This window comes from Sceloporus occidentalis, unplaced genomic scaffold (genome assembly GCF_023333645.1).
Source record: "Sceloporus occidentalis isolate IW3139 unplaced genomic scaffold, rSceOcc1.0.p SCAF_134, whole genome shotgun sequence".
In the NCBI taxonomy this organism is placed as follows: domain Eukaryota; kingdom Metazoa; phylum Chordata; class Lepidosauria; order Squamata; family Phrynosomatidae; genus Sceloporus; species Sceloporus occidentalis.
This window is the reverse complement of record NW_028317114.1, coordinates 2,431,928-2,504,016: the sequence shown is the minus strand read 5'-3', so window position 1 is coordinate 2,504,016 and position 72,089 is coordinate 2,431,928. Positions and strand designations below refer to the sequence as shown.

Sequence of the window (72,089 nt, the reverse complement as noted above, 5' to 3'; positions counted from 1 at the left end):
TAGAAAAAACATTGTTTCTCTAGTCCTTCAATAACTGACATGGTAATAGTCTATAAGAATTAAATTTATAACAAACTTTATGCGCATATACATGCCTACTGTGTTTTACACATTGGTTACTTCTTTTTTATGTGCTTTTGAACATCTGTTCATATTTTTGTTTTTTTCTGTAACGCTTCACTTTTAAGAAGTGGCAAGCAACGTATTTCTGCTTGGCAGTTATGGACACTGCAGTTTTGGTAATTTTCAAAAAGCAGTAGACGATTCCAAATACTTCAGCACTCCAATTATATGATGGTTTTAATTTATTCTCATAATGGTACTCTCCAGATGGTACTGAGATTTAGAGAACAGTCAAAATGTGATTTTAAGGGACTTCTGAGATGCCAATTGAAGACCAATATGTTTTATAGATGTGTGTCTATTTTTTCTAGATGCTGGAAAATGTTGCTGTGGTGAAATGAAATAAAATACATGTAAATTACAGGACATTTTGGAACTTGTCTCGTAGGTTGGTTGATTTATTTACTTTTCCTTCTCTTTTAATCTTTGATTCTTTCTCTTTCATTCTGCTTCATACCTATTTTAGTATGAGTGAATCTGCCAAACCATTTTTCTTTTTTCAGAACCAGCGAACACATACAACTGAAAAAAGATGCTTATTATAGTAACAAATGATTACAAATCTCTCTTTGTATAGTGGGTAAGGTGACACAAAATTCCATTAGCAGTCCATGTGGTCAGCAGAAAATAGGAAGCATGTGTTTCTTGAAGAGGATTAAAAAAGAGCATAAAAATTTAAGCTAAAATTAAAATATTTATTATTATTATATTTTATTTATATAACACCAACAATTTACTTTTTGCTTTTACATTACATATATTCAAGGGGTATGACAAGACTAGAATTGACGGACTAAGACAAACCGATACATCAGATGGAGAGAGCCTTGCTCAAAGCTTACAATCTTCTATGAACATAACAAATCTTTGATGCATGATGCTCTTCTATTCCAGTGTAAGGTCATGAATTAAAAAAAATTTAAATATACAAATACAGAAGTAATAATTAAAGCTTTTTTTTTAACCAAACACACACATTATCCAGTTTATACTGTGGTAATAGTAGGTTCTTCATAAGCTTAGCTTTGCCCCTGGCCATCTTCAACTAGAATTACTCGTCCATAGCATACTTGAAACATAGAACCTTACTATTCACAGTAATTCTGAGGTAATGTTTTGTATCTGACCTTAAGGACAGAGCTATTTATTATTTTTTGTACCCTTTGTGACAATGGTTGTGTTCAGCTGTCATTTTCTTCTCTCATTTAGTGAACCCACACAAATTATATATTGTTTTCTCAGAACAAGAAGGGCTTTCTTTAGATACTTTGATTATATAATCTAATTTACTACAAAAATATGGTGAAAAAAACACCTTATGTTTATTTGAAAACTCTTTTACTCATCTACAAAAGCTAATAAGAAAAACTGATAAGTATATTCTGCTATTTGTCCCATAGAATACCCAGTGGAAACAATGGAATACCCAGTGTAGGGCAATTAGCGAATGGCTATTTCAAAACCATTTTTTTTCAAAACTGGTCATTCTGCCCCATATGCTATTTGGGACATCTTTGAAGCCGGTCAGTTCAATTTTCTACTACCAGCCTTTGTCAAACTCGGCGGTGGTATTTTTTTGTCTTTTTCTTTCGACACATGTTGTGCTTCAGGTATGAATATACAGCTCCTGTTATATGTCACTCTCAAACACCCCAAGATGTGTTCAGCAATATCTCTTGAGTACAGTGATACTATCTATGCATGGGTTTGTTTGGTTGTTTGGGGGCTAAAGGTCACATTAGGGAGGTGCATTTTTTTTAAATTTACATCTGGCTAGTTTGTGCCTATGCCCTATTTGGGACAATTTTAACTTTTTCCATGCCAGGATTTTTGGAAAGATCCAGCACCAATATTAGGACTTTCTCATAAAAATAGTCTTTTTTTTTACATTCTTTGGACATATTCTCTTTGAACTGGATAATTCCTCTGACGATGTCATGGTGACATCTCTAGGTTATTTTTTATTTATCACTTCCTAAGTACTTTTTACCCGCCAACATAATTGAAAAGCATATAGCCCTTCAACCTATGGGGCCTCTACATTTTTTCATTTCTTTCTTTCTGCGCTCGTTTATCCCAGGGCGTGCAAGGTGCATCACTTGTCATTAAGGGGATATATTTTTGTGATGTGCCTGGCACATCAATCGTTATCAAAGCTTAAGCTGTTGGTGCTACCATGCTTAAAAGATGTGTTAAAGTTTTTAAACATGCACACAAAAAGATGTGAATGAGGAAAATAGGCAAAAGAGTGTGGTTAACATATGCGGTACAGAGGCAGAAACAGGTAACGCTACTGCTTTGTCTCTTCAATTTAGCTTCCCAGAGAGTCCCTAGAAAGTTCTAGACTAAGCAACCTTCTGTGGAGTTTTTGGTAGTACTTCATAGAGTAACTCCTTCTGTGTTTTAAAGTTTTGCATCATGCTGGGTTGCAAATAACACATTTTGCCATAAATCTTTTATATCTGTTGGGACGCCCATCATTCTGTCACACCTGTTAAAATGACATTAATATGGTATGGTATGTTATATTCAGGGTATACTCTTATTGTTTCCTTCCACATGTGTATATATAGTTCTATCTATTCAGTGCTAACAGATAAACTTAACACTATACAGTTTATATTATAATAATGGGGAGGTACAAAGGGTGCTGTCATATAGTACAGTAGTCATACGGGCAGTTTGACTGGGGTACAATAGGATGCAATAACATGAATGCCTTGGGAAACAATAATTGTGCCTGTATTACCTATGAAATTAGAAACAGTAAAATGATCCAGCACCAATAAACGGCAGACTGTTCTGTGGCTGCAACTAACACTTATTTTCATAATTGATTAGTTGGCGGTGGCGGGTTATTTTTAATTTTATTATTTAATCGGATAAAACACAATATACAAATTTTTCGTTTATTTAAAATAATTGAATGAACAAACTGAGTGTTAAAAACGAACACTAGAATAAAAAACTTAACATGTGTCATCTTCTTCACCTGTATGGTTTTGGTTGATAAAAATCTTTATACACCAAGGTATACTATATACGTTTTTTCCAGATTCATGATATCTGAAAAGAAAAATACATAATATATATTTTTTGTAGAGGTCCCTTGTTTTTGGCACCCATCGAATATGCCCTCTCGGTATATGTACACAAGATAAAGACATAAATTTATATTTTCATTACCTCCGGAGTCTGTATCCACTTCGGTTGGAGACAGCTGCAATATATCACACTTGGAGGATCCATTCAGGAAAGTGTTTCTATACCCTCTCCCTGAGTGCCCTTTTGCACATAAGTGGATGTGCATGGAATCTTGTGAGTGCATTCTTTTTCATTTCACCTTATAAGTTTGGAACCAACAATATTACCCTATTGGTTGTGTCTCTTCTGTTTTCAGCTACTACACAACATTTTATGAGATGCAAGATTTCCGGCACTATTGTGAGTGCAACGGACACCATATAAATTTTGTTGTTTTGTATATACACCCTACACTATTATTGGTTTTTTCCCTTATCTTGCATGAGCTCCCCTCAACGGAATCGATTTTACTTTTAACACCTGGAGAGAGGTGTTCTTTAAGGTGGCCGCTGCAAGAGAAAGAAGGGAAAGTATTGATTTGTATTTTATCACATCGGAACGTACCTAGATTTTTCCTAATCACCTTTTAGATTTATCTAAACTGGGATGGGGACAAGGTTGGCACTGGGAAGCTGTTTTTGGGACAAGGTTTGCACTGGGAAGCTGTTTTTTGGGGACAAAGTTGGCACTGGGAAGGTGTTTTGTGGGACATGGTTGGCAATGGGAAGAGAGATAGGGGTGTGATCGTTAATGCAACTAACTAATGCAATTTCAAGAGTGCTGCATCCCTCTGAAAGACTTTATCTGCCCATTTTGCCAGAGACAATGAAGCTGCCTAATAATTATGCACACCTTGACATAGTTAATGTTAATCTCCTTAGGCCACACCCTCCCTCAATACACATCACCTGATATGCTTAAATCCAATAAGCATTCAAGTTTATACAGCTTGGAGTTGGAAAATATGCATAAAAATTATGATATAGTCACAATACTCACTTGTCTAATAATTGTTAGATATCTGTCTTAAAAATCTAACCTTTTCCAGTGACCAAAGAGCAATCAAGACCACAGCTTCTAAGTCTTCTTCAATAGGTTTATTTGGTAGAACAAAGAACTGTACAAAATATTCTAGGGGCAGTCTGGCCAGAGATCTGTAAAGTGTCAGAACACTCTGTCTTTTCTGCTGCTAATGCCTCTAACTATACAACCCCGCACCCTGCTTGCTTTTTCAACACTTTCATAGCTCCTCTGAAAAGTTCCTTTCTATTGTTGCTAGCAGTGCCCCAATGCTATATTCCCAAATGGATTATTTTACATTTATCAACATTAAACTGCACCTGCCACAGTCTCAACCATTCTTCTTATTCACTCAAATTATTTGTAACATAGTTCATAAGGTTGAAAAAAGACCTAAGTCCATCAAGTTCAACCTATATACATATTGTGTCCCTACTGTGTTGATCCAGAGGAAGGCAAAAAAACCCTTATGAAGCAGATGCCAATTGCCCCATACCAGGGGGAAAATTCCTTCCCGACTCCAAATATGGCAATCAGAATAAATCCCTGGATCAACGTTCTGTCCCTATTAATCTAATATCCATAACTTGTAATATTATTGCTTTCAAGAAACACGTCCAGGCTCCTTTTGAACTCTTTTATTGAGTTTGCCATAACCACTTCCTCTGGCAGAGAGTTCCATAATCTCACCGCTCTTACTGTAAAGAACCCCCGTCTGTGCTGGTGTAGAAATCTTCTTTCCTCCAACCGTAGAGGATGTCCCCTTGTTATAGATACAGTCCTGGGTATAAATAGGTCCTGGGAGTGATCTCTGTACTGTCCCCTTATATATTTATACATAGTTATTAAATCCCCCCTAAACCGTCTTTTTTCCAAACTAAATAACCCTAATTCTGATAATCTTTCTGGGTACTGTAGTCCTCCCATTCCCCTTATTACTCTGGTTGCCCGTCTTTGAACCCTCTCCAGCTCCACTATATCTTTCTTGTACACTGGTGCCCAGTACTGTACACAGTATTCCATGTATGGTCTGACTAGTGACTTGTACAGTGGTAGAATTATTTCCTTGTCGTGGGCATCTATGCCCCTTTTGATGCACCCCATAATTTTATTTGCCTTAGCAGCAGCTGCCTGACACTGGTCGCTACAGGTAAATTTACTGTTAACTAAAACTCCTAAGTCCTTTTCCATGTCAGTCGTCCCCAGTGTTTTCCCATTTAATACATATTCCCAGCCTGGATTTTTCTTCCCCATGTGCATAACCTTACATTTATCCGTGTTGAACCTCATCTGCCACATCCCAGCCCAAGCCTCCAACCTATGCAGATCCATTTGTAATCGTGCACTGTCCTCTATTGTGTTAACCACGTTACAGAGCTTAGTATCGTCTGCAAAGATTGATACTTTACTATACAATCCCTCTACATGGTCATTAATAAATATATTAAAAAGAATAGGACCCAAAACTGACCCCTGTGGTACCCCACTAGCAACAGTAACCCACTCAGAGTATGTACCATTAATAACCACCCTCTGTTTCCTATCACTGAGCCAGTTACTTACCCACATACACACATTCTCCCCCAGCCCAAGCATTCTCATTTTATGTACCAGCCTTTTATGTGGCACTGTATCAAATGCTTTTGAAAAATCAAGATATACGACATCCAGCGATTCACCCCGACCCAGTCTTGAGCTCACCTCCTCATAAAAGCTGATCAGGTTAGTCATTTGGTTGTTTTCACAAGGAATGTCTTACACTGTTGCAGACCTCTGTATGATCTGCAAAATGGCACATCTTACCCTTGAGACTTTTTGAAATATATATATATTGTCTCCTGTCACTCAATCAATGCTTTTATAACATCCAAACCCAAACACTTCAATTCATTTACCAAGGACAGTTTCTTAGTAAAATCCAAATAGGCCACCTCTACTGTTCGTCTCTGGTTTATTACTTTAGTTACCTAGTGAAAAAAAGTTAGTTTGAAAAGATCTCATTGCAGTAAATCCATTGTGTTTCTGCTACCTGGGCCGATGGTACATTGGAGAGTGCTAGACACATACACCATGCCCTGGTCGTGAGACAATAAAAACATACACTCACTGGCCACTTTATTAGTTACACCTGTTCAATTGCTTGTTAACACAAATAGATAATCAGCCAATACCACGGGCTGGTCTGAGTATTTCAGTAACTGCTGATCTATTGGGATTTTCACACACAACCCTCTCTAGGGTTTACAGAGAATAGTCTGAAAAAAATATTCAGTGAGCAGCAGTTGTGTGGACGAAAATGCCTTGTTGATGTCAGAGGTCATAACCAAGGTATGCAGAATACCATCTCTGACCACACCAGGTGCCACTCCTGTTGGCTAAGAACAGGAAATTGAGGCTACAATTCGCACAGGCTCACCAAAATTGGACAATGGAAGACTGGAAGAACGTTGCTTGGTCTGAAGAGTCCCGATTCCAAATGCGACATTCAGATGTCAGGGTCAGACTTTGGTGTAAACAACATGAAAGCATGGATCCATCCTGCCTTGTATCAACAGTTCAGGCTGGTGGTGTAAAGGTGTGGGGGACATTTTCTTGGCACACTTTGGTCTCCTTAGTACCAATTGAGCATTGTTTAAACCCGACAGCCTACCTGAGTATTGTTGCGGACTATGTCCATACCTTTATGTCTACAGTGTACCCATCTTCTGATAGCTACTTACAGCAGGATAATTGTTACTCCTCGCACCTGCCAGTCTCAGAAACCTATACTTACCAGGGCACGGTCCTCCTCTGGTCCTGCTGACATCAGAGGGGGCGTGGCTAGGCAGGGCAGGAGGCTTGCTGCAGTGATGTCATCAGAGGGGTGGAGCTTTGGGAAGGCAGTGGATTTAAAAATCAGGAAGTGCTCTCTCTAGTTACCCTGTTGTGGTCTTTGTGCTTCAGTATCGCTGTCAGTTTGTTCCTGTGATTTTGACCATTTGCTTGCCTGTCTTCCCTTCTGCTTAACGATTTTGTACCTCTGCCTGTGTTACCCGGTCTGGTTTTGATTCCCGGCTTGTACGACTACCTGATTTGTGTACCGACCTGGCTATCCTGACCATCCTGATTGTGTTAACCCCGGCATTGCTGAGTTCATCTGTGAATCCTGTTCCACGCTGACTTCTACACCTTGCATTCTTAACTCATATCTACTATATCTGCTACACCTGGCCTCCTCACTGTTGGGATCATCTAAGTCCTGGTTGCTGTTCACGAGGGTCTCTTTTGGGAACGGTACTCCAGGGGGAAGAACTTCTGCGGTGAGTGCCGCGGTCGTGACAGTACAACAGGGTCATGGATCCCTCTGAGTTGAGCAAAGTTCTATCGGCTCACGGTCAGCTTTTGGAATCCCATGAAACTCAGTAAGAGCATGCAAGACTCCCTGGAGCAGATGGCCTGTGCCATGCAGGTTTTGGTCGCTCGGTCGGGTCCTGGTTCAAGAGGGGCCGCCTCCCCGTCCAGCTCTGCGGCTATGGCGGAAGCTCCGACGCCTCTCACTGCCTCCTCCTCCTCTACGGTACCTGTGAAATTACCAGCCCCTATCCGGTACAATGGAGATCCTGAATCCTGTCAGGGTTTTTTGAATCAGTGTTCCATCCAATTTGAACTTCCCCCACACATGTTTCCATCTGAAAAAGCTAAAGTGGGATATTTGATATCTTTGCTAGCGGGTAAGGCCCTGGCCTGGGCTTCTCCACTATGTGAAAGGGATTCTCATTTGATTTACAACTGCAGCTTGTTTATGGCTGCATTTCGCAAGACCATTGACGTCCCAGGCAAGGCTGCTACAGCTTCTCTATCTCTGCTTCACGTTTCTCAGGGATCGCGATCTGTGGCAGACTACGCCATAGAATTTAAAACTATAGCAGCGGAGGTGAACTGGTCTAGTGATGCTCTCATTGCGGCCTTTTATGATGGTCTGTCTGAAAGATTGAAGGATGAACTTTCCACTAGAGACCAGCCTAATGAATTGGAGGAATTTGTATCTTTAGCCCTGAGACTGGACAATAGAATTCGAGAAAGACAATCACAGAAGGCTAAGAGATTTGAACGTGTCTACTATCGCTCTCCCCCAGCTGGGTCCACTCCAGGGTCTGCTATCTCTATGACTCCAGATAAAGAACCAATGCAACTAGGGGCCGCTAAATTGACTCCAGCTGAAAAGTCTCGACGACGAACTGAGGGGCTCTGTCTTTATTGTGGGCAGAGGGGTCATTTTGTTCGTTCTTGTTCTAAGAGGCCAGAAAAACTTCCGCACCCAGTTCAAGTAAGAGAGTCTTGTTGGGGAGAGGCGATTATAGCTCTTAACAAGGACTGTTTTCTCATTCCTATTTCCTTAGAATGGAGAGAGGTGAAGGTCTCCACTGTGGCCATAATTGACTCTGGGGCTGCTGGCTCCTTCATCGACCATACTTTTGCCCTTTTGCATCGGATCCCGCTACTGCCAGTATCTCCTCCTATTGCTATTACGGCGATTGACGGCATACCTCTTCACCCTTCGTGCATTACCCTTCAAACCTCTCCGCTTTTGCTTTCCGTTGGTTTGTTACATCAGGAGTCTATAAAGTTGCATGTCATCTCGTCTCCCAGATGTCCTGTTATCCTGGGTCTTCCTTGGCTTCGGAGGCATAACCCTTCCATAGGATGGCAGTCAGGAGACATTCTCGCGTGGGGTCCTAATTGTGCTAATTCCTGCCTATCCAATGTGGTGTTTAGCAATACCTCTATCTCCGCGGTTTCTCCCTCATCAGTGCCCTGGGTATATCAAGCCTATTTGGATGTCTTTGATAAGAAGCAAGCAGATGTCCTTCCACCCCACCGGCCATACGACTGTCCCATTGATCTCCTTCCAGGTACCATGCCTCCAAGAGGTCGTACTTTCCCTTTGTCGTTACCTGAATCCACGGTGTTAGAAGAATACATTCAAGATAATCTTAAAAGGGGATTCATTCGGAAATCTACCTCTCCAGCGGGAGTCGGATTTTTTTTTATATCCAAGAAAGATGGAGGATTACAACCGTGTATTGATTATCGTGGGTTAAATCAGATTACCATTAAAAACAAATATCCGCTACCCCTCATCCCGGAATTATTCGATCGCCTTCGGAGTTCTACTATTTTCACTAAATTGGCTCTCAGAGGCGCATATAATTTGATACGTATTCGAGAAGGAGATGAGTGGAAGACTGCATTTAACACTCGCATGGGACACTATGAATACACTGTGATGCCCTTCGGGCTCTGTAATGCTCCTGCGGTCTTTCAAGAATTCATTAATGATATTTTCCGGGATATCTCATTTTAATTCGTCATAGTTTATTTAGATGACATTTTGATACACTCACCTGATTTACCATCTCACCGCAGACATGTTCGCATTGTGCTCCAACGTTTACGCCAGAATCGTTGGTATGCTAAACTGGAGAAATGTGTATTTGAAGCTGCTAAAGTATCTTTTCTGGGCTTTGTTATATCGGCCTCCGGTTTTGAAATGGAACCTAAGAAGCTCTCTGCTATTTCAGATTGGCCCCAGCCACAAGCCTTAAAACCGTTACAAAGATTTCTGGGGTTTGCTAATTACTACAGAAAATGTATTCGAGATTTCTCTAAAATAGTAGCGCCCCTCACTAATATGACTAAGAAAGGCGCTGACTGTCGTAACTGGTCTAAGGAGGCTGTCCAAGCATTTTCTCAGTTAAAACATGCGTTCGCTTCCGCTCCAGTATTGAGGCATCTGGATGTTACCAAGCCGTTTGTGGTTGAAGTTGACGCCTCTGAAGTAGAGGTTGGGGCTGTACTTTCCCAAAGAAAAGAATTTAACGATAAACTTCACCCTTGCGCATATTTTTCTAAGAAATTCTCTTCGACAGAATCTAATTATGATGTGGGAAATCGTGAACTTTTAGGCATCATTATGGCTCTTCAAGAATGGAGGCATCTACTTGAGGGAGCCAGAAATCCCATTACTATTCTGACAGACCACAAAAATTTGGAGTATTTAAGTCGGGCCAAGAGACTCAATCCTCGGCAAAACAAACTCCGGAGCCCATTATAGCCCCTTCCCGGATTATTGCTTCCGTTACCACGCAAGTGTCATCACCACTGGTTTCTCGTATCCTCAAATTACAATCCAGGGGTCTGGTACATAGCAAGTGGCCGATTGGTACCCTTTTGGTTCTGGAAGCCGAGAGGGAGGAGGTGTTGCGTTGGGCTCATGCTTCTCTACCTTCTGGACATCCCAGTGCTCACCGTACTAAAGAGATTGTTGGGAGGAAGTTTTGGTGGACTACCTTGGATAAGGACTGCAAACAGTTTGTTGCGGCATGCATTTCTTGTGCCACTGCTAAAGGTTCACATACCAAACCTATGGGATTGCTACAACCATTACCCATTCCATCACGCCCATGGACTCACCTTGCCATGGATTTTATTGTGGAACTTCCTCCATCGGAGGGCAACACTGTCATTCTGGTCGTCGTTGATCGATTCTCTAAAATGGCTCACTTTATTCCGCTTACCGAGTTGCCTTCCGCCCCTGAATTGGTGCCCGTTTTTGTAAAGGAAGTTATTCGTCTCCATGGCATCCCTCAAGAAATTGTATCAGACAGAGGAGTACAATTTACCGCTCTATTTTGGAGAACCTTCTGTAAGTCTTTAAAAATATCCTTGGCATTCTCTTCTGCTTACCACCCTCAGACCAATGGCATCTCTGAGAGAACTAATCAATCCCTGGAACAGTTTCTCAGGTTGTTTGTGGGGGACCATCAAGATGATTGGACTCACCTTTTACCTTGGGCTGAATATTAGGCTCAGGGTTCCATCCATGAAGCTCGCTCCTAGATATATCGGTCCATTTCGTATTCTCCGTAAAATCAATCCAGTTACTTACCAATTGCTTCTGCCTCACTCTCTCAAAATACCTTGCACGTTCCATGTTTCGTTACTCAAACCTCTCGTATGCAATAAATTTACTAAATATACCCCCCATCCTAACTCTATCTTGGTAGACTCTCAAGACGAATACGAGGTCCAGGCCAATCTAGATTCGAAGCGAATCCGTAATTCCATACATTACCTTGCTCATTGGAAGGGTTATGGCCCTGAAGAAAGGTCCTGGGTGCCTAGTCGGGATCTTCATGCCCCGTTATTACTCAAGAAACTTCATATGAAGTTCCCTAATAAACCTGGGAATGTGCAGCCTGCGGCCGGCCCTCAAAGGGGGGGTAATGTTACTCCTCGCACCTGCCAGTCTCAGAAACCTATACTTACCAGGGCACGGTCCTCCTCTGGTCCTGCTGACATCAGAGGGGGCGTGGCTAGGCAGGGCAGGAGGCTTGCTGCAGTGATGTCATCAGAGGGGTGGAGCTTTGGGAAGGCAGTGGATTTAAAAACCAGGAAGTGCTCTCTCTAGTTACCCTGTTGTGGTCTTCGTGCTTCAGTATCGCTGTGAGTTTGTTCCTGTGATTTTGACCATTTGCTTGCCTGTCTTCCCTTCTGCCTGTGTTACCCGGTTATTAATTTGGCTTGTCTGACTACCTGCTCTGGTTTGGATTCCCGGCTTGTACGACTACCTAATTTGTGTACCGACCTGGCTATCCTGACCATCCTGATTGTGTTAACCCCGGCATTGCTGAGTTCATCTGTGAATCCTGTTCCACGCTGACTTCTACACCTTGCATTCTCAACTCATATCTACTATATCTGCTACACCCAGCCTCCTCACTGTTGGGATCATCTAAATCCTGGTTGCTGCTCACGAGGGTCTCCTTTGGGAACGGTACTCCAGGTGGAAGAACTTCTGCGGTGAGTGCCGTGGTGTTAGCGGTCGTGACAATAATGCACCATGTCACAAAGCTCATATCATCTCAAACTGATTTCTTGAACATGACAATGAGTTCACTATACTCCAATGACTTCCACAGTCACCAGATCTCAATCCAATAGAGTATATTTGGGATGTGGTGGAACGGGAGATTCGCTTCATGGATGTGCAGCTGACAAATCTGCAGCAACTGAGTGATGCCATCATCTCCATATGGACCAAAATCTCTGAGGAATGTTTCCAGTACCATGTAGAAAGTATGCCACGAAGAATGAAGGCAGTTCTGAAGGCAGGGGGTCCAACCCGGTACTAGCAAGGTGTACCTAATAAAGTGACCAGTGAGTGTATGTTTTTTTTTAATGGAAACATTGTAATAAAAGACATTTAGCTCACACTATTTGATCTTCTTAAACCCCTTAAGGACAGTGGGCGGTCCCTAAACCCATTGAAAACAATGCATTTTGAGCCCGTACGTGTACGGGCTTTGTCATTAAGGGGTTAAAGATTGCAGGCTAAACTACAAACTCAGGCATGCTCAAATTGCCCTGTTCCAGCACTCTGAAACATTACCTGCATATGAAGGTGGACCTTGGATCTACAACAGCTTTCAACATTCTTCCAACATGGCAATAAATGATAAAGCAGGTTAGGCAGAATTCTCAAAAGATGCAGTAAAAAGTAACGAAAAAAATGCAGTAAAAAGTAACCTTTCCTAAATCATTTAAAAGAATTGACATTGACATGGATTACTGGTATATTACTGTGAGGTCAAAGCCCTAAGGTTTGACATTACACATATTTCATCTGGAGATGTATGCTGTCCTGTTTAAAGGGTCAGTTTCTATCTTCAATGAGGAGAGCAAATTTACATTAAAACAATAATCATGAGCAAAATAATTAACAAATATATGCATCCAAAAGAAACCAATAGTAATAAGATACAAAAATGCTTAAGGACATCCTGAAAAGTAATACATTTTAAGTAATTGTAACCATGGGCGTAGGAACCCCTAAAAATCTGGGGGGATAGCATTTTTCTCCATCAGATAACCCCTTCTTTCTCCCCATTAGATACCTCTTTCCTCTCTATCCCCTACCCCACTTTCTCCCCATCTCTTTTTTTGCAAACAAGTACAACTTGAAACACTGGTAAAAATAATGTACCTATAATACATTATATATAGGAAAAAACAGCTAATCTTTGAAACAAAAACATTTTTTTTAATATTGAAAAATTGGACCCTAGGCAAGTATTTCCTTGGGCCCCCATCCACGCTCCATAGCATGCAATCACTCTGCTCCCACACCAAAAAAAAATATTTGCCACAATGACTGCAGATTAGGGGTTGACTGTGAGAGTCAGTGCATTTGGAAGATATTGGAAAGAAAAGCCAATATAAATGTAATGAAGAATCTGTTCGTATGGGCTATGCTGACAGGAGAATGCATTAGTCTAGAATTAAGTTTCATAGTATAGGGGCCCCGCTTACAAGCAAGCATTATAGGATAACTGGTGTTTTCACACTAACTTTCTCTACATAACTACATTTTATTTGTTGTGTGTTTGGTCTCAGTAATGCTGACATCTGTAGTTTGTAATCCTCTCAAAATGCAATTACCGTATTTGCTCGATTATAAGACAAGGTTTTTGCAGAGCAAATGCTCTGAAAAATACCCCTCGTCTTATAATCGTGTTTGTCTTCTAATCAGACCTCAAATGGACTGACTATGTGACTAAGATCCAGATCCCCCACAGCGCTGCAGGGAACCTGCATCCTCCTGTCTGGTAACCTCAGCTGCTACTGGCACTTCCACCGGGGCTTCTATCACCGAGTGCCGGCGAAAGTGCGGGCAGGGTTGTCTACACGCATCACGCATACCTTCCCCAGCTGCCAGAGAGGAGAATTCCCCGCAGCGCTGCAGGGAATTCTCTTCTCTGGCAGCCGACGAACATCCACTCGATGGACGCAGACAACCATCCCTACCACCTCCACCCGCTGCCCCCTTTATGCCACTCTGCCTCCAGAAATGCCTTTTAACCCCCTATATGCCACTCTGCCTCCAGAACAGGTCCAGACTGGCCCACCGGGATATTTCCGCTGGTGCCTAATGCACACTGCATTTCTGGGGGCAGAGTGGCAAGCCTGGGGGCAAATGTGCATAACTGGGGGGGCAGGTTGGCAAATAAAAGGAAATGAAAACAAAAATGTTTTTATTAAATATGAAAAAATTGTTTACATGAATTAATATTTACTAGTAAAATATTGTCCTATAGGGTCATCTTATATTCAGGCTTTTTCTTTTTTTTCTAAATGAATATTCAGATTTTGGGGGGTCGTCTTATAATCGAGCAAATACGGTAGTTTGTAAGAGAAGGAATCCAATAACACAAGTACAGAAGCCCTAGAGCACAATTATATTGTCTGGAAGCACCTAGGAATTTCCAACAATTACTAACTGCTCATTGACCCTCTTGCATGGGTACCATTGCAACATACAGTATCAATGTAGTATGTAATCAGCAGTCAGAGAAATATAGCTGTAACCAAACTCTAACTTTGTTGAGACCCTTGTGATCTTGAAGTTATATTAAGGCACTTGTGGGAACAAAATAGATCTTCATATGTTTAAAAATGCATGCATTGTAAACCAATACCAGATGTTCTTTGGCATACAAATAATGCCACTAGTATGCTATTTAGACAACAAAGAGTTGGCACCATTTGGCTACTTTAACCAGTTATGGTATACTGAGTATTTAGCATGTTAATTTGTGGGATTGTATTTTGAGATGTTTTTGCTACATGTGTGGAACACCAACAATTCCATAAAATAATGACAGGGTCTTGAAGGACAGTATATGGAAAAAACTGAAATAGTAATAACATCATAAGGACTGCTTTTGTGAGACTAACAGTTAAGGAATTTCTCAGAGTATTTCTGAGAAAGTTATCTGCAGCTACTTAGTCTGCAAAGCAAATGTAGTAAAGTTAAAACAAATTTAAAACCATGTTTACAAGAGAACTCTTAAACCCAAACTAAATCCCACTCATAATCACCAACCCCATGCATAAGGTAAATAGTTCCCTTATATTTCCTCAGGTAGAATATTTAGGCTGCTCTATGATTTGTGAAGGATTTCTGCTTAGTAGTAGCTGTGAGCTATACTGGAAAGCCTGGTTAATTTGTTGGCGAAATTCGCCAATTAACGTTGGAACATATAGGCCCTAGAGTTTTCCCATTTTGAATTCTGTGGCTTTCATACATTTCAAGTCAGTCCATGCGGAAGGCAATTTGTAGCAGCTGTTAAAATAATTCAATTAATGTTCCTGCCATTGGCCAAAATGTTAACTGTAGGGCTTGTCCATAACGTATGGCGTATGGAGTAAGAAGCAAGGCAGCGATACATCCGGCAAGCCAAGGCTTCTAAACAGAGTATTAGAGAACTTGCATGGCCTTGTGATCCAATCAATTGCGGGTTGCAATTATGTAGCTATATTATAGGCCTTCATGTCTGGAAGGTTTACTCCTAAATTATCATACCTGGTGCTACCCGGAGCCTACCCTTGCAGGACGCTGCCAAGGCTGCCCACTGACATTGCGGCAAACACTGCCATTTAAAGGGGAAGTGCGGCCTCTCAGGACCCTGCTCCCACAACATGGAGACTTCGGGTGTTGACCAGGAGAAACGGTGCTTCTCCCAGAGTTCTTCAGGCCAAACTCGGAGAGTTCCCAGGTATGTAAATTATGTTTGTCCTGTTTTATTATGAATGCCTATTCTCAATTTTTGCCCTTCCAAATAAAGGAACCAAATCCAGACTTAATCCTCTTGGCAGCTAAATCTGTAAACAATAGGGGAGAGATTGGATTTTAAATAATAATTTGATAAAACTGACCATTTAAATAAATAATGCCAGTGAACGGGTGACATTTTGAACATACAACTCGTATGAGTTTTTAGTTAACCTAATCCCCAAGTAATCCATGTAATGGTGTGCCAATTTGTGTAGAATGCTGGGTTGTTTTATTGAACTACCCATGTGTAGGGCCTCTGACTTCCCAAGATTCATTTAAACTTTGTAATTTTGTCATAGGTAGTTAAAATCTCCAAGACTTGAAGGCAAGAATAGAACATTATCCGCAAATGCTCACTGAGTTTACCTAAGAGGGTTTGTGAGGACATTATTAACCTTAGCAGTGGTTCCACTGCCAAATTTAACAGTATGGGTGACAGCCCAGTCTTACCCACCTCTCCAAATGAAATGGCCCTACATCCAAACCATTTATTGTACGATATGTGTTATATTCTATATATAGATTATGGATTAACTTCAAAAAAGTTTTGCCAAAATAACAAGATTTCAAGATCCTAAAACGATAGGGCCAGACAACGGAATCCATCTGACATAATCCTGTTTTAAGCAATAGTATTATTCTAGCCATCCTTAATATATTAACAGGAATTCATTCAAATAAAATCATTATATAATGAGCGGGAGTTATGGATAAAGTATCCAATCTACTCTTATGATAGAAATTGTGTACCTACAGCATATTTTCTTCAAACTAAATATGCAGTGTATTTGGTATGTATTTATGAAGTGATTGTATGATATATATATATATATATATATATATATATATATATATGTATGTTTATTTCACATTTGCCCATAAGATAAAAACAAAAACTTCTTAGAATCTTTTGGACAGGGCTGGATTAAGAGCATCATGGGCCTAGTGCTGAGGATGTTGGTGGTCCCTTTTATGGAAACAAATAAAATAGACTGACTCTTAACTCCTCAGCATCCATGTGTACTGGATAAAGATGACATCAGTGCCCGACAGATAATATAAAATAGAATCCTGTGTGATGGGATTGGGAATACATCAGTACACTTAAAAAAGTAATCATACACGGGACACCTGAAGCCTCCTGAAATTCAGGAGGGTGCATTATTTATGATCCTATGCACTTTATTTTAAGACACAGCCACTGGGGTGGGAAATGTCTACTTTTATTTTACCAATGATTGACCAGAGGGTGCTGAACTTTTGGTCACATTGGAATATATTTCTTAGCAAGTAGCAACTAAATCCTCAGCTATTGCAGTATTGGAGCAGCCACAAAGCGACTTGGAAGACAATCTTCAATGCACTGACCCCTCCAAAACAAGGACATCTTGGGATGTGGGGTATTGCAGCAATGAGACAACCTTTCATCCATCCAACATTGGACTTTCTCTTACATTGCTCTTACAAAGCTATGAGCAAATAACTGAACAATTTGGTGTGTGTTTTTTTAGGTATGCTTTTAAATCAGTACTGTATATACAACACGAGTTTAACTTTTGCTACTATTCAAGAATTTGCATCTTGCTTTTGAGATAAGTTAACTGGGAAGTAATTAGTTAGGTCACTAAAATTACCTATGCACATACAAAACATTCCCTAAATCTGATTAAAAAACAATTTGCTACAAGCAGTTTATGATGGATAAATGGTACTCAAAATTCCAATCTCCCTTATCAACACAGATCTAAAGATTCTTGCAAAAATCCTGCCAACCAGACTACAACCGCTAATCCCGGGTCTGATTCACTTGGATCAGGTTGGGTTTGTCCCGGGCAGGGAGGCCAGGGACAACACCATTAGGGTCCTGGACCTCTTGGCCCATGTCGGCAATCGGGGGGGTCTCTCTCTGCTGGTCTGCATGGACGCGGAGAAAGCATTTGATAGGGTGGCATGGCCCTTCTTGTTTGGTGTTCTACGAAAATTAGGAATTGGCAGCCTTTTTTTTAAACATTATTACGTCTCTATACACCCACCCCACGGCAAAGATTAAGGTTAATGGGACGTTTTCTAAACCGGTGACTATTTCCAATGGTACTAGGCAGGGCTGCCCCTTTCCCCCCTGCTTTTTATTCTCCGTTGGAGCCTTTGGCCAACGCCCTACGTGCTGACAATGTTATTAAAGGTATTGAGGTGGGAGATGCCTCTCACAAATTATCCATATACGCAGATGATCTTTTATTTTCTCTATCAGACCGTCTGAAATCCCTAGAGCAGGTTGTCTCAGCGCCAACCTTTTCCATTCGGTTTCCAACTTTAAAGTAAATATGCAGAAATCAGAGTTACTCGGCCTTAATATTTCTTCTTCTTTGCAGAGGAAGATTAGACGTAAATTCCCCTTTCGTTGGCAACCTACCGCTATCAAATACTTAGGCATATATCTTTCAAAAGATATGGGTGAATTGGCATCTTTAAATTATCATTCCCTGTTGTCCGCTGTCCGTGGGGACCTTTGGAGGTGGGCCTCCCCTCACATATCGTGGTTTGGGTGAATGTGAATACTCAAGATGAACATTTTGCCACGGTTCTTATATCTCTTCCAGTCGCTCCCGATTTTCCTCCCCAGGTCCTTTTTCACATCGCGTCGCAGGCTGTTCACAAAGTACATATGGGATAATAAACCAGTGCGCCTGTCGTACTGTCATCTCTCCAGGACTTGTCTCCAGGGGGTATGGGACTCCCTGATGTAGAAATGTATTGGGTTTCGTCTCACCTCCATTGGAGACCTTGCACTCTGATAAACAATGGATACAAATAAAAGAATCTCTCTTTTTGGTTGATATATCGGTCGTGCATGGGTTCAGAAGTTTAGAACCCCCGGTATACTCAAACATCCCACTATCTCTCCGACCCTCAGGGTTATCTCTCGGATGTACTCTAAAGGCGTCTTATCCTCCTTCCCTGGACCCCTATTTCTGGCAACCGGAGTTTGTTCCAGGAGTGGGTAACCCTATTGTTAAAACTTTACTTCCAGCTGGGTCAAGGGTGTTACGGATATTACACGTGGTCGCTAATGGGGACATCAGACCCCTGTTAGACCTGTCGCGAGCTCAGGGACCTTCAGTACTTTTAGTTTTTTTTTACCGACAGTTGTGTCACTTTTTGCTTCAGCGTGTCACTAATCCTCTGTTTCATAGACCACTCACGGCTCTTGAGCTGCTTTGTGATGTTGACTCGAAACCAGCCCACCTCCTATCCAGACTGTATGGATAAACCTTATTATTATAGATTGTGGGAGCACGAGTTAGGTATGGATTGGGACAACATGGTACTTTTGATGCATAAAGGGGCTATTTCGAGTAAGACCCAGGAAACCTCCTTCAAGCTTCTATCCAGATGGTACAAGTTACCGCACCGCTTTTTCTCTCAAGTCTCCCCCGTGTGCTGGAGATGTGGATTAGCTCGGGGTACATACCTCCACACATGGTGGGAGTTGTACACTGATCTGTCCTTTTTGGGGGAAGGTAGAGGAGGTCATCAGAGAAGTGGCTGACCCTGAAATCAGGCTCACCCCTGAATTAGTTATGTTACAGCACACTTCACTGTCCTTTGGAACATACAAGCGATCACTTACCTTTCACCTAATTAATGCGGCCAGAACCACTATACCCAGATTTTGGAGATCAGACAAGGGGCCTCCTGTGGAGGCTTGGATACGACAGGTTATATACACATGCAATATGGAAGATTTAGTTATGACAGCTAAAGGACGGGGCAATAAAAACGATCTTAAATGGCTTCTTTGGACTCAATCTCTCTCTTGTCTCCCAGATTTACATCCATTTTACATCGCCAGCCACCACTGATATTATAGTTTAGATATCCACCATGTTTTGCTGAATTCGCGCATAAATCGGCCCACTCTGCCCGGACTCCTCAACCTCAGTTCGAGATTGGAAACGCACCCTCTGCTAGTTGTCTTATTATATACTGCTTTACCGACATTTGATCTGCCGTGCTGCCTGCTGGGTGGGGGAGATTTCATACCAAGCTGCCTTTTTGCTCCTTTTAATCTCCCCCTTTGTTTTTTCTTTTTTATGTTTCTCCCCTTGTTTGTTTGTTTTTTTGATGTACAAGTGCCCGTACTTAATTACTATGATATATAATGGATCTTAGTGTCTGTTGGGTTTGTACTGAACTGTATAGTCACTCGGGAGATATCTCTCCTCCTCCTCTGTTCGCTGGATACGGGGTACTGCTCTGTTATATTGTACTGTTGTTACTTTCGGCTGTTCATTACACTTTGCTACTTACATCTAAGGTACAATGAATGTCCTCATGTAATCCTTACGTGGTAATGTACCGCACATACCTTCCATGACATATAATCCACATTTCAATGTTTTATCTGGATATGTTTGTGCTGCATCTCTGAATGTGCTTTGTTGTACAACTGTGACTATACTTCATTGTACTATTATAAATAAGAGACTTGAACAAAAAGCGAAAAAAAAAAATGGTACTCAAAGTTGGAAGCGAGACAGGCCTACTTCCATTGTATGTATTTAATGGAAGCTTAGTCAGGAGAGATGTGGTTTCAACTCTTTGACTTTACGTTATGAATCACTAACACCAGAGAGCTTCTGTTTCAAAAATTCCTTGGTTGGTCCAGTAATGAATAGGTCAATGGACAGTTTAGCCCCACTAAATAAGAATGTACCGGTATATCAACTGTAGTTTGGGGTAGCCGTATTAGTCCAGTGTATAAGAATGCAAAAAAACAGAATGTTGCAGAATCTTGTAATACCTTTTTTATTGGACTAACAGTATTTAAAATAATAGACGAGCTTTCGGGAGTCCTCCCTTTATCAAGTCCAAGGAGGACTCCCGAAAGCTCGTCTATTATTTTAAATACTGTTAGTCCAATAAAAAAGGTATTACAAGATTCTGCAACATTCTGTTTTTTTGCATTCCGGTATATCAAAGAATGCTTTAAAATGCATTCTCCCAAAATGGAAAAGAGAGCACTTAACTGAAGTAGGAGTTGCAGCCCCTGTGGTCTAATGACACTGGCGGGCTGCTTTGAAGTGAAGCATGATGCCGTAACATATCCTGTTGGTTTATTAATTACTCCACTCATTCTATTGTGATTGAAATAACACCAGACCTACCCCTGTCATACCACTTTAGAGAAAGCAGTGTGTCTTTGGGCAGGACCTAGACAGGAATGATGTTGCCTTGACCATAGATTAATCTAGGGGTTGTTCCAAGGTATGTTGAACACCTGTGTATGCTAGCAGGGGGTGATATGTAACCAAATATTGGTGTCCAACACATGGTCCACTCACATCCCTCCTATGTCTAGGGTTACTACCTGTCCAGGTTTTGCCTGGACAGTCCAGGAATAATAAAGAAGTATGTTCAGGGTCCCAGATTTACCTCTTCATGTCCCAGGAATTCTGCAAGTGGGAGCAATCAAAGTAAACTAGGTCACAGAGTGACCTCTGATGAGGTTGAGCACATGTACTGCAATCAAAAATGCAGGGCAATGGAGTTCTGCCTGCTGATAATCTGTGGTCAGCTGCAGTGGGGATCAAAGTGAAAAGAGGCAGAAGTAGTTTCTCTCATGCTTCCAGAATAAAATAAGTATAGTTAAAAAATACAATTAATCTATAACAAAATGAACCCCAGTGGTGTCACCAAGACATATAAAAGGTACTGCCTGGTTACAAGTGATCCCTGAGGTCTTTAAGGGTAAATCAGAATTTTATTGTAATTTTCCAAATAATGCAGGGAAGGGGTACAGAAAGGAAAAAGGGGAGGGGGGAGGGAAAAAGAATCCATACAGGCGATACACAGTGCGCCAACGCGCTACAAAAAAGGCAATAACAGAATACATGGATAGATCACGCACAAGGACACACGGAGTGCCCATACAGCGAAGGAACCACAGTCCGGAAACACAATGCGGAAGAACCATCCCGTGCTCCTAGTAGGACATAGCAAATACATGGGGATCATGAACAGTTGCGGAGAACATACGAGAAGTCGGAGTGAACAGCTCGACACGCAAACAGAATGGTCGGTAGAGCACGAAACATGGGATACCACAGAAACCCCCTACCAGAATTGGCCCCACGCTGGAGTGGAACCAGGAAAGCACTACTAAGATAGAGCTCACACGGAAGAGAGTGTATGCAACATATGATACCAATGGAAAGTATCCCAATATACGCCAGTCGTCAAGCTAGGAATGGCAAGGCACTGAGAGGTGGGAAAGGCCATGCTGTGACAATTAATTTAGTAGCGTAGGCGTAACGCCAGGATAAATTGGAAGCACATAGCGAGCCCTACCAACCGGCAACGCAAGAGCTCTCGGAAGGGCTGGACCCCAAGGGGCCACATGTTAGAGGGAGGCGCAGAGCAGACCAGAGGGAAAGGCAAGGAGGGAAAAGAAAAAGGGTAGAGAGAAACTGGAAGGGAGGGGCCAAAGGAGGGAGGGACAGGGCGCAGGCGGGAGAGGAAACTGAGAGGACCAAAAAGGAAGGGAAGAGTATAAGAGAGAAAAAAAAAAGGGGAGAGGAAAGAGGAAGATAAAGAAGACAGCAAAGACGTACAGCACATAAATTACTCCAACAAGGGACGAATAACAGGGTCACTCACGAAAGACAGCCAATAGAACCACGTGGCCTGATAGCGTTCCATGCTCCCAGAAGCAATATAATGAAGTTCATCCAGGGCCCGGATCCGCTCCACCCTGAGCACCCACTCGGCGAACGTGGGGGGGGCAGGACAACCCCAGTGTAAAGGTATTAAAGCCTTAGCAGCCACCAACAAATGGCAAAGTACCGATTTCCGAAAGCACTTGACGGATTGGGGCACATGGAAAAGAAGGAAGCACTCCGGAGTAAGAGGGGGAACCGAGTCCGTGAAGCGGTGAAGCGTGGAATGGACAGCAGTCCAGAAAGGGACAATACTCGGACACTCCCACCAGATGTGGAGGAGGGAACCCGGGGTGGCGTTGCACCGCCAACAATGGTTAGGAACATCGGGGCGATAGGTAGAGAGTAGTGCAGGAGGGCGATACCAGAGGGCCAGCAACTTATACGACATCTCCTGATCCCTGGCACTCCTGGAACATCAGTAATTGAGAATACATATCCTCTCCCACTGGGGCCGCGTGAAGGTGAGTCGCAGCTCCGACTCCCAGCGACCCATAAACGCCGGTGGCACGGGGTTAAAAGCGTCGAGGAGAAGGCCGTACAGACGGGAGACACCATGAGCCAATAAGGAGGGCGCCACACAGAGATCTTCGAACACAGTGAGGGCACGAGAAAGATTGTGTTGTCGGGGTAGGGAGCAACAGAAACTGCGAAGTTGCGCATACTTAAAAACATCAGAAAAAGAGGGAGGCGAAGAAGGGGAGAGCTGGTTCAGGGGCTTAAGGCCCGCAGGCGACCAATAAGAGCGGATACTGCCAGTCCGGTCAGAGGGAAGGGCAGGGAAAAGGAACTGCCCCTGGCCGGGTGGGAAGTCGGGGTTATCCCTGACAGCGGTCAGAGGGGAGGGAATAGTGGAAAGTCAGGTGTGCCGGAGCACGGAATGCCAGACGTCCAACGTGGCCCGTATAAATGGGTGAGGCGTGGCTAGAGACCTAGCCGCCGGAACCGACAACCAGGGCAGCACACCAGCAGGGGATCCCAAGAGGCAAGACTCAACACCCTGAGGTCTTTAAAACCCCCAAAGAAATATAAAAAAAAAAATCACAATGTAAAGGAGCATTTTTCTTTTTGAGAAAAAAAAAACTACTCAGAGGATGTTACTGGTTTGGGGCTTTTTTTTTCATTTGTGGGGCCCAACCTGTGGAATAGAGGTGAGATTGCAAAAATGTCTGCTGTTTTTAGTACTAAAGGACTGACTCTACAAAACAAGCTGTATCAAAAGGAATAGGGTGGGTAGACATGGAAAAAGAGAATCACAATTGAACAATGACAAATAAAAAACAAAGCTCCAGTCACACTGTGGCTGGCAATGAAAGTTTTAAAGAAAGCCAGTGATGTGCCAACACACTATCCAATGTCACATACTCTTCACAAAAAAGATTTCTTTTATTTTAGCAGTGGAGTCACTAAATTCTATTGTTTGGGATATTTTAATTACGGACATTAAATGTATATAATCGTTCCAATCCAACCGAGGGATTTCTATCGACAGCTACGTCATGCTTGATACCGTATTAAACTAACGCAGATACCATTCTTTAAAATTCAGAATACTTTATTCAGTTGCGAAGGACATAAAAGAATACTTGTCTTTTGCAGCCACTAAAGAAGCCACCTCCACGTGGCACGCAAATTGTGTCATAATTAAAGCAGACAGACCAGCGGGCTAAAGAGTCGGTTTGTTCGGATTACTGGCTTTACGTCACTGCACGCTCATTCACTCTACCGGCTATCTGACACCGCACTCTGCTATTGGATGAGAACTCAAAGAGGGCTAGGCTTATCTACAATTTTCTTTTGACAGGAGTGAGCCACCGGGACACACCCCGAGCCTTTCGGCGAATGGTTGACATTGGGGGCGGGGCATTGTGAGGGTATGGTAAAGCTTCTTAGACAGGCCTGTCCTCGTTGCCTCTACTATCCGACCCATTCAGCACCAAGTGTCTGACTCCTGACTCCAGCAGCATGGCTTACATCATCGAGCAGAGGGCCCAGGCCAATAGCCTGGAATACCGGCTCTTCTTCAGTAAGTTATTGCCACCTGGGACACGCAGTGTGAGCCAACAGCATAATTATTGTGGTTTCTGTTCACAGGGCATTGTGTGGGAAAGGCCCATGGCAGGTGAACAGTGTAGGGGGTTACTTATACTGGTATGATCCAAAGACATGCTCTACAAGACACGTCCCTGATGATATCAGTTAAGGGGGCACAGGGTCCATGTGGCTGTAAGGGTTAATGAAATTCAGTGGGCAAAGAACTACATGTGTTGATGGGTATATTTTTATGTATACAAAAATGCCAGCAGATGCAGTCGGTGCTTTGCAATTTGAATGCAACACAGAACCAGTAAAATGAGTGCATCTGGCATGAATACTTTGGCACTGCCCTGGAGAGCTTACCAAGTGCGAGGGGTAACAAGGTAAACTGTTTTTCCCAAGTACAGCAAGATGTTCAAGTTCTTCCTGATTTTCATTGACAGAGAGGAGTGACAGAAGAGTGATATTTGGGTGAGGTGGTACAGGTAACTTTTTGACTAGCATCCTGATAAGATAATGGATGAGCATTTGTTGACATGAGCAAAGTTCGAGGTCTGTAGATCACTTTAACTTATTCATGGGTGACATCTGACATATTTAAAGGGACATTCACTTTTTTTTTTTTATTATTGTTTTTTATATATATATATATATATATATATATATAAATTAGTGCCATCATATTCTAAGCCTAGAATATTCAGTATATGACTTGCAATATATAACTATATATATATATATATATATATATATAACCCATTGTACAGCGCTATGGAATTTTTGATGGCGCTATATAAAACAATAAATAATAATAATATATATGACACCTTTTCGTTCCTGGTTCCGATGGAGTTTCAATATATATCTAGTCTGTAAGCTGTATCTGCAAACTGATTTATTGCAATTGTAATTTAGCTATTCCTTTTGTACAAGTTCTACAAACAGGGCCACATTTGGCACTCCACATATTATGACAGCGCGCTCCTAAGCACTAGTTGGTATTGTACCTTGGACTGGTTAGAACAATATATTTATATATACTATGTTGCTATAGATAACAATATGTGTGAGTAGGGTTTTCAACTCTAGAGAGGTAATTTTCCCCATAAGCAAATGGTACGAGCTTAAAGAATGTTTCACGTGTCTGATTATTGTATGTTGGGCGGTGTCAGTGCAGGTTTCATTTACACCTTTTGTCAATGCGCTCAGTGCGTGGTATATATGTGTTATCTTATAAGGTTCACTTATATAGGCAATGTTCCAGGTGAAGATAAATAGCTGAGTGAACAGGGTTATAACATAGTGCTGTCTCAGATATCTGTGTATCACCAAAAACACTTTGATCAATTAATTAAACAGAAACAAATTGCACCATTCAACCGGAATAGCTACAATGCAAAAGTAAGTTACCGTAGGAGTCTGGAACAGTCCTAAAATAGAGCACAAGTATAGAAATAGATAAAGAAAAAAAAAAAAAGAAAAATTGAAGAGATTTATTTTGTATTGTGTGTTAATCCCTCTTATTCTTATTTTCAATATGTTAGTCCTCAGTATTCAGAAAAATCTAAATTAGAATAAAAGGGAAAAAGCCATAGGGCATAATGAAGGTACAGCTTCCCGCTTTTAATTTTCCACACTAGTTATTGTTAACTGGCACAACGGAGCAGATCTGCCGGCCCTCCACTTGGCCCTTGTAAATCCTCAAACTAAAGTTCGTTTGTAGATCCCTGCCGGCAACTCTTACACAGAGAATGTTCCGTCCGAATTGGCGCCGTGGCAGAAATCCCAGAGTTAGTGATTGCTCACAAGAATAGGCCTTTGCGTTGAACACATTAACTTTACTTCCTGAGGGTCCCCCCAATACGATGTAAGTCTCTTTCATTTTTCTATTTTCTTTTATTTTTTCATCTATTTCTATATTTTTAAGACATTTTTATGACTGTTCCAGATTGCTACAAAGTAAACTGCCCCCGTTACTTTCTTTTGCATTGTAGCCATTGCAGTCCTCTAGTGCCATGTTCTTTCTGCTCTCCGTAGGACAGGAATTTGTGAGTTTGAAAATGTGTGATTTATTATCAATATTGTACAATAGCGTGATTTAATTCCCTTTTAATACAGTTATCGTGTAGTTTACAGTTTTTTTTCCTACAACCTTTTCCTCCTACCTTTTTATAATTCCATGTCCTGTTTGGGACAGTATGAAAATTACCTTTTTTGAACATTTTCTTTTTACCTTTTGATTACGTTGAAGAAGATTACAGTGACTTTTATTGAGTTGAAACTTTTCTCATTTCTTACTTAATTCTGGATTATGAAATGCTTTTAAATTCTCCTTGACTGTGGATACCGCAATATCTGTGAGCTATCATTCGATAAGCCTCGCACATTTACTATGCTTTCACCCGATGGGAAGCAGGATCTGCATCTGGTGGCTTTATCCACATAGAATAACGTGCAGAAGGTAGGTTGCCTTTTATCAAAGCTTAACATGAAGAGGGCAGGCACTCTCCTCATAACCACCCTTTCTCAACTCTGGGACCAGTGTGTGAACACACTTCCTTCTTCTCATTGGTTGTTTTGTGTAATATTTGTATTTGCTAATTTGTCTCGACATTTCATCATATACACTTTAATGGCCTGGAGTATGATAGATTTGATGCAGTCAAGATACAAACAGGTTTGTGGTCACCTTAAGTTATAGAGCATAATTTGAACTGAACCATCTAGAATGATGAAGCTTATAGGACAGATAGGATGAGAACAAGCAGAAGCCACTGTCTGAGAGCTAAGTGTGACAAAGTGAATAGTCAACTGCATCAAAAGATCCAGAAGAATTAATAATATACAGCAGTGTTGGTGAAATAATTGTAAGTACAGTGCCAATGAAACATTGTGAATTGAATAAATATAAAATCAATGAGATGAATCAAAAAGTTATACACCATATGACGCGCTGGGCAGATGCTCTTTATAACAAGGCTATATTGTGAAATGAATTGGCCCATAGAATGAGTTTGGAAGATCTCAAGCAAAGTAGAAAATTTAGCGAATACACTTTTTTTTATTCATTAGAGGTACCAAATAATCTGCTAAGGATTTTGGACCAAAGAATGTTGGTATGGGAGGACAGCAGAGGTCAACCCACCATAATAGACCCTCCTATTATAATAGATCAATACGTATTGGTTTGATAATTTCTCAAAGGGTTCATATGAGATAATTTTTTTCCGTCAGTTACTGGTGTAATTTCTTAATCCATTTTAAAGAAAGAGATATGAATCACTTGGGTTTCCTTAGATGCCGTTGATACCTGCTTTTTTTTAGTACAGTGGAAATAGAACAAATGTGCAGTACAAATGTGTATGTGTGTGTGTGTAAAAGGGTGAAGCCGTATTAGTCCAGTAGACACGATGTCAAAAAATAGAGTATTGCAGAGTATGCGGTGATACCTTTTTTATTGGACTAACATAATATTAAAAAGACAAGCTTTCGAGAGTTATCCTCCCTTCATCAGGTCTGAAGCAATACTAATCACATGATAGAGGTTACAACTTAAAACAAGTGATGGTATAAGGGGGGGGGGTTGAGTGGGGTGTCGTAAATAATAGGTCTGGAGGTGAGAAATGCAGAGAGGTAGAGAGATAACCCAGGGACAGAACAAATAAACTTAGGGAACCAATAACCACAGTAAAGCATCAAAGATAATAACAGCAATTAGACGCAAATTGGATGTTTAGATGAAGTTCTGGTAGTGTTTAAGGAAACCAGAATCCACATTAAGTCCCTCTTTTATGGTGTTAAAATGTGTAATGTCTCTGAAATTTCCTTTGAGTACTTTAATTTTTAGGTTTTGGATGGAGTGATTGTTCAGCATATCTCGGGGGGGGGGGGAGACAGAGTGGCAGCATGTTTTTTGGTGCTTTTTTTAAAGAAAAAAAAACAAAAAAGCACCAAACTTTTAGGGTGCGGCCTATATACGGGGGCAGCCTATATCCAATACGGTATATATTTTGCATATTTTTATCAGATCTTATGTTAGAACTACACCATTTGTTCTGAGCTAACTGTATTCCCTTGGCCGTAACTTCAATCTCTGCTGTGAGGCTGACTCAGCTAGTTGGTGCAACCTCCTAATGAAGGAGCATCTAAATTACCTGCTTTAAGTTTCATAGTTTAGCAATTCTAATGAGCGGGAGCAGATGTGATATCGCATTAGAAGGAGTGTTGGTATGGGGTTGATAGATGTGAGTACAGAATCACAGGACTAATTAACACCACAAGATGATAGGTGCACTCTGGCTTGTAATTTCTTGTCTAACTTCATAATTGGTGTCCTAGTTTTAAACAGGTTGAGCAGGCTGACAGGACCAATTTTGTTAGCTATTTGTGTGTGCAGTATGCATATTATATAGCATTGAAAGCCAGTGTAACTAATTTTGACCCCAGTAGTGACCCTAAGAACTTGCCGTTCTCCGCAAGTGGCATATCTGGGTGGGAGAGATGGGTTACTGCTATGTACTGTGGCTGACTCTCTCCCTTAAGGAAGCAATAATCTTAGTTATAACCATGGGCTAATGAGTAAATTTGTTTGTTGGCAGCTCTCTGCCTTAATTTGTTCCATGCCAACTTTTTCTTAAGACTTAAAATGTCATAGTGGATCAAGATGCTTAAAATGAACAGTCGTGCCCTTCTTTGATTTACAGAATTTACAGAATTACAGCAAAGCAGAATATCTACCCCTTTAGCGTGGCAGCACGTTCTTCTAAGTATGCTAATGTTTTAGTGACATGGACAAGTCACTCTAAGGCAGAGCCCTGCGCGGGACGTCTTTTTTTTAATCCCGTTCCCGCAATGTGGGTGTTCTGCTCCCGCCACATTTGTGGCCAATCAAGCCCACCTCCTTACCTGAACTGCAGAGTTCCTGCGCAGCCCCTCAAGGCTGCCTTCTCGCTGCTCCCTGACAGCGTCTCTTCTCTTGCTCCGCCCAGGAACAAGGCGGAGTCATGGGAAGTGATGTCACATCACGTGACTCCGTTTTGTTCCTGGGCAGAACAAGAGAGGAGGCACTGTAAGGGAACAGCGAGAAGGCAGCCTTTGCGGGACTGCGCGGGATTACCGGGACCGGCAGGTACAGTGCCTGACCGCCCGTTCCCGCCCGCAGCACCAGCAAAACCGCCCGCAAGTTTTTTCCCGCGAGACACGCCTTCCAATGCAGTCCTCTACTCTAGGATTCAGTGTTGCCACTAGGGAAGACTGAACGTGGATGCTTGCACAGCCATAGGCTACAACCAATTTAAAAGGCATCCGGGGTTAGAGCAGGAAAAGAGATAATGCTTTAACAGATACCACATTGTACTGGAGGCAATAATTGCATTTATCTTTAAAATCTGTGGCTCAGTTTAGTTACATTTCTTTGTATAGAAGATATCTTCCCATCTGCGGTGAATGGCAGTTTATAGATGTACTTCACATAGCTTCTAAAATGTAGGTTTTTTTTGTATTTCTAAATAAAATAAATCATACTCTTCCTATATGACATGGAAGAATATTTGTGTTGTAATTACTACTTACCTTTTTATGTCCATATGCTTGCTTAATTTAAACATATTTTTATTTACCCTTCAAAGGTAAAAAAAAAAAAAAAAACACAAAAAAAAAAACCACAAGAGGCAAACCAGAGTACAACTCAAACCTATGTTTCTGATATAAAAAAAAAGTATCACATCTCTGTTTTTGAATACCGACATTTCTTAATATGGATGTTGAATACATCTGCAGGTTTGTTTATGTGACTGTTCCCAAGAGTCATAGCTAGCTCGTTTTGCGCCTAAGGCAAGAACAGAAAATTGTGTCCTCCCCCCACTCTATTGTAGATAAATAAATGGCAAGGAAAATAATTATATTAGAACTATTTCTTTCAGTTAAATAAGAGTCATAAAGATGTCTAACATTTATATAGTAGGTATAAAAATTGCTCTCAGTATTAATCTGTATTTATCTAGCTTTTATACAGACTCTGTATTGAAAAATGAAAGTGGTTTTTCATGGCATTTCATCCCTCAGAGATGTGACCATAATTGAATAATTCGGGGGGGAAAAAAAATATAGTGCAATGACGTTGGGTAAATAAAAATGTATAACTTTCACTCGCGTTATAAGTGTGAGTGTTTATCTCTTTTAGTTGTATACTTCTATGTTCATCAAGATAATATAAAAGTCCCTTCAATATCTATGAGAATACATAAAAACAACAGTTATTCAAATGATATATTAGATTGGGTATCCATAAATCCACAAACATATGTAACCATAAGGCACACAAAAATCCTCAGATGATGTCGAGTCCAGAGATCTAAAACGGCAATCAGCATAAATAATACATTCCCATGAGACTGTTAATCATTAAAAACATATAATGTAGAAAATGGCAAAACTGCTTAATAGTAACAAAATAATGAGCAAGAGCTGCTAACAAAAGCAAAACATGCAAATATGGGGAAAATATTTAATATGAATAATACATAGCACCTAAAACACAGAAGCCATCAAATGAATTAGGAAAAAGGCAAGAAACAGATATGTTATCTAAATAATGGAAAATGCAGTAAATAAATGAACAAATAATGGAAATGCAGTTAAAAACATACGAAATGATCAATATTATTAGTTGTGCTCTACAGATTCTGTCCCGCTTTCACCTTTCCAATCCTTCCTCAACACTGGGGTAGACTAGCCTTCATCTGTCACTGTTCCTCAGTGATTTAATCCAAACTACTTGCGGTTGGATAATATAATATCCATTTATTTCTGATCCGTATCTGAAATGTTCCATTATTGATGTTTTTTTTTTTTTTTTTGTGTTTTTTTTTTTTTGGAGGGTCATGCTTTTAGGTGCAAACAAGGAATGACTGGAGTTGTCTTTCGCTGCAACCTAGCTGAATCAACCCTGACATTTCTAATAATGCATTTCTTTTTTTAAAGATAAGTCCACTGTTCATTCATATACTTTTTTTTTCACTATGTCACTAAAATGTTTATGGCATTTCCTATACTTTCTCACTGTTTACTAGTTCATGCATTCAGCATGGAGAAACATGGCTTGGGGAAATTCAATTGGAGCTTTCGCCCCCTCTGCCGACAAAGATTCGAGCTTTGACAATTTGACCTCTGTAACATAGAATATGCTCTTGATGATTGCTAAGTTTTTTGGTTTTTTTATGTAAACGGATGCCAGCTTTGGTCCAATCTGTCCCTTAGAAGCCTTTTGTTGTGCAATGTGTTGCCTCGTGACCTTCTACCCGCAGAAGAAAATAAGCAATCTGCTGTTTTAATCACTTGATAGGATTTTCTCCTAACAATAACTTTTTCATCTTGACCTTTAAGGGAGATAGTTTTGTGCTGTGCAAAATCATTTGCCCTGTTCTAAAAATATTTGCATATTCTTTGATGTAATATGTTTCTCTGTTTTAAAAATATTTTCATAACAAAATAGAATATGATAAGCAAAATAAAAGGAAAAATAAGTTCAGGAATAGAAGTCAGTTAAAACTTTAAAATGAGACTCGGTTAAGTCTATATCTCTGTAGTCCACATAAAGGCTTGTTAATAACAATCTGATAAAATGTTATAATAGTACAGTAAGGAAAGCAGGCAAGTGTAAAACTGCCATGAACAATTTGCTAGATACAGGTAAAGTTGGAGAATTAGCTGGCCTGGAATTAACAAAGTACATATTGTAAATATGAATATTTAGTGTTTAATACAAGGTGAAAAGGGTCATGTAATTACTATGGTATTTAGTAGAGGATTAACTTTCCATGACAACCTTCTTTTGTAGGATGTTGTTGCCTAAGGAAGTTAGTTTGTCCATTAGTAGTTTTTTTTTTTTTGTTTTTTTTTTTTGTTTTTTTTAAATTTATATTATGCTAATGAGATTCAAGGTTGGAAATTTGAAACTAGAGGTCTGCTGTGGCTGTATGCAAGACAAAAGTATTTTTTCAATAAAATATGTCTGATAAAGGCAATTGTGAAAAAGGGCTGTGGTGTGTCTTTATGGTGTGTCTTTCCCAAGATTTGCTCAGAAACCCTCAAGCACGTGGATGCATAATTTGGAAAGGGGTAAAGTACCAATGGAGAAAAATCTAAGAAACATACGATTTGAAGACAATCACTCCTCAAGATTGTAAGCTTGCGAGCAGAGCTCTCGCCACCTAATGTATCGGTTTGTCTTAGTCTGTCAATTTTTGTCTTGTCAGACCCCTTTAATATATGTATTGTATGTTGCGTAAATTGTTGGCCCTATATAAATAATAATAATAATTTAGCCCATGTAGTCAATTTTCCCTTCTTTAAAGACCCCAATCTTTATTTGGTCCTTGACCTTCTCCTATATATAAAAAGCCTGAATATAAGACTACCCTATAGGAAAAAAGTTTTACCAGTAAATGTTAATTCATGTAAACTATTTTTGTAAATAAAAGCTATGATTGAGAAAAATATTTTGGTTTATTGCCTTCTATTTTCCAACCTGCCCCCCCAGTTATGCACATCTGCCCCAGAAATGCCTTATACCCCCTATATGCTTCTGTGCCCCATGATATGCCTTTTAACCCTCTAAATGGCACTGTGCCCCATGATATGCCTTTTGACCCCCTATGTGCCACTCTGCCTCCAGAAATGCCTTATACCCCTATATGCCACTCTGGCATTAAGGGGGTTAAAAGGCATATTATGGGGCAGAGTGGAATATAGGGAGGTGTAAGGCATTTCAGGAGGCAGAGTGGCATTAAGGGGGTTAAAAGGCATTTCATAGAGCACTCTGCCTCCAGAAATGCTTTATGCCCCCCATTTAACACTCCCCCTCCCCCCAAAAAACTTACCGGTGCTTCTGACTCCCCTGTCATGTAGCCGGAGCAGCGTGTAACTTACGCTGCAGCCGGAAGGAGGTGTGGCTAGCAGCGGGGGCTGTCTGCATCCATCGCGCAGACCTTCCCCGACTGTCAGAGAGAATTCCCCGCGCTGGCGCTGGGAACTCTGATCTCTGACAGCCGGGGAAGGTCTGCGCGATGGACTCAGACAACCCCCGCTGCTAGCCACACCTCCTTCCGGCTGCAGCGTAAGTTGTCTATGCGAATCGCGTAGACATCTACACGCTGCCCCAGCTACACACTGGGGACTCGTAAGCACCGGTAAGTGGGGCGGGACAGGAGGGGGAGACAGGAGGATCCAGGTCCCCTGCAGCTGCGGGGGATCTGGATCTTAGTCGTTTCATAGTCAGACCTATTCGAGGTCTGATTATAAGACGACGCCGATTATAAGACGATTGCTCTGAAAAAAACCTCGTCTTATAATCGAGCAAATATGGTACTTTGACGATTTGCTTCTTGTGAGTTATAAAAGTATTTTGATGTGGCTTCCCATGTGCCTGCCTGGTCTTCGCCTTCTAGACTTGTCTCTCTTTGCCATTTTGGCATATCATAGTCTCATGGCTTTGGTGGGAAGGTTGGCCGTAAATTATGGAACTCAGCCTTAGTGTGGCATCTGAAATGCATGCCTTTTAAAGCTTTATAGTGGGTTTTTTTTTTTGGTTGTTGTTGTTTTAGCATCAGCACCTTTGTGCCCCAGAGGCATCATGGTCCTAAAGACTGAGTTCAATCGTGTGTGACAGACCTTGTATACATTTATTGATTTAATTTTCCAATAAAGTTTGTTAGTTGACTCATATATATTGGACAACTGCTTATTGCTAATTTATTGAATATACTTTAGTACATTATACATACTCGCCAACATTAGGATTATTGTGCTAATGTTCAATTCTCATAAAAACCCAAACTTTTCATAATTAAAGAGCATGGCATATTTAACTGGGAATATTTGTAGAACAATAAACTCGGTTCTTTTTTTTTTTTTTTGGTCCCAAAGCTCCATCATATCCTGCTTTATTGCCGCTGGGGGTGTCTTTTCAGTGCACAAATAGAACTCCTGGAGATGGCACACATCACTGTACTTTAAGCAGCATTTATAAAACCCAAGATAAAAAGAAGCTGTCGCCTATTCAACCATAAAATGCTTATAGCTTGTTGTTCAGTTAATGAAACTGTCTTACGTTGTCCTGAAGCAGTAAAATGAAATATACAATTTGTTAGTATTTTTTCAGGGAGAGCTTCATCGTCATGTGACACAAGTAGCTGAATAAACCTTCAGAAAATGCATTAAAATAGCAAATGCGCAAAAGTTTATTAGCGTAAAATGGCAGAGTGAATTTTTTCACTTATGCACCAAGGTCTAATTATATGACACTTTGTCCGATATACAATGTATTTAGTTATTTTTAACTTGGCTATTGGCTATAATGAATGTGCTCTGTGTTGTCAAGGTAGCTTATTTTTACTTATAATTAGAGAATTTTCATTAAGAGACATTTCTTTTAGTTGCTAGTCGTACATCTTTACCCGGGAGACCAGGTCATATCCAAAACACTTAATTAACAAGCTTCAGGTCAGATTTTTCACGTAGATCATCATATGACTATTCTAGTAGAAAAAGTATTTTGTTTTTAATCTAATTTTTTAAATGGAGTATGATTGTTGTGATTTCCTATGCTATGCCACCATCTATCTTTCATAGACATACATTAAAAAGGCTAAATGACGCATGATACTGCTATGTCACGTACAGTATGGCTAAGTACATTTCAGTACTTGCCCCTTATAGATGTATTTCCAATCGCACTGCCACAACTTGTATCTTCTCAAAAATGTATTGATGGGTATTCTTCAGGAATTATGATTTTGTCTTGCAGAGGACTGCAAGGGACAATACATCTCTCCATTCCATGACATCCCTCTTTATGCAGATGAAGCAGAGGTGAGTGGTCTATGTAGATCTGAAGCAAATATTTTAATTATCATTAGTTTTGTTTTAAATGAGATTTAATAGAAGGTTCCTAAACTTTTTATGTTACATAAATCATAAGATTTGTGAAACATGAAGTTGATGAATCTGCTCAAAGCCAAACTATATAAGTGGGTGTAGCTCCACCCACATATGAATTATGTAATAAGAGGGAGGGGTCAGATTACAATATAGTGTGCATCCTTTAGTTCTCCCTTATACCAATGTTCATTATTTTCTGTTTCTTTTTTTTTTCTTTATACGGGTAATTGCTTTTATCAGTTAGATACATGACCATATGAACCACAAATTGTAAATATTAATGAAATTGTTGTAGACGCTGTTTAAATGATAAGGGGGAAGTATTGTTGCATGGGGTTGACATGATACCAAAGGGAATTCCTAAATTTTATCTTCAATTTGTTTTTGATGGTTTTCCTTGTTAATATAATTAGCATAATTCTGTTAAAACTGGGATTGGTTTGGCAGTTATTACAGCCTGGTAATGTCAATTACAGTGCTAAGACTGAGCCCTCTTTTCAGCCGCATATAATGTATTTTTTTCAGTTTTTAGAGAAGATCCTTTTTAGCTAAAAAGATGCAGGAATACACAACAATGTATTCCCTGTGTATTAAGAAAAATACATCAATCAAGATGGTTTTCAGATAAGAAAGCTTTGATATGTCCAATGACAGACCTCATCACAAGACTGAAATGACATGGATACATCAGAAAAAAGTGTGACCCTTGCACAGAATTTAATCTTCATTTCTCTACCGTATGGCACATTTTATCCTCTCTGCTTCAGTATCTGTGCACGCTTATTTGCAGCTTCTTTGATTTTTGATAAGTACTAAATGTATAAAACATTGAGGGATTCATTGTAATATGTGGGTCTATTTGCTTAACATGGTAGAAAGCACCCTTCAAAGCCAAACCTCTTCCAGTGTGGCATGCAATGGCAGAACTCTACATTTGCACTCTTTGATTGTACATAGTGTTGTAATATTTGCATTTTTTTTCAATATTTATTGTATTTTTTTTTCTCTCTAGAAAGACCATTCAGGATATGCTGCACTTGGTGCTTAAGAAACTACCCCCCCCCCAACTTACCGGTGCTTCTGACTCCCCGGTGTGTTGTCCGGGCAGCGTATAGACGTCTACGCGATTCGCATAGGCAACTTCCGCTGCAGCCGGAAGGAGTTGCCGTTAGCAGCGGGGGTTGTCTGCATCCATCGCGCATAACCCTCTGACTGTCAGAGAGTCCCCCGGTGCGGACAGTCAGGGAAGGTCTGCGCAATGGACACAGACAACCCCTGCTGCTAACCGCACCTCCTTCCGGCTGCAGCAGAAGTTGCCTATGCGAATTGCATAGACATCTACCCGCTGCCCAGATACACACCGGGGAGTCAGTCAGAAGTGCCGGTAAGTTTGGGGGGGGGGGGGTTACCAGACAGGAGGATCCAGGTCCCCTGCAGCGCTGCGGGGGATCTGGATCTTAGTCTCATAGTCAGACCTCTATTTGAGGTCTGACTATAAAATGACACAGATTACAAGACGAAGGGTATTTTTGCTCTGAAAAAATCTTGTCTTATCGAGCAAATACGGTATTTCTAACTGAAATGCTTCTTTAACTAAAATATAGATATGAAAATAGCCCTGGGTAAACTTGAAACCATGTATTTAGTTCTCCACTTTAGATCATATCATACATATCACTACCATCCTTAGTGTTGATATGGAATTATGGATTATAGAGGCTAATGGTGACGTTCTTATATTTGGCCACCAAAACAAAAATAAGTATAAGGGCCCTTTCATATGTTGTATTACTTACTCTTAATGTGAATGCAGAAAGTACAGCATGCAAATAAGTGTGCAGCTGCTGCAGTGATGCTTGGATAAAAGAGTTGGGGGTGCTTTGTCTTTAAAACCACTATAGTTTTTAAGCATAGCTAGAACGGACTAGTTTGAAAAATGATTGGAAGCGTACTTGTCCTATACAAATGCATGCTTTAATGTGACAGGCTGATCTGCACCTTTTTATTTTCAATGTTGCTGTCTGTTTTCCTTAGCAATACTTGGGTGAAATCAATATTTCTGTTAAAATATTTAATTGGTGGTTCTTGTGTTTAAACTGGTAATGTGAGTAAATGTGTAGGAGGTATCAAGATACTTAGATAACAAGTAGAAAATCATATTAGGAACCTTTCTGGTGAACTTAATAGATTTTAAGTTTATATTCTTTCATTCTATATAAACCTTACATTATTCGGTGTACAGGACAATAGTTCATAAAACCCATAAATGTCAGTGCAGGGCTAAGGCAAATACATATTTGTAACTAAACTTTATATTGGAAACTAAACTTCAAAGATGCCTAATCTTGCTCGCTCTTCATATGAGAGCCAGGTGGTAGCCTAGTTGGTCAAGAGAGATAGGACTAGATAGTCAAATATAATCTCAATGCCTCTTCTTTGTGCTGGAGATGCAAAATGGAACAAGGCACCTTCAAACCCATTTGGTGGAGCTGTAATATGATTGAATATTCCTGGAAAACTGTATTTGCTATGATTTCAGAACTCATAAATATTGACATTATACCTACTCCGCATAAGGCACTTCTTCATTTGGATTTAGATAGCCTACCTTTTAATAAGAAAGGGTTAGCAGTTCACTGCTTAATAGTCATGAAGATTGTTATTGCTAGGAAATGGCTTCAATGTGAGACTATAAAAATCGAGCATGTTAGAAATCCGATAGAACAGCCATGCTTGATGGAACGAGGTTACTTCCAAGCCCAGTTGAGATCTCATAAATTTCATGAAATTTGGAAGCCATGGCTGGGGAAATCCAATATATTACATTAAACAGGTCCAATTTAATAACTACAGCAATGTAGATTTAAGCTGTATGATAAGGGTGGGATGAATGGTATGAATGCCACTTGCTAGTATCTGTTGAATTGAATCAGGATCTAACCTAGTGGATTTTTATGTTTGGATTTAATTTAATTTGTGATTTATTCTTTTTGATCAAATGTCCCATGTATGCACTTTTGTATTTTTATATGTTAATAATAATAATTTTGTTTTTATTTTTTTAAAGAGAGGTAGGACTGGCACACAGGCATAACTAGCTCTAATATGGTCAAGGAAAAAGTCCAGATTAGCCAAATGCTGCATTGTCCCTACTCCCTGGCACATAAAGAGATACAATTGTTTCTCTAAAGACCTGGAAATCTGTAATACTGAGACTTTCAGGGTCCCTGGAAGACCTCCCAGGTTTGAGTTAAGCTACCATCCCCCCAAAACAATATCTTCATATCAGTAATATACATGTTTTTTGGAACATATCATCACGACACAAATATATCTTTCCATACATGTAGGATTCCACTGTTAGAAGTGCATGGGCTGTTTTTCCATTTGAGTTTGCTGTACCAATTGTAACTTAGGTTCTTACACCTTTTGAATACCTCATCCGACTCCTTCTCTTCTGGTGACTCAGGTTTTTCATGTCCGTGGCATGGGCAAGACATCTGTGTGTTAAAGACAGAACCCAGCTGTGAAAAGCTCCCACTATTTGTTCTTTTTCACATAGAGCTCCCAGCTACTTGATTTAGTTAGTTTAGCTGTTAAACCAGTAACATCATGACATAGTTCTTAGGAAGGCTAAAACCTTTAAACATTGACTACATGGTAGTGTAATGGATATACAAAAGCTGAAACTAATGTTATTCAGTGTTTTAGACCCTCCATTTAAGCACCATACTAGCCTATGGTTACTGACTACTAGTCATGTTCGTTAAGTATTTCAGCCCATCTGTCTGTCCCATATGTAATTGTGGCCCCATTTCTGTTTTCATGTATTGCACCTCTATCCCTATGTCTTACCCCCTCCACCAAAGGAGCATATTCACCAACTATCCCAAGGATTAACGGCTCATGAACCCTGTGTTCCCCTTGTGCTAGTCGGGTATCCTTTCCCACCTTCTTGGTACATGACCGGGACCTATAGCTGCAAATTCATGGAACTGTACAGCGGCTAGGAACCGCAGCGATGCCTGCCGACAATTGGAACTGCGTCGCTAAGGACAACCGTTTTCCCACCACATCACTATTTTAGAGTTACACTATGCTTGTGGTGAGCAACACTCTCATGTGGTTACGTAGAGGGGGCTCATTTGAGAACCCTGTTTTTATTACCCATTTGGGGTTTTCCTGGCCGCGGCTATGGCACGCAGGCTATTCCCTGGAACGTTCCCAACAATGTCCCTCAGGGCCCCAACGTCTGATCAAGTCGCTTTTTGAAACATAACATCCTTGGACCCTGAACTCTCCATTGGTACCCTGGGATTGACACTGCTCCATCAGGATCACCCACAAAATAGTGACTCTTTATAGGGTGGGCATTGGTGGCCATAAAACTGTATGGAGGCGCTGGGCCCTCTGGTAGTTGATGGGATTATACCCCTGATCCAATTAGGTTGTGTGTATAAATGTCTGTGCTGTTCCCAATAAACTTATTTCTGTTTGTACCCTACACTAAGTATCAACTAGTGCTTGTCGGGACTTACCCGCAGGGCAGTCCTATGCCATTCCATGCCCTCTGAGGTCAACTGCAGCGGGGCCCACTCCAGTGACCTCGTCGACCCACAAAAAATCTTCTGAGGTAGCTGGTACCACCTTCCAACCCCTCTACCTCGCGGACTGCGTGCCTCTCTGGCTGACCACGTAGTCACGTGATTGCAACTCACACGTGCACTATGACACGCGTATATGATCTCTAGTGACCTCAATTACCTCGTTTTCATTCCAGGTTGCCTATATTAGCTCTGTACCTTCACTTTCTCAGTACCCTTGGTTGGTACCTGCTTGCCCTTGATTCTGATTTGGCTCCATTCCTGTTGACCTGGCTTGTTTTGACTTGGCTTCTGGATTCTGACCCGGCTCGTTTGTCCACGTCTCCTGCAGTTCTCTTGCCTTCAGTTCACACTGTATTGTCAACTGGGGCCTGGCCTAACCTGCTTTACGGGATCCACTTCTACAAGCATTACAGTGCTTGGGTAAACACAAAGGGTTAATCCCTTGAGCAATTGAGCTTTTAGCGGCAAGGAAGATTTCTGTGACGTAAATTGCATTTCATGTTAGCAGTAACTTATTGGAAGATGGATGCGGAAATGTTTTCATTTCGCCCAGAAAATATTCATTCCCCATAAAACGTTCGGCTTTGTGGTTACATTATTGTAACTCCTTTTTATTCAGTGGAAATTTTGTCGGAATGATAGATATTTGACTAACACTATGTACTTCGCTTGTAGCTGCTGAAATGTAAATCCTTTTTTCAAGGTCTTTCAATGTCAAATGGTCACATTTTTGAACTTAGTTGAACCTCGCACACAATGATACATTTTGTTTATTAACAAATCACTGGCATAGTCCATGACATGATGCAGATAATTTGAGAGTTTAATAAGAATATTAAGGAAAAACTTTCATTATGAAAGATGCTTGTGTCATCGTTCATATTTTATAATTTAAAACAACCTGTATATTGTTCTTTTATTGATTAGTTAATACCAACTTACAAAAATTCAGACATGATCATACACCTACATTCAACACCTTTTCTGAGAGAGATTTTTTTGCTGCATTCACTGCGTTGCTCCATTGTTTACTTAATACCTGGCATTTCTTATCTCTGTCTAATGATTTACTGGGCTTTATTGTGAAAGACCTTTTAAAAAGATAGTTCTTTCACCCATATTTCTAACTGTATAATGTGATTACGGCTGCAACTAACGATTATTTTAATAATCTATTAGTTGGCCGATTATTTTTTCCATAATAATAAAAGCTACAAGAACCCAAACACAGTGTTTCTCAAACTAGGTTTTAATACAAAGTTATTAGTAAATATTCATATGTTAACTATATTTCATATTTAATAAAAACTATGAGAAAAAAGCCTTGTTTATATTTTTCTTTTATTTACCAAACTGCCCCCAGTTATGCACATCTGACCCCCAGCTTGCCACTCTGCCCCCATATATGCCTTATACCTCCTAAATGCCAGAGATTCCACTGTGCCCCCGATATGCCTTATACTCCTTATATGCCAGTGATATGCAACTGAGTCCCCTGATATACCTTTTACCCCAGATATGTCTTATGCCCCCCTGATATGCCTAATATCGATATGCCTTATACCCCCTATATGCCTTATAACTTCCAATATGCCACTTGCCCCCATTTATGCCTTATACCTCACTATATGCCACTGTGCACCCTGATATGCCACTCCGCCCCCCATAAATGCCCTGCAACACCCTGAAATTCATTATACTCCCTGATTCACCACTCTGCCTCCCCCAGATATACCACTCTGAGATTCATTATACCCCCCATACAACACTCTACCTCCCCCTATACACCACTCTACCTCCCCCAGATATGCCATTCTGCCTCCCTGAAATTCATTACACCCCCATACACCACTCTGCTACCCTGAAATTCATTATACCCCCCATACACCACTATAACTCATCCATACACCACTCTGCCTCCTCCCCCCTCCCATACACCACTCTGCCTCCTCCCTCTCCCATACACCACTCTGCCTCCTCCCCCCTCCCATACACCACTCTGCCTCCTCCCCCCTCCCATACACCACTCTGCCTCCTCCCCCCTCCCATACTCCACTCTGCCTCCTGTCAGCAACGGAGGTTCACAAGACACCAGGGAGCCGGGTAGAGAGACAGAGTGACGTATGGGAGGGGGAGGAGCCAGAGTGGTGTATGGGAGGGTGGCTCCCATACACCCCTCTGACCCCCCCCCATACACCACTCTGCCTCTCTCCCAACTCCCTGGTGTTTTGTGAACTTCCGTTGCTGACAGGCACTTTCACTGCAGCTTCATAGAAGCCTCAGTGTAAGTGAAGGGCAGTAATGGAGGCTGTCTGTGCGCGTCATGCAGACCCACACCATGTGACAGAGAGGATGATCCTCTGCAGGAGACCTCGATTCTCTGTCAGCCGGTGGGGGTCTGCACGATGTGCACAGACAGCCTCCGTTACTCACCTTCACTTACGCTGAGGCTTCTATGATGCTGAGTGGTGTATGGGAGGGGGGAGGAGTCAGAGGGGTGTATAGAAGTGGAGGGGAGAGACGGAAGTTGTTTGTGCGTATCGCACGGACACCCACCGGCCGACAGTGAGGGGAATCCAGGTACCCCGGAATGTTGCGGGGGATCTAGATTCTAGTGTTATAATCCTATCTCTGAGGTCGGATTATATAAGGAGAGGAGTTTTTCAGAGCATTTGCTCTGAAAAAACCTCTTTTTATAATCGATAAAAATCGATCCGACTAATCGATAATGAAAATCGTTGTCAATGATTTTAATTATCTATTATTATCCATTTTATAGATTAGTTGTTTCAGCCCTAAATGTGATTATACAGAAGTATAGAGTTACAGAATAATAATAGCAGAGGAGGCAACATGGCATATAGGGGGTTAAAAGGAATATCAGGGAGGCAGAGTGGCATATAGGGGTTAAAAGAAATATCAGGGAGGCGGAGTGGCATATATGGGGGTTAAAAGGCATATCTGGGGGGCAGAGTGGCAAATAGGGGGTCAAGAGGCACATCTTTGAGGCAGAGTGGAATATAGGGGGTATAGGGCATTTCTGAGGGACAGATTTGCATAACTGGGGGCAGATTTGCAAATAAAAGGAAATTTAAAAAAATGAATTTTTCTCAATCGTAGTTTTTTATTAAATATGAAATTTTTTTTACATGTGAATTAATATTTACTAGAGAAATGTATGTCTTATAGGGTAGTTTTATATTCAGGCTTTTTTAATATATAAATAAGCAAGTACAGGTACATGTAAGGGAAGAAAAAACAAACAAATATAGTGTAAAAAGTATAAATTCAAATTAAATGAGTGAAGTTGTGATTGCACTCACAAAAAGGTAAGATGCTTCAGATCTATCAAAGTGTGTTGTAAAACTTCCTTCAATAAATCTTCATATATAATCTAAAAAACAAAACTGAAAATGGTGCAATATCTTCGGTAAAAGCAATAGTTGCTAATAAAGTTGCACTCACGATTAGTCCATGCACGGAGTGCATATACAGGCGTTAAAAATATATAGTCCACCAGAAACTTGATCAGTGGGATGTCCCGTGTAGTCCTTCTGACGCGTTTCGCCTACAAGGCTTCTTTTGGGCTGCTGCGGTCAGTAGGGAAGTATCACATAATTTTATTATTTTATTTATAAACACTGTGAACACGAGAATTAGACACATTACACTTTTCTATTTTTTAATATATATGCAACATTTAGCTTAGCATCCAGCTAATTATCATATATCAGCTTGGCCTTACCTTTTTTGTATTTGTATTTGTTTCCTCTTCGTCTGTCATCACCCACCCCCTTTTTATTTTTTTTACATAGCACAATACTATATTATTGTACCAGAATATTGAATATATTATATAATGTTCTATAAATGCAAGGATGTCAAACTTGATCACAGAGCTCTGCTGATGTATTTACTATTTTTTTCTCCCTCCCCCCCCCCATACAGAACATTTTCAACATGATTGTGGAAGTGCCAAGATGGACCAATGCAAAAATGGAGGTTTGTTGAAGCTGCAATACAACTTATTTGGTTGTTCATCTGTATCTATTATATTTTATTTACTTGTCTTGTTATTGTTTAAAATAAACTACTTGCAAGCATAAGTGAAATGCACAATGGGGTGCATGCACATCAGCATGTTTCTTTTTTATAAGAATATTTTTCATTCTCATCTGCCTTGATCTGCAGAAGCAGCCAATGAACTTAGATGTAGAAGCACATAAAATCCAGTAGACTTACAATACCATTCAAATGTTTGGCATCGCTTAGAAATTTCCTTGTTTTCAAAAGAAAAGTACATTATGTACAGTAAAACAACATCAGGTGGGTCAGCAATACAGTGCAGATGGTGCTAATGTTGTAAATAACTATTGAAGCTGGGTTTTTAATGAAATATCTTTTAGGTGTACAAAGGCCCTTTTATCAGCAACTGTCACTCCCGTGTTCCAGTAGCATGTTGTGATCCAAGTTTAGCCTCTTGATGACATTTGACATGGCCGGTAATCACAGAAAAACATATATTGTTGTGTTGTTTGGCAGTGACATTTACCAGGTGCTGTAAATGTATACCTAAAATAGATTGTGTGTGGAAGAAAACACACAAGAAATACTACTGCAAACTTTTACAAAAGCTGGTGGTAAGATTTGCTCATGGAAAGAGTTAAAATACCAGCATTTGAAATACCCTGGGATGTCTAGTTTTGAAAAATATATGATTTGATGGGGTAAACTGAGCTGACTGGCCTCAAAGATGTCCCAAATAACACATGGGCATAGGCTGGCCAGATGTCAAAGTTCCAATTTGAAAAAGTGCTCCTCTGAGATGTGGCCCCATAGCCCCCAAACAACCTATGCATGGGTAGTATCACTGTACTGAGGAGATGATGGTGAACATATATTAGGGTGTTGTTTGACAGTGGCATATACCAGATGCTGTAAATGCTTACTTGAAGTACAATGTGTTTAAAAATTTTTTTAAAAAAAATACTACTATAAAGTTTGGTAGTAGTAGATTAAGCCCAAATAATATAGATCATGTGGCACGCCAAAATGCAAAGAATATGTTTGATTAATAAAGCAAAAAAGGTGCAATAAACTCCCATCTGTGCCCAACAAGTTAAATTACAGGCAAATCTAATGGAAGGGAGTTGCACTCAAAAAATACATAACACAAATGCGAAATAGTAAAAAATAAAAATATTATTACCAAAAGCGTATTACGTACTTAAATGGATATATAGGCAAACGCTAGAGTGACAGGAAAGTGGAGAATGTAAGAGAGATCCCCAACGTTGTGACCAGTGACAGCAGGTTCTTGGGGAAAAGGATAACAAGGATGCAGAGCAACACGGCTCTCTAATTTCCCCCTAGTATTTTTGTATCTGAAGTTGCATTATTATTTATTTTATAATTCATGTGTTTCAATTGCACCAGTGATATATTTTCTGCAGCATAAGTGGCAGTGGTGTGGTTATTTTTAAATTGCCATTATGTATTCCTTTATTCATAGATTGCCACAAAAGACCCTTTGAATCCAATCAAGCAAGATGTGAAGAAAGGCAAGCTACGTTATGTGGCCAATGTCTTCCCCCACAAAGGGTACATCTGGAACTACGGGGCATTCCCTCAGGTACCAAAATAGTTCTAAATTGGGCACTTACATTGCTTGTGGAATCTTTTTGTTCCATCATGTATTTTGTGTGATTTTTAGCACAGTGCAAAGTTTACTTATCTGCTGTAACATTGTAATCTTCTTCTTGTAAATTACAGGTTTCTAGAACAGCCACACCAAGCTAGTGAAATTGGCTTTAGTTGGGAATGTAAAATTAGTGGCAGAGAATTCCCAGAAGTTACTGCAGTGAGGTTTCTTCTACATTTATTTTCAGGTTCTATTTTAGGTTTTCTCATGGCTTTTTATTTGCTTTCTTGCAAAAACTGTTCAGATGAATGCATTGAGTCTGATTCAGTGATCCAGCTAAACCTTAATTTTTTTTTTTAATTTTTTTTTTTTTATCGAGGTGAGATGAAAAATGCATACTTTATGATTCAATGACTTTTCAAAAATCTAATTTTAAGGGTTAGAAACTAACACAACAAACACAACGCAATAGACCCAAAAGATGCTACAATAAAATATGAGGTAAGGGAAATGTCCGCACTTAATGAGAACTGCAGAAAATAGCACGTGTAAACATGATACATTTTAGATTTTCTAGATTATCAAAATACAGGTCAAGAAACTTGTAAACTGGTCTAAACTAAAAAGGTAAAACACACCGCACATGCACAGTGGAGTCTAAATATACTTTTGGCAGATGCTACAAGTACATTGAGTATATAACTCTTTTGTTGCCAGGTGATATTTAATGTACCAGTATTGCAATGCAGTACAGAACTATGCAATTTATGTAGCGCATGTGCATATACTGATAATAATTAATACATCCGTACTTCAATTTCTTTCAAAATTTAAAAAAGGTGCCATTGTTGCAAATGTTATTTCTAAATAGCCTTTCATCCTCAAATACCCCTTTTAAATAACCTTTGAAACTTTTCCTTTTATTGCACACAGCTAAAGTAACTATGTAAAGTAAATAAGGAAAATAAAAAAACAAAGACAGTGCTTCCAGTCCCACAGTGCTGTTTTTTCCCCCCAATATGCTAATCTAAGGTCTATAATTATAGCTTGGTGTAGGTCTAAGGCCCTTTTACTAACATGCAAAGAAGCCCTATTGGTGGTCTTTATCCCCAAGCTGCACTCTTGGACTATGTTTCCCCTCCCACCTGATACCATAGCTTCCCAAAAATTTAACAATACGTAGACTGGGACTAACTTTTGTCAAATAAACCCAATATATTGCACAAGTGCTAGGACGTTTCTTCATATATCTTTGTTATAAGAACTCTAAACAACCATTTTTTAACCAGATGGTGGTTAGAGTCTAGCTATACATTATACAATAGGTTGCCAAAAAGTAACCAACCTTTTGTCTACTGAGGAGATTCTAGTATGGAACATTTCTATGAACACACATGTAGAGCATAGTGCCTCTCCCATTGCAATCCTTCCAGCATCTGTCATTATATTTCATCTGGGACATCTTGGCAAGTCTGGCCAGAACCAGGTACAGATGCGTACGCAGATATTTCAGGTTATTAAAGCAGTTTGAAACTCCTGCATAGGTGCTAAAAGGAGGATTCCGGTCCTCATCTTTGAAAGTTGCTTAGATCTCATAATAAAGTTATATTCCGCACAATAAAGTGAGTGGGTCATTACGGGACATAATGCCATTCTCTGCTTTCAACAAGATTTGGATATAGTATGTCAACTGGCGATCTGTATAATGTCTTATGCAGTATGTTGTACAATTCTGGAAAAAGTGAATAATTGACCCCCCATAAATAATCGCAACTGATATATTGCTTCTCCCCAGGGTGTTAATCTAATGTTAGAAATAGAAAAAAAACAAGCGTTAATAATGTTGTAGCAGCTGATAGCTTGAGACCAGAGAGAATCAACACCTCCAGCAGTGTCTGAGAAGTAGGCAAATTAGAGGGTATTTGGGGTGTTTTAACATCCACCACAATTGTGGAATTGAATACGGATCAAGAACAGCATTTTCCTGATCTACTCACGCTGCTTGATTAGGGGTTGTATGAGAGACCACAGCATGACCGAGCACGCCAATTTCTATGCTGCCAAATACATTTTTAAAATTGTGATTGAGTGTCTTGGAGAATCCATGGAGTTGCTAAAAGTGAGATTGTCAGAAGACCTTATAAGACTCTAAGTAAGGCATTCGTCTTCAAGAATGCTATGGGCCTCAACCAAGTCATACTCTACAGAACAGTTAAGATCTCTCCTAACTTAGGTACTTCCTAAGTTCATAGCATGTATCAACTTCTGATTACACCTTGTTATTTTCCAATGACACCTGTACATTAATCTGACTATGAAGCACATTTTGAAATTCTCAAGCAACCATATATTGAAATGAATTGTTTAATTTGGAGAATAAATACTCTGCGCAATGGGCTGTGTGGTGCTACAGCAAGAGCTTTTAACAAAAGGCTAAACAATTCTGACTGATGTCGTCATCTCTTTCCATTTAATTACAATGAAAGCAGGTAAAACGGAATAAAATCCCAGCCTGTGTGTTGGAGATAACCAATCTAATATTAAATTGAACTAGCCATAGGCAAATGTCTTAAACTCTTAAAGTACTTCTGAGAAATCCTTACACCAGAAATATCTCCTAAGTAGCTTGCTACTGATTACGTTTGCATGCTGTAAGGGAGATTATTCAGGGTTTATTCACAACTAAGAGCCACAGCTTCTATTTAATATCAATGTGAATATATTCAGAGGATATTAAGAAGGTAAAATACATATTTTATGACTATTTAGCCTCTAGATATTTTGGTCCTTCTGGTAGCAGAATTTACATATGTTTGTTGAAAAGTTCGATGTGACACAAGAGGTTCTAAGCTGTCAGTTTTAGGTAGTTAACATTTCTGTTTTCAATAGTTGTTTGTTTGTACCTAAAACAGACTTTAAAACAGACGCGTCGCTTTGGCAAAACCTGAATTTTGCCGTTCACTTGATAATATCGCTTTCTTTTTCTATAATCACACATTTCTGTTTATAAACAAAACTGGTTATTGTTGATTAAGGGAAAAAGAACAAGTTACTATTCGTAAATGTATTGCTACTAAAAGCTGTATAGAGTGACAGCTTCCTTTCAACAGCTGAATTTGCTCTAACGACCCTGGTTATAAGACGACCCCCCAAAATTTGAATATTAATTTAGAATATAAGACTACCCTATAGGAAAACAGTTGTATTAGTTTAATATTCAGATGTAAACAAATTTAATAAAAACTATGATTGAGAAAAATATTTTTTTGTTTTTATTTGCTATTAACTAGTTAATAATTATGTATTTTCCTTTCTCCTGGGGCACTTTTGATTGCATGCCAGAATAACAGAATCTACCTAGTAAACAGTTAGCCTATACATTTGATACCACCTTTGTTTCAGAATCGGAAAGGAGTCTCCCTGTGCACTTGTACATTAAATAAATGACTCAATACCAGGAAGCTCTAGTTTCTCTTTTTCTGTGTGTCAGGAGAAGGTTGCAACAACAATAATATAATATTTAATTAATCTCTGCAAACACAAAGCAAAAATTACAAAAAACAAATAGTTTTGAGAAAGCTAACCTCCTGCCAACTAGGTACCATGCGAGAACCTAGTGTGACTAATTCATGTAATGTTATTGAACCACCCTAAAGGTTTTTTCGCTTTGTTTTGTATGTCCTCACCTTTCGGGTCACCCCACCATGGATTCATGTGAAGCAAGCCAGAGTCATAGATCGCCTCCCTTTTATGAGCAGCAGGAGGTTGGGGTTTTTGAGAGATAGACATCATACTTCTTTTGAACAGTATAACAATGCAAATGTACTGATAACACAAAGTATAAATAATTTGATTGTCATTCCTTTTCCTGGTGGTGGTAGGTCTTGTAAGCAGCTTATACTACAGTCTTTATTGCTAGCATGGAGATAATAGGCATTTAAGATAAACATAATTTTTTTCCTTGTATTTCCTAGTTAATTGGCTAGAACGCTGTACGAAGTGTTTTATTATTTATGATCTTCTGCTGTTGCTATAGCGAATACAATATTTTCTTCCCCAGTCTGATATGTATTGTTCTGCACAGAGGATGTATGGCAGTGTGTAATCTGACCAAAAAAATACAGGTGAAATTATTCATCTTTAAGATTGCTCAATTCATACAGTACCAAAATATTATTCATGTAATTAAAGGGATATTAATATTTAAAAATAAAAAAATATTCTGAACATTTTTTTTTTTTTTTGGAGAGGCATGAATTAAGATGCAGGCATCAGTGTGCTTTTGTTTTCTTTTTTTTTATTCTAGTTAGTGGTTTCAACGCTTTCTTTCAACTTCACTATTCATTGACTGGTTTCTCCAACAAGAAGGGCTAAGCTGGCTCTGCGATATGCATAATTCAATGGGGTAATGAGACTTTGGGGTCTATTAGCAAGTTTGCTTCCAGCTCTCTCACTTCATTATTCATTATGGTCAACACTGGTTTATTTCCCCAGTATATAGAGTTGAGCTGGCTCTGTATAATGCATAATCCATTCCCCAAGGAGACTTTGAAAGTCCTCACTGACCTAACTATGCTTTATACTATGCTCACTGTAGCCGGCCCTTAGTTTTGGATAGTGAAGGGAGAGAATAAAAGCCAAAAATCTGCAAATTTGTCCCTTTAGTCAATAGACCGATTTGAAGAAAACTCGCTGATTTAAAGGGACAGTTTAATGTTCCTGACAGACCCACTACTATGTGAGTACTTTTAATATGCATTTTTCAGAAAATGTAAAAAAAACTATTTAAAAAAGCTGCCTTCTCAGTGATTCTTGCCACTGATTGCTTGCTTGAAGTAGCCAATCAGCAACAGTAATGTACTCCAATTTAAATCAATTGGAGCATTTTACATTCATGTCCGTGTGGGTCTGAAAGTACCCCAAGCTTCAGCATCTGTTGAAGGAGGTATGGACCTCACTGGAGGTGAGTATATCACATGCATGGAGGTGTGTTTGGTGAACACAGGGAAAAAAGGGTGAAGACATTGGCAAATGCATATAGGGAAACTATCAAAACCCCCATGTATGTTTTCAAGGGCAACACAAAAACAAATGAAAGTGCATAAGATGGCTGGAGTGTCCATTAAGTGTACATTATACCGGGTCAGCCAAGCTCTTCCGTAAGCAGAATCTCAGTGGGGTTCGACCTTCATAATGAATAGTGAAGTCAAGGATTTAGTCTTTTGCAAGTGCCCTCAAAAGTCCTTGTTAAGCTGTACACCCAGGTGGCCTTATGTGTCATTGCAAACAAAAAAAACTAATAAGGATTTGGGTAGTGACCTGAAGTTAGATCAGCCTAGACAGTAAATGCCTCTATGTCCCTTGCCAGCCCTCCTCTTTGTGCTTTTGTTGTACTCACATTTACTGAATTCTAAATGTTACATATGAGATGATTTTTTTATAGAATTCCTTTTAAAAGTGGGAAGTGTGTTGATAATAGCTTACAATTTAAAAGTAGATCTTTAATTTTTTTTCATTATATTTTTCAAGTGAAATTTCCAGTTTTTCTTGCAAACTTGAGCTTTACTTTGCATGTTATTGTGGATGACGGGTCATCGACTATAATTGCAGCACTAGGCTGTCTAACTCAGATTTACTTTCTTTCAGACATGGGAGAATCCAGCCCATATTGACAAGAATACTGGATTTGGTGGGGATAATGACCCTATTGACGTTTGTGACATTGGAAGCAAGGTATTTAAGTGTATTGTATGTGCCATGCTGGATTGAAATAATAATTGTGGTTATTGTAGAAATGTCTCCCTATTCATTATGATTCATTATGTTGTCTGCCAATTTTTAATAGCAGTTGTTTTTTCTATATAAATCTTGTTTCAGCCCCTGACCTACTGGAGAGAAGGGTTTTAATGCTCTTTTATTAACCTGTGTCTTTGCTGTTCACTGTGAGTGGTATATGTATATAATCGATTAATTGGACAATATTTTTTTTTTTATTAATCGGATAACAAAACCAATATCCAAATTTTTATTTAAAATTATTTAATCAACAAACTGGGTGTTTAAAAACAAACATTAGAATAAAAAAACGTACATTAACCCCAATGTTTTTATGTTTTTTTGCTTTTTTCTGCACGTTATGGGGCAATAAGTACCAGTAGCGTTTTGCTATTTCAAAACCATTTTTTCCCCAAAGCTGGTCATTCTGCCCCATGTGCCATTTCGGGTATCTTTGAATCTTTACCCCATCAAACCATATATTTTTAAAAACTAGACACCCCAAGGTATTTCAAATGCTGGTATTTAAACCCTTTCCATGCACTAATTCTACCACTAGCCTTTGTCAAACTTTATGGTAGTAAAAAATGTTTGTATTTTTTTCATACGCGCACTTCAGATATAAATTTACCGCTCCTGGTATAGGTCTGTGTCAAACAACACCCCAATATGTGTTCAGCAACATCTCCTGAGTGCAGTGATACCCCACATGCATGGGTTTGTAGGGTTATTTGGGAGGTAAAAGGCCGCCTTTGTGAGGTGTGTATTTTTATGCCATTTAGACATCTGATCCTACTGCCCCCATGTCCCATATTTGGGACATCTTTGAACCCGGCCAATTCAATTTACCCCATCAACTCATGCATTTTTTTAATACGAGACACTCTATGGGCATTTGTAATGCCAATGTTTTAACTCTTTCCATGATGGAATTTTTGTAAAGATAAAGAATTTTAGGACTTGCTTTTGACAGAGGGGATTTTTACATGTTACCATATTTTTAATTTTTTTTGTACATTTTTGAACAAATTTTTTTTGACATTTTTTAATTTTTTAATATTTTTACTAATTACTCTGATTAGTGAGCTAGGCTCCATTGACCTTGCATGGTTGGATGCAGTACCTGCATTCAACCTGCAGGAGGAGCTCGAGAGTTCTCAAGAGGGTCTGGATAGACCCTCTGTGAACTCATTTTCTATTGTTAATGCCATCCTGTGAGTGACGGCAACGTCATTTACAGGATGGCACTTGTGGTTGCTCTTCGGAGCAATCACAAGGCTATCGGGGTAGTGGGGTAGTGTTGCTGACATGCCTTGATATCGAGGCATATCAGCAACACAGTTTATGCTTAGGAAGCAATTCCGATCGCTTCCTAAGCTGTTTTAGCCGGGCGCCGCCGCACCGATCATCAAAGAAGCATTTTTCTTCTGGGGAGGGCTTTCCTCCCCGGATCCACGGTCAGCCTCACTTGTGAGGCTTCCGTGGACGCTGCAAAGCCGCCGATCGCAGCTATTTAATGGCACCACGTACATGTACGGGCATTGTCGTTAACATGTTGCACGGCAACCTCGTACTTGTACGTGGATTGTCGTTAAGGGGTTAAAGGAGAACAAGGAGTCCCACAGAGCTCTGATCTCTACATCATCGATTACATGAAGAAAGAGGCTGCCTAAATCCACATAAGAACGGTGGTTAGTTCTCCAAAGCAACCTAACTCCCAAGTTCCTTTAAAAAAAAAAAAAAAATAAAGTATGCAAGTGTACCTAAAAGCATTGATGCTGTTTTGAAGGCAAAGAAAGGGTGGTCACAGCAAATATTGTTTTGATTTAGATTTTGTTCACTCATTTTGTATTGTGTTAAATGATAAAAATAAACTATTAACATGTCGTGTTTTTTTCTTTTTTTTAACGCATTCTTAGCTTGCACTGTACCAATTTGTGTGTGTTTTGATGGGGGTGGCTTGGCTTTGTTGGGGCAACAATGTGTGATCCCTGTATGTCCACATTAGTGAGTACTTATTTTCTTTAGGTGTGTGAAAGAGGAGAGGTCATTAAGGTTAAAGTTCTTGGGACTCTGGCATTGATTGATGAAGGAGAAACAGATTGGAAAATTATTGCAATTAACGTTGAAGACCCAGATGCTTCCCACTATAATGGTAAGTGAATAATCTAATGAAGTCTGATACAGAGTGTAATATGTTCCAAGTCTGATCTACCATTGTTGAAACTATTTTTATGTGGTGTCTAATCCTATGGACGTATCCTGTACCACCTAGCCTTATGGGTGCCTTTCTCTGTGTTCCTGACCCTCTACAGTGCAGTCCTAAGACCACTGACCCTCTCCTGTGCTACCTTGCTTCTGTGTCGTTCTTCCTAATGGATTTTAAAAATAAAATAGATAACATCAGGGATAACATCCTCCCCGTAATGCTAATTATACTGAACCTCAACGCAAATGATCTCTTGGATCTGTCCTTACTTCACATAAGAAATAACCGACATACCAATACATTCTCTGATGATATCCAATTTGAATTATTGTAATTTCCAACTAACTGTTCTCCTCTCTCCTGCTATTCACCACTCACACTTATTACCTTTTCCCACTTGTATATTCAGAATTTCACCCATGCTCTACCACTTCCCTACTTTGTTCTGTCAGCCAGTCTCCTCCTTGCGCTAATTTAAATGCTCTCTAAAAACCCACCTACTCCGAGAAGCTTTCAACTTCCAAATAGCCTCAACCTGCATCCTTAAGAAGCCATCCACCATGCACACCACCATATTGTCCTCGCTACAATCATCCTCACCCAAGCAGTCCCCTCTTACGATCTTATGTCTACCGCTTCCACCCAATGTATTGTAAGCTTGCAAAAGCAGGGCCCTCTTCTCCCTCTGTACTGGTGTGTTATTTTAGTTATTGTCATTTTCAGTTGTCTTTGTTAAATATTTTCACTATTGTGAAAAATTTGCTGTAATGGAATCTCATGAAGCCTAGGAATACTTATGTATGCTTCCAAAATAAATGGGACAGGATAGCAAAATGGGCAGATAGTATATGAAAGATTGGTTACATGTGAAATTGCAGAACTGCTATTGGATAATTGATGAGCGCGAGTTTGTATTGAACAATTGCCCTTTGAATTTGTTGTAGTCACTGTGTCTGGGCCACTTCACTGAGCTTGGTGTCCGAAAAGATCAGTTGACTAACTGCTCTTACAGACCATTTAACATTAATCAATTTCTCTGTATTTTAGCAGGTTATTGTTCAACTCTTGCAGTAATTCTTTATTGTTTTAGTGCCCATTAACTAATAAGCCATAAGGAAAACTATTACATACTTTGGGTGGTTTGGAAAATATTCTGTGTAGATGTATATATGTTGGCCTACTGTCTGTACTGAAATTTTTATAGCTGGTTGAAGCTGGCTATAAAAAAAAAAAAGTAAGAAGCACATCCAAACTCTACTAAGACAAATGTTCTGTTTGCGGCTAATTGGATTCTGTTTCAAGAAATGCATCCTTTTGTTCTCCTATCAGACATCGAAGATGTCAGAAGACTGAAACCTAATTATCTAGAATCTACCGTTGACTGGTTTAGAAGGTACAAAGTTCCTGATGGAAAGCCAGAGAACCAGTTTGCTTTTGATGCCGAGTTTAAAAATAAGGTAATTGCCATTTATTAACTTAAGGAGTCATTATTATGACTGATCAGACAAATGCAAAAAAAAAAGAAGCTAAGAAACATGCGGACAAAGTAGCATTTTATCACAACGGTTCTTGTCAAGTACAGAACACAACTAGCAGTCTTTGTGACAGAGAGGTAAAATTCATTCCATTTTACAACGTACATTTTACAAGCGTTACACATCACTCTATTTTGTGAATCACTGACCTTTAATATAAATATATATATATATATATATATACACACGCATACACCAATTAGCCATAACATTATGACCACTGCCTGGTGAAGTGAATAATACTGATTATCTTGTTATCATGTCTGCTGTCGGTGGATGGGATATATTGGGCTGCAAGTGAATGTCATCCTTAAAGTTGATGTATTTGAAGCAGGAAAAATGGTCAAAAGTAGTCCAAGGAAGGAAATGCAATACTGGCGACAGGGTCACGGGCAGCCAATGCTCATTGATGCACATGGAGGGTGAAGGCTGGCCTGTGTGGTCAATTCCAACAGACAAGCTACTGTAGCCCAAATTGCTGAAAAAATGAATGCTGGTTCTTATAGAAAGGTGTCGGAACACACCCTCACACACACATTTTGTTAGGTTTGGGGCTCTGTAGCCACAGATCAGTCAGCGTGCCCATGTTGACCCCTGTCCACTGCCGAAAGCGCCTACAATGGGCACGTGAGCATAAGAACTGGACCATGGAGCAACGGAAAAAGGTGACCTGAATCATCACACGGATGGCCGTATGTGTGTGCCGCTTACCAAAAGCACCAGGATGCATCTATGGAGGCCCAACCTCGCAACTTAAAGGACCTGATGATAACGTCTTGGTGCCAGATACCACAGCACACCTTCAGAGGTCTGTTGGAGTCCATGCCCTGATGGTTCAGGGCTGTTTTGGTGGCAAAAGGGGGCCTACACAATATTAAGCAGGTGGTCGTAATGTTATGGCTGAAATTTCAACACTGTAGTTCCATTTGATATTATTATTATCATTGTTGTTTTATATAGCACCATCATATTCTGCAGCACTGTACAATGGGTAAACAGGACATAACAAGTAGTATATAACATAACAATTTTATTGTAATGTCAAATCAGGCAATGGTCAAAAACAAGTAACCCCTGTGTGTGCATTATTATTATAATATTGCCATTGTTACTCATTTTGTTTTATAATAATAATCCTATTTGTGCAGGACTTTGCCATAGAAATAATCAAAAGCACTAACATGCAGTGGAAGGCCCTCCTGACCAAAAAGACAGACGGTGGAGAAATCAACTGGTGGGTTTTATTTTATTTTAATTATATATATATATATATATATATATATATATATAATTATTTATTAGAATCAATCGCATATATGCTAGTTGCTGCCATCCTTTATTATGCTCAGAGTGTTCTGCAATTTATTTCCCCTAATTATAAATAAATTATACATTTTGATAAGTGTAAATGTAGCATTGTAGATGTCTTCTTTATATATTATAACCCCAGAAATAATAATAGTAACGTTTTACTCTAAAGCAATTCTCCAATACAAAAATAACTTTGTTTATACCAAATTAGTATTGTGTGAAAAGGAACGTTCTCCATTTACCCACTGTGGCTGGTAATAAATACTTTTGAGCCTAATTGAAATAAATAAATGAGGAGAGTTTGGAACTTGGGCGTAAAATATAGGGTTGTATACAGTAATGTAGGCCAGAATTGGAAAAAAAAAAATTGGTTTTATTTTGTTCCAATCAATTTCCTTTATCTGCAGACCTGAAGGCTGCAATTGTCAGCCATGTGGTATTTTGGATGTCTTTCATTGCTCAACCACCACGCTTAACTGATTCATGGTAATGCAAATGAAATCTGTTCCTCCCTAGACTCATGAGTCAGATCATCTGGTTTGGTTCGGTTTTAATCACCGTTCTATTATTTACAACAAGGCACTATGATAAGGAGTCAAAGGGTTTGGCTAGTAGATGATGGCAAGATAACAGAGTGAACACTAATGGCTCATGCAGATGCCTAAAAACATATTGTGTAAAAAAAAAAAAAAAAAAAAAAAAGGCTTCAGACATGGTAAGGCTGTGTATATGTGATAGCGAGTCTAGTGTGAGTGTATATGTGTACATGTCTGGTGGGGGGTCCACTCAGTTTTACCTACCCCCCAAAGATATACAACCATTCTGTATTCTAATATCTTCCTAATTCCCAATAGAAATATTCTGTAATAATGCTTGTGAGTGTCGCATTGTTTGTTTTACAGGTTCCACAGTGAATACATTATCCTCTTGATAAAACTGTATCAGTGCAGCTGTGATTTATTTAATCTCACACCTAGTGTAACGTTAGAACGTTGGATAATAAAAACATCCCTAGCACATGTATTTTGTAAATGTATCTGTAGCAAAACTTTTATATTTTCCTAATAGTTCATAATTATGTATTTTTTCTCTCCAGCACGAACACCACGGTACAGGAAAGCCCCTTTCTTTGCAAGCAAGATGATGCTAAATCCATTGTGAATGCTGTGAGTTGGGAAATTAAATAATGTTATGCCTGATTACCGTTTACTCTACATGATCAGTCTTTTTTATTATTTTATTTATTTAAAACCAGGCATTGTGTAAACATTTTGATTCTATATGCTCTATTGGGCAGCCCTGGCATTTGAAAGCTTGCAGCTACCTGATAATCAGTATGGCCGACAGCTGCATATGTGTGGCCACACGCTACTTTCCATTGGTCACATAGTCTACAGCCACGCATATCCAACCACTGGCTGTACGTTCCAGCACCCAATCTGCCCCTGAAGTGGCAGAATCCGTGGGTGTGCGGTGACATTGGCCAGCATTTGGCCGGTGTGTCTGATGGCCAGTCCAGGCCTGCTATTAGGACATAGAAACATAGAATTTGATGGTAGATAAGTCTTCAGCCCATCTAATCTAGTCTGCCTGTTTTTCCTGCTGGTAGGCTATTCCACTTATCTACCACACTCTTATCATATGTTTTTAGGTGATAGGTGATAGATTGCATTAATGGATATACTTTGAATTGTACCAATGCCCTGCTGTTTTTAAAGACCCACATTGACACGCTAGTAGGACATAAACATGTTCTTTTGAAAACAAATTTGTATTAGTGCATGAATTTATATAATTAGGTATAAGGTTAATGATTCCTGTTAATAAACTCTGCTCTTTTCTTCTTTTGTGGTCTGTAAACAATGTTCCCTTTTAATGTATTGATTGTGGAATTCTTATAATATTTTTCAGACCCCACCTGCTGGGCCGGACAGTCCTATACCTTCAGATGGTAAGTATTACTAGGCCCATGTGAGTAGTTTATACCGTATGTTGAACATAATGCATCACTGTGGAGAAGATAACATCATAGTAATGTACACAGGTATATCTGTATAAGACTTGCACATGGACCAAAAACAATTAGAATTCATTTGTAACTAATTTAGTTTCCTGCCTTTTCGGTTTAGATTAAATTCTAAGGGGTTTTTGAGTCGGAAATAAAATTTGTCACTCTCTCTTACCCTCTTTTGCACTTTCTATCTCACACATAGACTCTCTCTCTCTCTCTCTCTCTCTCTCTGTATCCCTACATTATCCTTGTCTCCACAGCGCCACTTCTTTTTCCCTCTTTCTTCCTATTCTTCTTTCTTCTCCAGTGAGCCGCATCTCCTGATGATCTGCATGTCCACATCAGGGTGTAGTCTTGGTGCACACCACCACTGGCGCTGAATATGGTGGGAATATGGAAATAAATAAAATATAGACAGAATCTTAACTCCTCGACGACCATGTGCTCTGGATAAAGATGACATCAGTGCTCGGCAGATAATATAGGATAGAATCTTATGTAGATTCAAAAGAGTAAATAACACAATACCTTTTCCTCTTAATTATTTCTGGGCCTAGAATGTCCTCTGAAGTGACTACAAATTCAGGAGGGTGTAAACATGAAAAAGTTAAATTCATTCCTACAGTAAGTAAAGTGCCAGGAAACAAACGACCAAACAAACACACCAGGACAGGCTCTGCCACACCGACACCCAAGCACACACATCAGGACAGGCTCTGCAATGCCGACACCCAAACACACACAAACCAGGACAACAGCCCTTGTGTATCACCCCCAGCCAGCACCATATGTATGTGTGCCCCCAGCCTGCCCCTCGCTTTCGTATTGATTTATGTAATGGCCCTAGCTGCCCCCCTTGTGTATTGATGCCGCCAGTCCAGATAAAATGCTGCCCTGCAGTATGGGGGATGTATATCTGACTAATTGGTTCCCTTCCATGAGTCTATACATCCCCCATACTGTAGGGTAGGCTTTAATCTGGGTTGGTCAGCAATATGTGAAAGTTGTGTGTCCTGGAAAATATGGCTGATGTGGTCACCCTCATGCTAGCTCCACATTGTATATTTATCCCACCAGCCAGCCCCCCTGTAGTATTGATTTATACTATATATCTCATATACTAATTTAAAGATATTCATTCACAGATACTCACTCATACCCATTCATACAACTACCACCACCCACTAACCTGAACTGCAGATCTCTCGATGCCTTCTGCGGGGGCTGCAGCTTCTCTCCGTGTTGCTGGGCGAGCAATTTCTCTTGTACCGCCCGGGGAAGCAGGAACGAAACAGAGTCATGTGACCTGACATAAATTCACATGACTCTGCTGGGTTACTGCTTGGGAGAGGTTGTCTTCATGGTGTGTGCCTTGGCAGGACCTCTACCCCATTACTCCAATTGCGCAATAGGTTCTCCCCGTGGTGTGCACCAAGGCTCCGCCCTGATGCGGAAGTGCTCCAGGAGGCCAGGGTAACACAGGGGAGCACTGTAGAAGAAAAGAGAATAAAGACGTGGACAAGAAGCAGTGAAGCAGGGAGACATTCTCTTGTTCGCTCAAAGGGGGAGTGCAGAAAACAGCTCCTTTCTATTTGTTTCATTGTGCCCCTCTTTGTTTTAAGACATTGGTACAAATTAATGAGATTGGCCAATTTCATTAAAATTGGTACAAATCTGAATGCACAAGCCTAATATACAATATAATATTAGGGAGATTATATATAAAAATGTCATCCTGGTGCAAAATTTAAAAAGTGGAATTATTTCAATAGAATATAATGCATCTACTATTTTCCTCAATCCATTTCTAGCCATGATAAGACCACTTTTCAAAGAGTGTGTCAGATTTACTTCTAATAAGTTACTCCCCAGTTCTTTTTACTGTTTTATTGCATACAAGATACTTTACTTGGATAAATAAAAATGAAAGCAGACCTAAAAACTGCATCAAACACAATAGTATACTTCCCCAACCACTCAAAAATTCACTTGCACACGGATGAGGCTATGAGTAAGGGATCAAGTATGTAGGTGTTAGGACCTGGTTGGGTGTCTAGAATAGAATGTAAGAATGAGAAAGCATTGTAAACATGCATGATTTAAGAGCTTTTATGGACTGACTTTCAGAACCACAACCCTAATGTATGAAACAGAAGCAATTATCTAGCCTATGTACTAAGAATTTCTCAAATTTCTAAGGAAGCTATTTTCAATAACATATGATTTTCCAACTTATGAAGCATTTATTGTCAAAAGGAAATCCTTATATGTCATTATTGGGTCCAATAATAGGGGAAGCAAAATGGTGGATGAACTACACCCCTTATTATTCTTATCCAATTCTATTATGCAGCTACACTAGAACCTTTTTTTAATGGCAGGATTGCTTTCTCATATCAAACACTTTTATATACAGTCCTTATGGAATAATAGATACATCCATAGTAATGTATTCATTGTTTTCTGTAAAAATAATTTACCTGCATAGGGACTGCAATTATTATTTTGTTTTTCAAGAGCAATATCACTACCTGACATGCGAATAGATCACCACAATTTGTCCCATGACACGCAGACTGTAATAGACCAAGCAGACCTGCTGGTTAATGTTTGCTCATTTATTCAACTTGGGTATAATTTCTATAAATATAACATTATGCAGACATTTTACTTTTGGTAAATAGCTTTTTTTCAGGCTTCTGAAAGAACCTGATATTCATCTATGAAAGACAATTCTATATTAGTGTGTGTAATTAACAAATTTTTTTCTTTCTCTCTACTTTTCGCTGTTCCCCCTATACTCTTACTCTTTAAATCCCATATATTCATCTTGCTACATATGCAGTGGACAAGTGGTTTTATTATCAGAAGAACTAATTATAAGGTGAAGACCTTCATTATTGCATGCCATCCACTGCACACCTGGATCAGCAGACTAAAGAAGATATTAATATAGGATAAAGGCAAAGCATAAGCCAATTTAACTCCTGAAGAAAAATGCGCACTGCCACATCAGAGTCTTCTGCAATAGAAAATTATCCAGCTCTACAAAGATGAATAGCACAGTAATTGGTCCATGAACACATATTATCAGCATTGTAGCAGCAGCAAACCGCTTCTCTTTAGCCTTTCCGGTATAATTGGACAGCAAAGACATATTTTCGCATGTGTTTTATTCTATTTTTTATATTTTTGAGAAAGCAGACTTGGCATGCAAATAAAACTGCTAATTGTTCCAACCACTGTGTAAGTTCCATTTGTAAGACCAGAAAAGACAATAAATCTAGTTTTGTTGTTGGAAATGCATTGTGTCTATTGTGAGTTGTACCTTTTTTAAATTATGAAAATATTGAAGGAAGGAAATGAGTGGCTGTGTTTTTAAGAAAATGCATATATTGAACAGAATGTCCTAAGACTAAAATAAAATGTTTTCAACCAAAGAGCAACAGATTTAGTAGTAAGACAGCCATAGTAAAATAGTGCTAGTTAGTGCCGATAAAACTAACTCACATTGTCTCTGCAGCTCCACTGTATCCTTCATGTTTATGTATACCATCTATCCAAAGTAAACTGGTGAGGTTGGCGGTATGCTTCTCTATGACATATCTCCCTTCTTTTCAACTACAATGGCTGTCGCTATGCTGAGATATGAAGTCATATTTTACTGTTGATAGCCCGAAAAGCTTGCAAGAGCACAGGGAAGACAGATTTCAGCTATTACCCACCTGTGTCCCCCTGTAGTTACTCAAATCCTTAATTCACCTAGTCATTTCAGAACGCTAACCTGGACAGACAGTTGTCATGGTCCATATCGGTAGCAGTCCCTAAAATGAAAAATTACAGATGACGGTTAATATGAGAAAATGTAGATTGTCAGGATTTGCACATGATTTTCTTTTATGTGGCTACTTGATTTAAACAGATGTGGAGCCAGTGCCACCATTATTTTATCAGGGGTTTCTTAGCATCGGTTCTCAAGTGTCTGCAGATTGTCGTTCTCAGAATTTCATAAGGTGAAGACAGGTGGAGCAACTGGTTGTCTGTCTTTCCAACCAGTGCTAATTACCAAAACACCTTAGAACTGAGGAGGTATTCAGGTGCAAAGTTTTACAACAAAACGAGAATGCAGTGCATACCTATAAAATGTGCACTGCAAATCCTGTAGGAACTACTTCAAAACATCTGCAATGTGCTTATACACTGATTAGCTTTAACATTATGACCGCTGAAGTGAATAACATTGAGGTGGGTGGTAGAGCCCTGCACGGGACGTCTTTTTTTTTAATCCTGCTCCCGCTGTTTTTTTTTTTTTTTGTCCAATCCCTCCCACTCCTGCAATGTGTGTTCCACTCCCGCCACATTTGTGGTCAATCCCGCCCGCTCCCGCCACAAATGTGGCCAATCACGCCCACCTCACCTGAACTGCAGATTTCCCGCGCAGTCCCGCAAGGTTGCCTTCGAGTTGCTCCCTCACAGCGTGTCTTGTCTAGTTCCGCCCAGGAACAAGGCGGAGTCACGGGAAGTGACATCACATCACATGACTCAGCTGTGTTCCTGGGTGGAGCAAGAGAAGACACGCTGTGAGGGAGCAGCGCAAAGGCAGCCTTGCGGGACGGTGCGGGATTACAGGTACAGTGTCTGACTGCCCGCTCCCGCCCGCAACACCAGCAAGACCGCCTGCGCCCACAAGTTTTTTTGGCGGGTCCCGTGGGACTCGCATCCCAATGCAGTCCTCTAGTGGGTTATATTAGGCAGCAATGGAACATCCTTCATCCTCAAAGTTGATATGTTAGAAGCAGGAAAAATGGGCAAGCGTAAGGATCTGAGAGATTTTGACAAGGGCCAAATTGTGATGGCTAGTCTGAGTCAGAGCATCTCCAAAAACTGTAGCTCTTGCCTTCATTCTTCGTGGCATACTTCCTACAAGGTCCTGGAAACATTCCTCAGAGATGTTGGTCCATCCGGACACGATGGCATCATGCAGTTGCTGCAGATTTGTCAGCTCCACATCCATAATGTGACTGTGGAGGCCATTGGACTACAGTGAACTCAGTGTCATGTTCAAGAAACTAGTTTGAGATGACGTGAGCTTTGTGAAGTTGTGCATTTGCTGGAAGTAGCCATCAGAAGATGGGTATACTGTGGTCATAAAGGGATGGACATGGTAAGCAACAATACTCAGGTAGGCTGTCACGTTTAAACGATGCTCAATTGGTAGGGACCCAAAGTGTGCCAAGAAAATGTTCCCCACACTATTACACCAACAGCCTGAACTGCAGGATGGATCCATGTTTTCATGTTGTTTAGGCCAACGTCTGGCCCTGCCATCTCAATGTCGCAGCTGGAATCAGGACTCATCAGACATTCTTCCAGTCTTCCATTGGCCAATTTTGGTGAGCCTGTTCAAATTGTTGCCTCCATTTCCTGTTCTTGGCTGACAAAAGTGGCACCCGGTGTGTCTTCTGATGCTGTAGCCCATCTGCTTAAAGGTTTGACGTGTTGTGCATTCAGAGATGGTGTTCTGCATACCTTGGTTGTAATGATTGGTTATTTGAGTTACTGTTGCCTTTCTGTCATCTCAAACCAGTTCTCCTCTGACCTCTGACATCAACAAAGGCATTTTTGTTCTCTTTTCAGACCATTTTCCGTAAACCCTAGAGATGGTTGTGCATGAAAATCCCAGTAGATCATCAGTTTCTGAAATACTCAGACCAACCCATCTGGCACCAATAACCATGCCACGTTCAAAGTCACTTAAAACCCCTTTCTTCCCCATTCTGATGCTCGGTTTGAAGTTCAGTAAATTGTCTTGACCACGGTTACATGCCTAAATGCATTGAGTTGCTGCTATGTAATTGGCTGATAAGCTATTTGTGTTAACTAGCAATTGAACAGGTGTACCTAATAAAGTGGCCAGTGAGTGTATATATATATATATACACATATATATGTATGTAGCACCATCATATACTGCTGTAAAATGGGTAAACAAAACATGACAAGCAATTAAGCAATGCATAACAAAGCAATTTGAGGTAAGAAGGGCCCTGTTTTAGGAAGTTTACATCACACAAGATGAAAGAGCCACTCCAGAGTAGAGGATTGCATTGGGAGGCCAAAAAACTTGCGGGCGCGGGCGGTCTTTCTGGGGCTGTGGGCGGGAGCGGGCGGTCAGGCACTGTACCTGCGGGTCCCGGTAATCCCGCGTAGTCCCACAAGGATGCCTTCTCGCTGCTCCATTACAGTGTCTCCTATCTTGCTCCGCCCATGAACAAGGCGGAGTCATGTGATGTGACGTCACTTCCTGTGACTCTGCCTTGTTCCTGGGCGGAGCAAGAGAAGAGACGCTGTGAGGGAACAACTCGAGGGCAGCCTTGCGGGACTGCGCGGGAAATTAGGTAAGGAGGCGGGCGTGATTGGCCACAAAAGTGGCGGGAGCGGGCGGAAGCGGAACACCCACATTGCGGGAGCGGGCAGGAGCGGGATTCAAAACAGCGGGAGCGGGATTCAAAAAGCAGTCCCGCGTAGGGCTCTACTCCAGAGGACAATACCATCCAGTAAACATTGCAATGACTACATGACAAATATTAGCCTTTCTATAATGTCCTACTCAAAAAAAATAAGTCCAATATCAAATATTGCCCAGCTTTGTTATATATTGACACTTAACTCTGGGTATACGGACAGAATGTTTATTCTGCAATCATCACATGTATTTCGAAATCTGGCATTTACACAGCATTATTTTGAAATGATTGGTCCATGAGCTGGGTGGCTCTGAACCCAGCAACTCATGCCTTTAATTCACAGGACGAAAGAATGCTGGATGTGTGAGATTCCAGCATAATATAAAAGAGACCACAAAAATACTGCATTGCATTGAGCCCCACCGTTTCTATGAATTGCCTGTACATATAGTGAAAGAGAAAAAGGTTGGTAGAGGAAGAAGAAAATGTTAATTACTGCAGAATAGTTTTGACTGCTTAACATTTTACTCTACACTGAGAACTTCATCTAATATCACATTGATTTGGGAATGATGAGCTCCCTACAGATTAAGACTCATGATAATACATTATAATATAAATATAGATGCACTAATTTGTACACTGTGCTACTAGATTTCCAAGAAAACGTTTAGCCCTTTGAGTCTTTCAACTGTTTTGATACATGGCAAAACAGCACTATAAGCAAATGAAAAGCATCGTTTTAACCACTCAAGGGTTATTTTACCTTTCAGCAATGTAACCAATGTACTAAAGGTTGAAAAAACGAAATGTTGCTGATGGCTCTACAAATAGGAAAGTAGAAAAAAAAACTATTTAATACGATATATTTTGTTAAACTTTCGAATGCCGAGTTTGTGCCTAGTTTTCTGATGCTCTGCCTCACAGATGGAGGGAGAGTTTACTAATTTTGCTAAAATTGACCTTACTAACTCACTTGTGATTTACGCTACAAGAGATCACATTCACAGAACTAACGGGAATGGGCCATGTTCCCAGGCAGTAATATGATTTATGAATATGGGATTTTAGGTCCTGAAATAATTGGCAAACTACTTAATTACATCTGGTAATTATTGTGGATGGTCTGTTGAAAGATAAAATTGTGAAGGAATACAGGATGAACTTTATCCCACTTTTGGTTCTCCCAAATATGCAGGACCACAGTGATCCAGCTGAAACCAGGTGCAAGGTCATTTTGGAAGCATCAGCAAGTATCTGTTGCCCTCCCTTCTCCTTCTCCTCCCTTGCATTTGCTAAATATGGGCATACTGCTATTTTATGTAAACTGATTGTATTAGAATATAGCATTATTTCCTGTCTTTGTGATAAGCATATATATACATCCATAATGAGCCGTAATAAACAGAGATCTTATTATACATACACGCCTATCTGTGTGTCTGATTTCTCTTGAGCCGCTCGATAAAGATATCTATATAATTTGGAATAATGGAATTTTTGTGTACCCTATCATAATGTATATTTGGATGAAAACGCATTCCTTTTTCAATAATCACTCCCCAGAACTTTTCTTCTAATCAGAATTTTTTTTAAGGACTTAAACAAGTTAGGCAGCTATGTGTTCAGAAGCAGGCAGGTAAAGTAGATAACATAATATAGTCTGTTTTATAAAGATTTCTCAGCTCCGTGTAATGTTAACTGAATTTAAATAAGGTTTTATCATGTTTCATGTTTTCTATACATGGAGTTTCCAATAATGTGAGCATTATAAAGAGTTAAAGGTTGTGAGGGGGGGTGTTTGAGATTGAATTATAGTTAGATACAGGTTTGCAAAAGATAGTTAAATTTTTTATACAACATAAACACTTGCAACATGCATTCTTCTCAATGAAGCTTGTTTCTAAGATACATGATCACCATGTCAACTTTAATTAGGTTTTTCAGAATGTTATGTAGGAATTAATTCCCATTGTTGTTGTCTGTTTCTATGAAAACAGAAATTATATAAAGCTCTCAGGGAAATGAAAGTACCCAATAGACTAACAACCTATCGCACTATACAATATAGACCTGAAAAAGATATGTTCTTTTCTAATAGAATATTTAAAGAAAATCCAGCTTTCTGCTTTGTGTGTGAGTAAGAAGAAATAACATTAAATATCATTAAAGTTAGAGCTGAGTAAGATGTAAAAAATAAAAGCCAATATGAGAGAGATAGAGAGAACCAAATACAAGCATATTGCCATGGGAGGAATTGGAATAGGAGATGGGGAATTGGATAAACTAATAACCATAAGCAGGGAAAAGACTAGAGGAAAAAAACCAAGCAAATAAGAGTGGCTAGCCTGCATTGTAAAATAGCACATGAAAAATATATCAGAGCAAAAGTGATATTTGCAGAACACAGGTATATGGAAGAACTGCTGTATAATGATAAAATGGTTAAGCATCTGAGGAAAGATAACAGGGAAAATAAAAAGTAAACTTCCATTTCAAACTATACAAGCTGTCAGGTACCAGAGTGATATACAAAAGGTTTTAGCCTTTAATTGTTGCACCCTAGATTAAAAAGGCCATGGGTGTATAACAAGCATCAGAGGAAAATGTTCAATACATACATGTAGATTAGCTGGGCAGCATTTGGCCAAGTGCAGCATTTTGTACATTTGGATATATCCTGGAGATTTTGGTATCTGGCTTTACTAATATAGCTCTTTCCTCTACTGTAGGTAAGATTCTACCTGTGATATTCTGCTTGAAGAGTTGGTATAAAGCTATCATGAAACTAAGACTAGTCCAAGGACCATGCTATAATTATAGTTATATAATATTATTATATAATAATTCTTTGCGGTAGTAATCTTTTTTCACACATTTTATTTCAGGAATGAATTCACCGCTCCTGGTATATGTCATTGTCAAACAACAAGAGAGCTGTAGCTAGCTCCTTTCGCGCCTGAGGCACACACTGTCCTTACACACGCCTGCCCGTTAATACGCATATATGCATACACTGCCCTTATACACGACTGCCCATAAACACACACCTGCCTGGGTGCACACTGCCCACGGGGGCACCTGATGAGCAGGGCTGGTTGGGGAGAGCACAATCGTGCAGCTGCCTCAGCAGTCCCCTGAAGACCGGCCCAGGAGAGGTCGTCTTTCTGCTCACCCCTCCCCTATAGAAACGCTACTGTTTTTAGGGGCTTTGTTTGATTTACCACGGCGCCCTGTTGATCCGGTAAGAGAGATCTGTGATCTCCCAACCAGTCCTGGAGGCTGCAGCTGCTGATTGGGCGACTGTGTGCCCCCTCGCAGGTGCACCCAAGGCGAGTGCCTCTCTGGCCTCACCCTTCCTACAGCCCTGAACAACAATGTGTGTTCAGCAGCATCTCCTGAGCATAGGTTTGTTTGGCTGGTGGATGCCAAAGGGCAACATTTGGGAGATGCACAATTTTTTTTATATTTTGACATCTGGTTAGTTTGCACTTATGGCATATTTGTGACATCTTTGAAATCAGCTAATTTAATTTACCCCATCAAACCATATATTTTTGAAAAATAGTTATGGAGTACTTTAATATGCATTCTTCCTTAGTGAGGCTGTCAAGCGCAGTACACTGTCCCTTTAATAGTGGCAGTTATGCTTTTTCCAGTAAAGCCAAAATTGCTACAAAATACAAAATACAAAATATTCAGATTTGATATAACAAATTGTAAAACCAACGTATATTGCTTACAAAGAATGCACTGATTTTACTATATTGTAACTATCAAGTTCTAAAGTTAAGAGCATAAGTAAATATATTTTTGCTCATGAAAGGAGATCCATTAAACTGGCAGTGTTGGGGGTTCTTTATGGCCCTAAATGCGCTTGAAATGTTAAGGTAGAACTGTCACACTTTTCACCTACATTTTTTAATTTAAACTTACATATGGCGTTCTCTCTCTTTTCCTTACCCCATCCCTACAAAGTCCTGGACCAATCATCAGGATTCATCATCATAACAATATGGACAGATATGTTAATTGCGAGAATAATTATGCAGATCCTTTCCAAATTATATTAGAGTTGTCATAGCGGGCATTTGTTCATGGACGCGTCTATTTTTACACATTGCTGATTGCCAGTTATGAAATGCTTCCTTGTATTATAGGGGATAATTATGTGTAACTGATTGCCTTCTGTATCACTTTAGGTGGAAGTCAGCAGCATATGAAAAAAGACGTGTTCAGATAAAAAAAAATGGTCAGTATGGCATCTCTATATTAATATATGGTGGCATTCTAAATGCATATCCATACCTAGGAACTCTCTGGGTGTGACCCATAGACCACAGGCAAAGAGCCGTTTCCCTGGATCTCCCGGCACTCAGCATTACCAGCCAGCACCGAGACCGAACAGGGAGACTCGCTGCAGAGGAGAGAGCGAGGGGCGCCGAGCGGTACTGACAGCGGCGCCCCTTTCTCTCTCTTTCGCTTTAAAAAAAAAAAAAAAAAAAAAGGGCTTGGGGCGGCAAAGTGCCGCCCCTTCAAGAGTGCCGCCTGGAGCAGTTGCCCCACTCGGCTCCATTGTCGGGCCGGCCCTGCTTCCAGGTATGTAGGTATGTACATATGTATTGCTTATTTTAGCAAAATGTAGAATTTGGGAAAACATTTTTGGAGGTTTGCATTTTATTTACATGCTTTAATCTCTGCTTTATATTGTTTATCAATTTACTAAATTAGATTCTTACAATTAAGCCCCGCTTATATTCATCTTTTAGTTATCATAACCAACAGCAATTTGAAGAATGAAAACTAGAACTATTGTGGAACCACTGCATAGGTTCTGTTGTTTCTTCAATTACCACACAAGCTCATCTCACAATTTCGCATTTAACACTGTATTTCCATTTACCTCAAATCCCTTTGACTTTAATACCGTAGAATAAGAGCACCATCTAATGGCTGTGCTGGAAAATATTGAAAACATTTGTATCTCAATACTATTTTAAAGATCACTAAAACTATTTTAGCATTTAAATAGTGTCAGCGAAATTAAAATTAAGTATAAATACTAAATGGACACTAACATTAACAAACTCTAAGCCATGCAGGTACAGATGGAGAAGAGAGCATAAAATATATTATATTATAATATAATAATGATATATCATTTAAAAACAATTCTCAAATCACTTTCATGCAAGCTCACGCAAACCTCCTCAAATTCCAAAACACAATAAGAGAAATTAAAGATGAAAGCTACACTCATTACATTAAAACATATCACTATTCTTGGAAAGTCCTTAATGTGATACATTTATTTCAAGCTGTTCAAAAAACACATGAGCTTGTAAGGGACACAAACCATGCATACACAAAAAAACGATTATAAATAAAGACATAACACATAACACATAATAAACCCCTTATACCCAACCAACATATAACTAACTCATTTTTATTAAAACCTAAATTCTCTCCATATCTTCGTTCCCCTGCTCTTCTTTGTGCCCAAAACACGAAAGAATGCCCAACAATCCAGACTATAAAAGCCTGACGACCTGTAAAAAATTCACAGTTAACATCATAATAACAGAACATTATTATAAAAGATTAGGGCGAACATATATTTTAAAACGATCCGATTGCCATCTACCTAATCGTTTAATAACTGAATCATCCAACCCTAATAAAGCCGCCTCTGTCGCAGCACCAATCCTAAAGGAATGGGTCGTATACCTCTCGTTGGCTAAACCTAACTCATTCAAACCCAAACTTAAAACCTTTCTAAACTGAAACCTAGTTAAAGGTAACCCTGACTGATGCACCAGCCAATTACCCCTGACTTCAGGTCTAACCGCATTAAATAGCTCCGCAGCTGCAACTGGGCAGATATCAACATCATGTAACCTATTTAATGACACCCAGCAACCTTTCCGATTCTTATCCGTTTTGGAAGTTTCGACAAACAATCTTAACTGCTCAGAACAGATAACATTCCCACACTGTAAACCAGAACCTCCATCTTTATTATTTGCCACTAACTCACTAACTCTAAATGCACCGAAGAAAGCTACAACAAAAGCAGCTCTAAACAATTTACATTCAAAACTATTCCAACAAACTTTGTGCAACACACTAACTAAATTTCTTAACACAACTTACGATAATGGCTTTCTATCATCCAACACTCTAGTCTTATTACTATAACCTTTCAACACTTGTTTAACCAAAAAATCTCTTAATGCATATTGTTTACCTGCCAATTTAAAAAAGAAAGTCACACCAGCTAAATGCATATCTATACTAGATCTAGCCATTCCCTTATTGATTAAACTAACCACAAAAGCTAACGCTCCATCAAGTGCATACCTAGAGTATTTGGCACCTGGGGCGGATCCTGTATGTGGCACCCCCCCCCCCCCCCACAAACACTTTAAAACTGCATAGCTGCTATAGTTATATACTGGCACAGACATTGAAGGTGGTACAGCATAACACCTATCACTATATACTGAGGCAGACATTGACGGGGGTACAGCATTACACCTATCATTATATACCGAGGCAGACATTGACGAGGGTACACCATAACCCCTATCACTATATACTGAGGCAGACATTGATGGGTACAGCATTACACCTATTACTATATACTGAGGCAGACATTCACGGGGTAGAGCATAACACCTATCACTATATACTGAGGCAGACATTGACAATAGTGCAGCATAACCCATATCACTATATACTAAGCCAAACATTGATGTGGTATAGGCCTACCACTTCATTGTCTGGCTTAGGGATGCACCAAAATGAAAATTCTGGACCGAAACCAAAAATTCAGCATTCACTTGGCCAAAACCAAAAAAGACCCCCCCACCCCATAAAAAAAATCTCACACTTTTAGTAAAAGTAAGTAACACATCAAAATTGGACAAAAAAATAAAATAGCAATATATGTA

At 39.8% G+C, this 72,089-nt stretch overlaps 1 protein-coding gene across 1 annotated transcript; it reads left to right on the top strand.

Annotated features, from left to right (window-relative positions):
* Positions 1-22,762: 22,762 nt before the first annotated feature.
* LOC149281369 (inorganic pyrophosphatase-like) lies at positions 22,763-61,543 on the top strand. Its single transcript, XM_089499404.1, has 11 exons — positions 22,763-22,940; positions 35,444-35,508; positions 44,133-44,186; positions 45,697-45,816; positions 51,472-51,558; positions 53,629-53,755; positions 55,139-55,266; positions 56,493-56,578; positions 57,752-57,821; positions 58,567-58,606; positions 61,512-61,543. Exons 1-11 carry the CDS (start codon positions 22,763-22,765, stop codon positions 61,541-61,543), a joined length of 987 nt encoding a protein of 328 aa, XP_089355530.1.
* Positions 61,544-72,089: the final 10,546 nt, after the last annotated feature.

What these genes read in the sequence shown, in the direction of transcription:
- LOC149281369 (XM_089499404.1), top strand. Translation starts at nt 22,763, where the DNA reads ATGGAAAAGAAGGAAGCACTCCGGAGTAAGAGGGGGAACCGAGTCCGT. An exon ending in TTTATGCAGATGAAGCAGAG is followed by an intron (nt 35,509 to 44,132) that starts GTGAGTGGTCTA and finishes CCCCCCATACAG; the next exon opens with AACATTTTCAACATGATTGT. An exon ending in GACGGTGGAGAAATCAACTG is followed by an intron (nt 56,579 to 57,751) that starts GTGGGTTTTATT and finishes TTTTCTCTCCAG; the next exon opens with CACGAACACCACGGTACAGG.